The sequence below is a fragment of the Lycium ferocissimum genome, chromosome 10 (genome assembly GCF_029784015.1).
Source record: "Lycium ferocissimum isolate CSIRO_LF1 chromosome 10, AGI_CSIRO_Lferr_CH_V1, whole genome shotgun sequence".
In the NCBI taxonomy this organism is placed as follows: Eukaryota; Viridiplantae; Streptophyta; class Magnoliopsida; order Solanales; family Solanaceae; genus Lycium; species Lycium ferocissimum.
The window spans coordinates 39,405,718-39,462,785 of record NC_081351.1 but is presented as its reverse complement, the minus strand read 5'-3'; the positions used below and the strand labels follow the sequence as shown (position 1 = coordinate 39,462,785).

The 57,068-nt window shown below is 36.1% G+C and overlaps 2 protein-coding genes across 3 annotated transcripts; one reads left to right on the top strand and one right to left on the bottom strand.

The window, feature by feature from the left end:
* Positions 1 to 10,118: 10,118 nt before the first annotated feature.
* Positions 10,119 to 23,438, top strand: LOC132034892 (uncharacterized). The gene is made up of 5 exons (XM_059425229.1): positions 10,119 to 10,325; positions 11,587 to 12,006; positions 12,773 to 12,912; positions 21,483 to 21,935; positions 22,806 to 23,438. Exons 1-5 carry the CDS (start codon positions 10,232 to 10,234, stop codon positions 23,436 to 23,438), a joined length of 1,740 nt encoding a protein of 579 aa, XP_059281212.1. The 5' UTR covers positions 10,119 to 10,231.
* An 802-nt stretch (positions 23,439 to 24,240) lies between these two features.
* On the bottom strand, positions 24,241 to 32,441 carry LOC132033808 (uncharacterized). Of its 2 annotated transcripts, none has more exons than XM_059423898.1 (6): positions 32,008 to 32,441; positions 27,618 to 28,151; positions 27,007 to 27,147; positions 26,777 to 26,881; positions 25,589 to 26,022; positions 24,241 to 24,915 (listed from the first exon to the last, which is right to left on the bottom strand). In XM_059423898.1, the coding sequence occupies exons 1-6, from the start codon at positions 32,339 to 32,341 to the stop codon at positions 24,328 to 24,330; spliced, it is 2,136 nt and encodes a 711-aa protein (XP_059279881.1). In that variant the 5' UTR covers positions 32,342 to 32,441; the 3' UTR covers positions 24,241 to 24,327. The 2 variants fall into 2 exon arrangements, with proteins under 2 accessions (XP_059279881.1, XP_059279883.1); XM_059423900.1 differs by having other exon boundaries at positions 24,244 to 24,915; positions 27,618 to 28,148; positions 32,008 to 32,439.
* Positions 32,442 to 57,068: the final 24,627 nt, after the last annotated feature.

Sequence of the window (57,068 nt, the reverse complement as noted above, 5' to 3'; positions counted from 1 at the left end):
AAGGTTCCGGGGTTGTTTGTCGAGATGTCAACAAAGTGATGTCGGTGAGTCATTTGTGAATTTTAAAAAGTATGTATTTTAGATGATTTCAATTGGCTTAAAGTACTTATTTGATTGAAAGTTTTCATAATCGTTATAAAGATAATGATTTCTATTTGGAAAAGTTTTATGTTCTTAAAAGTTTTTGAAATGACAGGCTTGATAGAGCGAATATCTAAGGGTTCGCTGGACTCTGATGAGAGTCGGGTGCCCGTCATGCCCTATCAAGATTGGGGTGTGACAGGTGTTTTGGTCCGAGAAGAAGTAGGTACACAATTTTCAATATATTATGTGAGTAGGACTTTAGGGGATGCGGAGACTCGTTATCCCCACCTCGAAAAGTTGGCTTTGGGCGGTAAGTGCTTCCAAAACCGAAACCTTACTTTCAATGCCATCCGATATGTGTAGTAACTACTTACCCACTAAAGAATGTCATGCATAAACCGGAATTATCGAGTGACCGACGAATGGGCCATAGAGATTAGCGGATATGATATCGAATATAAAACCGGGACACTATTGTCTCAGAATTTTGGCCGACTTTGTGGCAGATTTTACCCTCGCTTATAATCCCAAGGTTGAGAAAGAGCTAACCTCGAGGCAACCCTTCGAAGTTATCATCCGGTCATTATCACGGACGGGGCCTCGAACCTAAAGGTTCCGGCCGGGCATCGTCCTTAAAACCCTCCGGCGATGCCATTCGTGCCGATTAGAACTATTAAATTGACTAATAATGAAGCGGAGTATGAGGCTATGATTGCAGGTTTGGAATTGGCTTGGAGTACGGGGCCGAAAATAATCGAAGCAAAATGCGCGACTCTCTTTTGGTCGTTAACTTGAGTGAATGGCGTCTTCGAGGTTAAGGATGAACGAATGCAAAGATATTTGGAAAAACTCGGTGGATGCGCACCGGTTTAAGAGTGGACCATCGTATGTACCCGGGGAGCGAGGTAACAACGAAAGGCGACGCACTCGCCATTTGGGCTCTTCGGTCGGAGGAAATCAACCCAGGTACCATAGTGCAGTTGATGAATTCGGCGATAGAAAACGGGCATGCCGAGATAAACATGATGGGTCTAAATTGGGATTGGCGCAACAAATACATCGACTACTTGCAAGATGGAAAGCTCCGGGAGCGACCCTAAAAGAATCACGGCCACCGAGGACAAAAGCGGACGGCTTCGCTAATAGACGGTCAATTGTATCAACGGTCTTTCTTTGGACCCCTGGCCAAGTGTTTGGGTCTCGGAGAAACCGATTATGTAATGAGAGAAGTCCACGAAGGTACCTGCGGTAATCACTCCGGTGCAGAAGCCTTGGTTCGAAAAATTATCAGAGCCGATTAATGAAACCGGATGGAGGAGGACTCGAAGAATTTTGTTCGAAAATGCGGTGGGTGTCAAAGGCATGCCCCGATGATCCATCAGCCCGGGGAATTGCTACACCCAGTGATATCACCTTGGCCTTTCATGAAGTGGGGAATGGATATCGTTGGTCCTTTGCCATGGGCACCAGGTAAGGCCCGTTTCATTTTGTTTATGACTGATGATTTCTCCAAATGGGTTGAAGCGCAGGCCTTCAAAAAGATTAGAGAAAAAGAGGTTATTGACTTGATATGGGACCATATTATCTATCGTTTCGGCATCTCGGCCGAAATAACTTGTGATAACGGCTCTCAGTTCGTTGGGAGCAAGGTCAATAATTTCCTCGAAGGGTTGAAGATCAAGAAAATTGTATCAACTCCGTATCACCCAAGTGCAAACGGACAGGCGGAATCCATGAATAAAATAATAATTCAAAATCTGAGGAAAAGACTTGAAACATCAAAACATCAGCGAAGGGAAGTTCTAGCGGAGGTATTATGGCCTTACAGAACTACATCAAAATCAAGCACGAGAGAAATGCCTTTCTCGTTGTTTTACGGGGCCAAGGCTCTCATCCCAGTAGAAGTTGGCAAACCGAGCCTCCGATTCAAATATGCCACCAGTGGGTCAAACGAGGAGGCCATGGCCATAAAACTCGACCTCGCGGATGAACTACGCGAAAATGCGTCGGTCCGAAGCTCAGAAATAGAGAATGGAGAGGTACTACAACCGGAGGGTCAATTTTTGACATTTCCAAGTTGAGGGCTTGGTGCTTTGGAAAGTTACTTTGAACACCAAGAATCCCAACGACGGAAAGTTGGGTCCAAACTGGGAAGGGCCGTACAAGATAACAGGAATAACGGGCAAAGGGTCGTACCAGCTGGAATAACTAGAATGTGGCTCATTTGATAAGATACTACTGCTAAGGTATGGATGCCAACCCTTGTGATCATTTTGTATTGTTAACCTGTCTTCTTTTTTATAGTAAGTCGAGTACCGGATGAAGTTAGGTCTGAAAACACGTGTTGCACTCTTTTCCTTAGTACGGTTTTGTCCCGACGTAGGTTTTCCGATAAGGTTTTTAATGAGGCAGCAAGTACAACATGTTACTTGATGAAAACGAGGCAAAGTATCCGGGACTTGATAGTACTTACCCGATCACGAGGCTCGGATAAACACTAGGGGACTATCATACCCACATCGAGGCTGACACCAGGAAGTTAAAATGAGTTCGACCACAAAGAAAATGAAAGAACACTGTTAAGTGCTACCTCGGAGAAGTCCTCAAAATTTTATATTTCCCACCTTTGTCTAATCCAGACCTTCTGTGTTAGGTTTCGATGTAAGGACCAAACGATCAGAACGAATCGTGTCCGCTTAGTATTTGCTACGGTAAAAACAAAAGGAAACGGATGAAGTCCTCATATTATGTACGTGCGAATACTTACAATATAAAGAAAATTATGAAAAATTCATCTCAGACGTGTCTTCTTATTAAATACCCTACACCGTGGACTACCGTCGAAATTCGGCATCATTTTGTCAAAATACCCTACACCGGCGACTACCGTCAAAATTCAACAAAGGCAACAAGGTCGCGTTGAACCAAGCCAAAATATTTTAACACCCTCGAAATGGGGACTGCCATATCAAAATTTGACAAGGCAGGGGTTCAGGTGTCTGAACCTAATCTGTGATAAGTAAGCGGTCGAAAAACATCGACCCTAAAATGCCTAACGTGATTCGGAGACGTCTGAATTCACAAAGCATAAATAAGTCCAACGGGCAAATCACTCGATCAAATCCTCAGATAAAAATGTACCGAACGAAGAAAAAAGCCAACACTTAGGCACAGCCCGTAAAAAAATGACTCCGAACCTTTGATTATTCTTAATGGGATAAGCGATTAAGGCAAAGGTCATAACAAGCATTCGGATAAAAGAATAAAGAGACAATCAAAAGGAAAATGCACATTCCATATACGAAGGGTTTTTACATTTGAACTTTCCATAAAGTCAAAAAGCAAAAACAAATCAAAAGGCAAAAACAAAATAAAGGCTAGTGCAGGTCCTGATCTACCCGGTACGACTGGAGCAGGAGTTCTCGGAAACTGTTCGCTCGGAATCCTCAGACTCAGTGTCAAGGGCTTTCTTAGCCTCCTCCTCCATTGTTTTGGCCTCGAGTATCTAAGCCGGGAGGTCCCCTAATGCTTGTTGAGCCTGTTCAAGGGTAGCCCTCCGGGATTTCCACCGCTCATACTCAACCACAATCGTAGTACGAGTATCGGAAGCCTCCACATCCTTAAGAGACTCTTCTAAGTCGGCCTCAACTTTTTCCAATTTAGCCGCCAGTTCTGATCTCTCTTCTTCAAGAATTCTTTGAATTTGGGTAGCCGACTCGAGCTCGGCCTGAAGCAAGTCATTGGCCTCGGCTGTGTTACACCCCGTATCTTCAAAGAAGCATTTGTCAAACTTGAAACATAAGTACATTGAGTTATGGTTAAGTAAAACCACTTTGAAATATAAGCAAACATTATCAAGTACATTTAATGAGTGAAGGATGTATTCAAGGTATACCAAAAGGTTTTATAAGGAAATGAGTGGAAGAAATAGAGTAGTACGACTTTGGGGAAAGGATGGGTAAAGTTTCGTGTGAAAATTTTGGGCCAACTTGGGAGACGAATATCTCTTAGCATATGAATTGTTTTAAGGTGAAAGAAAAGCCTAAAATGAAGCTCGTCGAGTCTAGTTTTCAATGCAATAAACTGCTCATTGATAGGACATCGTAGTAAAGAATTATGGACGTTACAAGTTCGGCTGACAGAGAGCGAAGGTGCTCTGATCGCGCGGAACCCGACCAATTTGACCCCCCTATAAAAGGGTAATAACCCTCTTTCATCATCGATTTTCCTAGAAAACTCTAGAAATTAGAAGAGAGAAAGTGAGGGAATCAAAATTGAGCAATTTTCAAGTAATGAGTAGTAGTTTAGGTCCGGTAACGCATGGTTGTGATTCTAGTTGTTGTTTTGGTGAATTTTAGCGATATTGAGATATAGCTGTCTTAAAAAGAAAGAAGGTATGAATCTTTCTCTTTGGTATTATTTAAGCCTTATTTACTTTAGATAAAGTCGTTAAATAATTGTGTCGTAAGTTGTTAGTTATGAAGTTAGAAAACAACGCGCATAATGGCTTTTATGGTACATATTGGTGTTGGAAATGATATTATTGATGTTGGTATTGTTGTTGTTGTTGGTTGTTGGATTGTGATTTCGGAAGCTTGCATATAAAAACGGGAGGTGCCGCCCGAATTTCGCGCATTCTAAACTAATTAAATTGAAAGCTTAAGATGAGCGTATGAAATTGAGCCTAATAATAGTATAAATGGTTTATATGTAGATTAAAGAGCTTGGAAGGATAAACGTTGAACGACTAAGGCGACCGAAAGGTATGTTAAGGCTTGTCCCTTTTCTTTCAAAGGCATAATTCCTATGATTATAATTCCATAAATGTTTTCATAGCCTCCTTGTTTTCAAGGTTAGAAGTTTACAATTCAAAGGCATAATTCCTTTCCTAATAATTCATAAATGTTTTCCAAAATGTTCGTATTTTCCAAGCTAGCGATTTATGACTCCGTACGCTCTTATGATAACAACGATGAACACATTTTCGCAATGATAATGATGATGTCAAAGATGAGAATATTGCTCTATGATGGTTGTGACGATGATGATGATCCTCTTCTAGAAATTCTAAAGCTATGATTTGAGGGCATTATGAGATTATTGAGCCATTCCATGAATCCCTAGATCTTACTTATTGTTGATGGTCTCACCTCATGTTATTCGTTCCTTCGAGTTGAGCTATAGCGAAGATAATGATTCTATTTACAATGTTATCTAAGTTCATGATTCTCAGGATTCCCGTGACATCGTCGATTTCATCTACAATGGTTAATCCTTCAGGAATGATATGATGATAATGGTAATGATGATGTTGATTTTAGTTATGTATTTTAATGTATATGTATGTATGAATGAATTGCATCCCACTGATCAGCTAGGGATAATATCGAGCCTATATGGCCGAGTAAGATAACATTGAGTCCCGAAAGGGCCGAGTAAGATAACACCGAGTCCCGAAAGGGCCGGGTAAGATGATACCGAGCCTACATGACCGGGTAAGATAATACCATACAAGATGCTATGTGTATATATATGTATTACCGAGCCTTAACGGCCGGACGACATATTATATATGGATATGTATGGAAAAGGTTTTCTTTAAAAGCTAAGCATACACGACATTCGCCTTAAAAGGGCATTCAGAGGCACAGGTTGATCTCTTTTATATTACTTTATCTTCATATGTTCATAATAGTATTTTCCATGTTCGGTATCTCTTCCTATGTTACTATTCATGCCTTACATACTCAGTACATTACTCGTACTGATGTCCTTTCTTGTGGACGCTGCGTTCATGCCCGCAGGTGTAGATAGACGAGACGAGGATCTTTCATCGTAGGTCGCCTTCAAGCATCGGGTTCGAGTGGTGGCTCCACTTCTTCCTGGAGCATTGCCGAGTCGAAGTCTATATATATATATATATATATATATATATGAATTGTGTTAAGGGTACGCCGAGGGCTCTGTCCCGACCTGTATACCTCAGTCATGTTCATGAGGCTTTGCCAGACGCCTCGTGTACAACTTAGTCATAGTGTGACAGTAGTAATGTCGGCATCATGGGTCCATTGTACATTTACTTATGCATGGTATTATGTTCATATTTTTCCTCTTGATCTTATTGTTGCCATTCGAGACATAGAGGATGTGAGTTGTAAGTTGGTTCGCTCGATTTTCGCAAGGTGCCCGGTGCCAATCACTCCTTACCTAAGGTGGGGTGTGACAGGCTGCCTCCTCAAACTTACTCTTAAGCTCGTCACTAATCCGGGCTTGAGCCTCGGCCTTCTGCTCGACCACCTTCAACTTCTCCTTGTCTTTAGCATTTTCAGATTCAAGTAGCCGATGCCTCTCTGCCATTTTCACTACATCGGCCTTAACCGAATCAAGTTCACTTCGAAGTTGGGAGATAGTGGCCTCGAGTTCCCCTAGCCTCGAAGTAAAACGGGCATTGTCTTGGCTAAGGCCGGCCTTATCCGCTTCCAGGAGCTGGTTCTTTTCAACCATTCCGGCCAACTCAGCCTTCAAATGAAGGTTTTCGGCCTTCGCCGCTTCGAGCTCGGGTTGAAGGTTGGAAAAGGCAGCGGCCCGGCTCAATTGATCTTCTTTTTCTCGCAGAAGGTGCTGGAACTTCTCCGTTTCACGACCCTGGGCATCCAGCTGGCCCTTTAAGTCGTCAACCTCGTGCTGAGCACGGATAAAGGCCTCATTGACGAGCACAACACTCTGCAGAAGAAACAAATAAAGTTAAACTTGGATAAAGCTAGAGCTGAGGATCACATTGAATTATGGAAAGATTGGATGATAAGCTTACCCGGTTGCCTGCGTGCATGCCCTCATTAATGAGGCACTGCTAGGGGACTTCGGCCATCTTTCTTTTATCCGAGTCCGAAATGAGAGGCCTCAGATAGCTTGCTACTCCCATGGGACGGGACAAAAAGCTGCAATCTTCGGGGACAGTGACTATGGCTGACCTTGTCCTTCTCGGTTCCATGCTAGGGGCCGGAAAGATACTTACAAGACTATCTCTCGCACCCGATTCGGTGGCTCGGGTAGCTGCCCTCGTGGCTCGAGGAATTGGGAGATGTCCGAAACCAGCAGCTTCCCCGGTTGCTGGAGGGGTATCCGAGAACATGTCATCGAGGTTATCAGACCTCGGCGCAGAAGTAGGAGAAGTTGGAGTAGACCCAGCGGTCTCGGTAGAAGCAGGTGCCTCGAATGTTGCAGTTGCGTCACCATCAGGCAGTGGGCTGGTATCCATTGGAGCCTCGGCATCAGGGGTCGACTCTGCTCTTTGTTCGGCCACAATATTCAAAGATGGCCCAGATCTTCTAGGCTCTCAGGGAATTCCCTCGGGTGAACGTCACCGAAAATGTCAATGAATTCAATTGACCTTAGAGGAGTTGGAAAAAGAACTTCTTCCCCCTTTGTGTCTTGAGCCAGAATGGAAGGTCCTTCTTCAGTTATAGGGAAGGGCGGAATGGTGGCTTCCTCCTCCGGAACAGAGGCGACGGAGGGGCCTTCATCGACCCTTCGAAAAAGAAAGTCGGGCTCTGATTCATCCCTCAGAGTCCGAACAACGCTCTTTGCCTTTTCCTTGGTTTCTGCCCTTTGTCCGAGGGCTTTCTCCGTCTCTTGCATCGGCGACAATGAGCCGAGATGACCCCGCCATATCAAACTCGGGGAACCGGTGCGGCGAAAGCTCGGCCATGCGATTCCGGTCTTGGCTCCACCGAGCCCTTCGGGTAAACTTTGAATACCGAAGGGGTTATAAAAAGAAAAGGAAAAATGAGAGGATGCAATATATACCAAATCAAGGAGAAGATTACCGTGATTTTAGGCAACCTATCGGCCACGCGACGGGTCCCCTCATGTCTGATGTTCATGAGTATGTTGACCGATGATTACTCTAACCCATTCGGTCATGTTCTGGACGGCCGGAGGTATCCATGCCTCGGCTGATAAACAGAAAAAAGGGGAGAAATCACGTGTATGCATGGGAGCAAGTATTGACAAAGCATGGAGGAAGAATAATTATAGAAGGAAGAACTGAGAAACTTACGTCTATCGTTCCACCTCTCCAGAAAGGGCATGTACTCGATCGGAATAATGTCTGCGGTTCTTACCCGGACATAACGTTCCAACCACCCTCAGTCTCTGTCCTCATCGAGTTTGGAAAAGATCGAGTTCTGACCTCGCTTTGCGAGCTTTATCACGCCCCTTCGGAAGAGTCTCGGGGAATATAACCGGATGAAGTGCGCCATTGTGAATTCCCTTTTGACGTTATTGGCTAGTAACCGGAGGCAGGCCACGGTCCTCCAGATAATCAGCCCAATTTGGGCCAAAGTCACATTGTATGTCCGGCACATCTCCAAAATAACCGGGTCGATTGGAGGGTTGAGTTTGAGCGTAAATGGATAAGTGTAAACGTATAGAAACCTTCTCTATGATCGGTAATAGACTCATCAGGCCCAAGGGAGAACACTTGCACCGGACGGTTATCCCATCCGCATTCGGCCCGGACCTGGTCAAGTTTATCTTCCGTAATAGACGAAGGGTATCGCCTTACGTCGAAACCCCTATCCGCGATTGGGGATGGCTTCTCGATGTCAAATTCTTTGTTGTAGTTGGGCCTGGTTTCACTATGTCCAAGGCAGTCGGTTCAACGAAAGTTTTCTCCTCGGGTTTTGAGGCTAGCTCGGCTCCCTGAGAAGAAATCGAGGGAACGTCCTGGGAAGTAGTTTCAGTGTTGGCAGACATTTGGAAGGTGTGAAAGAGAAGATTTAAGAATTTGAAGTGGGAAACGAAACAGTTGGAGGAAATATAAAAAGAATGAAAAAAAAAGCAGTTGAAGAATGCAAAATGACAAATGAAAGAGGTAGCAAAGATGCACTTTCGGTCAAAAATAGCAAATGGAGAAGTTGGAAAGTTGGCTTCTTACGATCAAATGAGCCAGAAATTAAGAAATGAAACGATCAGGAGCAAGAAATGAAGAAGTGAAGAAGTGAAAGTGGAAAAGTGAAATGGTTAAGGGCCTTATATAGGTGTGGGAATTGTAGCGGCTACAGAGGGCAGCCAATCGGGCGTCAACACGTGTCTCACAATTAATGAGACATGATATGAAGTGACGTGTGTTACGGCGGTTCCAGAGGTCGGCCATTCGGGACGAGACAAGAGGTCGATGTCAGAAGGACGTGACATAACTGTTCCCGCCAAAATTAAAAGACAAGAACGAGCTTATGAAACCATCGATTTTGTGACTAATCCACTTCCCATTACTCTGGTAAAACTACGGTCCGAAAAGTATGGGGACTATCTGTATACGGTAAAAATCGGGTCAATGCAAGACCGGTGAGACCGGGGTCCGAGGGTAGGACCAAATGAGGACGAGTTGTATATTCGGTCTTTTCTTCAGACCGGGGGGATTGCACAGAATGCGGCTGACCCGAGATGAGAGAAGTGTATCTGTTAGTCCGGTTTCTCCAAGTCAAGTTTACATGGCCGTTAGTCCGGTTTATCTATGTCAAGTTTACGTGGCCGTTAGTCCGGTTTCTCCATGTCCGAACTGAACGTGGTTGTTGGTCCGGTGAACCAGTTGCGGTGCTGCCACGCGTTAAGACCGTTCTGTCATATTGTACTTACAACCGTACGGGTGTCGAACCGTACGGGTCCTATCTTATCCTTTTAGGGTTTCTTTATTCTAAAAGGCTTTGCATTGTATTCAAGGCCCATGAGGCAAACCTATAAATAGAGAACATTTTCCTACTTTATGGGGTGGGCTTTTTCAGATTTAGAACATTGTAGTAGAAAATATATTGAAACTCTCTCTCTCTCTCTCTGATTTTGATCCGGATCTACAGTGCTTTTTGGCTTTGTTCATCCACTCAGTACAATAGATTGCCATATATATGCGTGTATACTTAGCTCAATCACCAAAATCAATATACTTATTCAAGGCATTAGCATATATCTATATATAAATATATATATATATATATATATATATAGGCATACGAATCATAGATATTTCATATCAACCAAAAATAGATTAAAATTCATTCACATATCTTATACCTCACTTACAAATTCAATTGTTACCTAAATTCAGGGTAAACAAAAGGGTGGATTTTTTAGCTCTCTCAATGAAGAAATGCTTCAAAAGGTGGCGGACAAAGTGAGTGCTAGAGATGTTTGGTTTGAATTGGAGAAAATCTGCTGCCCTATGTCCATACACCGATCTCAAGGTTAGTTAGCTTTTTATTTATTCTGATCTTACTCTTATGGTAGTTTACTACTCCTATGGTATAGTATAAACGATCCAAATTGGATTGTTTTAGCTTAAGAAAGTTTGTTAATAGAAAACAAAGTAGGTCAATAATTTTTGAAGATTTAAGCTGAATCTGCAATTGAAAATTGATGGGATCGATATTAATAAGGTGTATATAAAATTTGGATTGATATAAATGCTATATATCAAATTTGGAGTTGATTTGAACAAATTTGAGGCAAAAAGTTGTATTGGTGAAATTTTTACACTGCAAATTAAGGTCACTCGTCAGGATTTGTAGCCAATTCTAGTGATTTGTGGTAGTAATTCTGGTGAGTTGCAAGGATATGACCACAAATCCAAGTAATAATTCGTGACAAGGCAAATTTTGCCATCAACTTAAAAATAACTAGCCGTTCGTCAAGATTTGGCTAGAAATCCTGGTGATTATTATGACAAGGAAAGTTTTGCCGGTCAATTTGAAATTTTGTCGATTCATCGGGATTTTACTACTAAAGTCACTTTTTGATAATCAAGAATAAAATGTAGATTTAACAGGACCTTATTGGGTTATCGGTTCAACTCAAAGAATCGATAACTGAAACTATAGGTCAATATTTTAAAAAAAAAAAAAAAAAACAAACAAACAATAACCGAATCGATAGGTCAATATGACAAAAAAACACAAAATCATTTGAAAACTGTTAAACCAATAACCTGATACCAATAACTCAAAAATATTTTGTAACTTGTGGTGTCAAATAAATCATAAATACTTGTGTGGCTATAGAATAATATCATTACGGATAAAATTGAAAGTTTAAAGTTAATTTAATTTGTTTTCAAATATGAAAATCTATCGTAATTGTTTGAACATGAATAAAGGAAGTGTTGTGAAAAAACATCCATATAGAACGAAAGTGACGGAAAATAATTTAACATCCCGTTTGGGTAGTGGAGCCTTGTATCCTTTTGCTTATATTCCTTCTGTTAAAATTTATGAAATATCTTTCGGATCTCGAGAATCAAATGAGTTTCGTTTGACTGCGATTTTTCTATATGCCTTTTTAGTTCAAGGGCATATAGAACAAGGGAAAAATTGCCCCATTCGAATAGTTCAAGGGCAAAATTGTCCCGGCATTTTTGGCCCTTTTCCCTATTATATATGTCTATATCAATATAACCTTCTCAATTATCAATCTCTCTCTTTTGCGTAATTACCATGAACCATTTTGCAGAAGGCAGCACAATGCAGCCAATAATTGAGGAGGAAGAAACTAGAGCTAAGATCACTCTGTTACACAAAGCACTTCACGATTCTGTTGGGTTGAAGGATGACGTCGAGAAGTCTTTGCAATTTATGGTTGAAATTGCGGGTGATGCATTAGCCATAAAAGAATGTGTTGGGGAAACACCTCTTCATTATGCTGCTCGTTTTTGCAATTTATATGCATCAAAAATTCTTGTCAACACAAACTCTAATTTGCCTCATGTTGCATCCGTCAACGGTCTTTATCCGATTCATGTAGCAGCTGAATATGGTTATGAATTTGTCGATTTGGTTCGTTACTTCTTCAAAGTTACCACGGATCCTGCTCCTTATACGGGTCGTGCTGGCGTTAGGCTGCTTTACAGATTGATCCGTTCGGACTTGTACGGTGAGTTTACATCTTCTTTAAATTTTCGTGAATATAGGTTACTCCTCCACTCCATTTTATGAAGTCTTTCCCTTATTACTCGTAACATTTCTTGGTTCACTTTTATTTGTCACATTTCGCTTCTCGAGAGTTAATTTCACTAATTTTTTAAACTATTTTGAATACAGTAATTTAATATTTTAAAATTAAAATTTGGATTTTGAAAACTATAGGTAAAACACTATAAGTTATAATTCTTCTCATATTAATATGATGACAAAATATATCTTAAAATGTTGGTCAAAAGTCAAGTAATTTGACTCTCAAGAAGCGAAATGTAACCAGTAAAAAGCGAACGGAGGGAGTACAATTTTTAAAAAGAATTATTTGAAAGTAATTTAACTTTAAACTTTTCTTTTACATTTAATGACTTGCTTTTATAGTCACAAATATAACAAAGTATGTTTTAGACCATTAATTTTAATATATATATATATATATTCTTAAATTCGGTGCTCAATCAAAGACCGTCAATCCATCACATTAATTGAAACGGGGAAATACTATTGGATCATCTTATTTCATTGTTTGATCATTATTTGACTAATTAAATGTAAAACGTAAGAATTCTACATAATGCATGAATGTTTTTTTTTTTAAAAAAAAGTTTACCTTTTAATAAAAACTTACCGACTAACTTAATTAGAGTTTTGGGGTGACAAGTTTTTTTGCAGATTTCTTTACAGAATTAATTGAAATGCTTCTTAGTATTACATCTATTTTGCAGATTTAGCTACAGAATTAATTGAAAAGTTTCCTGATTTAGCCAAATATAGTTCAAATGAATTATCTCCTTTGAGGCTGCTGGCTACAAAGGTAAATGCACTATGTGACACAGTCCAAGCATTGGGAAGCAAATATTCAATTGTGAGTTCAATTTCCTCTTTTTTGTTTTTGTTTTTTTTCACGTCCAAACTCACCTCATGTTACCATTTTTTATTTATTTATTTTTTCCCCCAGCTCAATCGAGCTTTTTTTAAAATACTTAAAAGAAAATAGACGTAATTTTGGAGACATTCCTCCAAATTTGTCTTTGTTACGCTTAATTTCCTTGTGGTTTAAACTTTAAAGTATCACTACCTCTCTAAAATTGATGTTTTTGTAAAGAAAATTGTTTTTACGTAAAAATTTTTCCACAACTCTGTTTGCAAAATCTGTTCCGTCATTGAAATATAGCAATATTTTTAAGGGAAGGTAGGTGCTACAAAACATTTTATCAAATTATTGTTATTTTTTCACGTTCAGACACACCTCATGTTACCGTTTTTTATTTATTTATTTTTGGCCCTAGTTCAACCGAGCTTTTTAAAAATACTTAAAAGAAAATAGTGATAATTTCAGATACATTCCTCCAAGTTTGTCTTTGTTACACTTAATTTCGTGGTTTAAAGTATTGCACTTGCTTCTCTAAATTAATGATTTTATAAAGAAAATAGTTTTTACGAATAAATTTTCAATAATTTTCTTTGCAAATTCTGTTCCATAATTGAAATATAGCAATTTCTTTCTGGGAATGTAGGTGCTATAAAACATTTTATCAAATAATTAAAGTTACAAAAAGGTAAAAGTGGAATATATAATTTTTTTTTCCTTTAAAACAAATTGGTTGAAATACAAATTAAAATAAGGGAGATAAGTACGATATATTATTAACAAACCTAAGAGAGTAAAGCATTACAATGGCAAATTTGGAAAGAAGTATATCTAAAACTTTCCTTAGATAATAATCCCTCCGTCCATTTTACTTGTCCACTGTACTAAAAACAGATGTTCATATTTAGTTGTCCAGTTTGAAAATCAAGAGATAATTTATCATATTTCCTATTTTGCCCTCATCATTAAGTAGTAATTATTTTCAATTCATTGCCCAATGAGTGAGATAACTCATAAAAACTGGGGGTGATATATAGTAAAATCATGATTTAATTTATTGCTTCTTAAGGGTTGTGTCAAGTCAAACATGAACAAGTAAACACGGACGGAGAGAGTAATGTTAAGAGACGTACGTAAATTTATTTTGGAGGAACTATAGTATTTTCACACTTCCCTTCCGGTGTGACTCGAACCCTGAACATACTAGTCGTGGGTGGAAATGCTTTACCAACCGAGCAATCCTCATGTGCCTAAGACTTATGTTATTAACTTCCTTTATCTTGTGTTTCTGATTGCCAAGAAAAGTTATAGCGACAAATATTCGTCGACCAAGAGCAAATATCAATGATATTGAAAACGTTGGCAACAAACCACATCTGGATAACCCAAGTCCCAACGGTGCGTTTTCTACTTGACTAATACAAGCACACATTTTCAGAAAATTAATTTGCGGTGACAAAAATTAAAAAGAATATGAAGAAGGAAAAAAAAAAAAAAAAAAAAAAAGGTACTCAGTGAAATACCAAAAATTTATGTATGTTACTTTTTATTTTTTATGCATTCATAGCTAGTGATCCAGAAGTTGCTTTCGTCTTCTACCATCTCTAGGAAATATGAGATGAGCGTATACCGTGCACATCACGACCCAATACTTTTGGACATAGTGTATTTACGTTTATGTGAATAGATTTGGGTAGTAATAATATATATATTTTATATTGCTAATAAACATACATAAGTTTGCACTGTTTTTATGCATATATATATATACACACACACACACACACACTGTGTCCAAAACACGATTAATATAACATTGTAGTTTGTGCTCCGTATACAAAACTTTATTATATTAGTGTTTGCTACGAATACAAAGTTGGCAAAAATTTATTAATACTTTTTAAAAGAGAAGACTTGTTTAAAAGGAAACTATTTTCCTCTTTTTTTGATAAAACAATAGCAATATTTAAGCATCAACATACTTTGAATTTTAATTCGATTAATTTAAAGGTGTAAAATATTCTATTGTTAATGTATGTAGATTAGACCTAAACAATACTTATTATTTTTTATCAAATTTTGATTTGGATAATTCTAAGTCAAATTATTAAATTAATTTTACATGTTTAAAACGAAACAAAGTAGAAATTTGATTTTCTATTTAAACGAACAACTACTATTTTTTAATTTTTGGTAAATATTCTTGGTTTAGCTCATTTTACTTGTCATGTTGTCTTTTGCATGGTTTTTTAAGGAAACATCAATTAGAATTATAATTTGACTAATTTACCTTATTAATTATTTGATCTTCATTTAATATTATTTTTTCTTTTACGACATTAATCTCTTTTCACATTTATTAGAGTAAGAAAAAAATGAAAAAGTAATTAAATTCTATCTTATTTTAAAATATAAATATTTTAAGTATATTTATTTTAGTAAACATAACAAATAAATGACATGGCAGAATAACAAATATAACAGTTAAATATCTAGATTAGATTTTAGGCTAATATAAGGGAAAAAAAAATTATATGCTTTGGCTACCTAACCTTTTGAAGAAAAGCAATAATATAGGGTCCATGTTTTTTGCTATACAATAATTTCATTTGCTCCCACTAATGGGTTAATACGCACGTGGCAATGAATCCACCATTATTGACTTAATGGGGATACTTTGGGAATTACATGAATATTGTTTGATTTTTTAATATGGGGTGCACGTTTTTTTTTTTTTAACATTGCTTGTTTTTTTAATATGGAATTCTTTTTTTTTTTTTATATTGCTTGATTTTTGTAATATGGGGTCCACTTTTTTTTTTTACATGAGTTTGGAGATGGTGGGGTCTACTTTTTTTCCTATTTTTTAATATTGCTTGGTGTTTTTAGTATGGGGCCCACCTTATTTTTTTTATATTGCTTGATGTTTTTAGTATGGGGCCCACCTTATTTTTTTTATATTGCTTGGTGTTTTTAGTATGGGGCCGACCTTATTATATTTTTGACCGTTTATATTTCTTCTTCTTGATGCTATTCCTCATTATTGGTGCGAGACGTATGTGTCTAAACTTATACCCAAAGGTATAAGTTTTAAACCTTTTGGTTTTATGACTTTTTTGTGTTCAATTTAAATCGTTATTTCTTTTTTTCCGAACTTCTTTTTTTTACATTTTCTCTAAGCGTACCTTTACCATTTTCTGAACTTATTATCATTATTTAAATATCCTATTTTTTTCTGCTGCAATTGTCTCCTACTTCTTCAAGTGGACCCCACCTTAATTTTTTTTTCCTAGCAATTGTCTCCTAATTCTCCATGCGGACCTCACCTTAATTTTTTTAATCTCTACTATTATAGAAGAGTGGGCCCCACCTTAAATTTATTTTTTTATTCCTACTATTATAGAAGATTGGGTCCCACCTTTTTTTTTAAATAATTTTTCTACTATTAAAGAAGGTTGGGGCCCACCTTATTTTTTTCAATTTTTTGGTGACTGACGACGAAAAAGTGAGCAAACCGGCTCTTCTATATAGTTAAAAAAATTTAGTGACTGACGACGACAAAATGAGCAAACCGGCTCTTCTATATAGTTAAAATGGTAAGTTTCAACATCACAGGTTTCTGGTATTCGGTTTATTGTTTTCAGTATACTTTAGCACGTTGTTATGTAATCATTAAATAAAATTGCCATGCCTTCAAAAGAAACGGAAAGGTCTTTTGGTCACACTATTGTTGGCTACAATAGCCCAACTAAGGGTAGCATAGTAAATTTATATGGGTATCCAAGACAAATTTAATAATTTATACTTAGTTAATGTCATTCCTATCGTTCCCTCTTAAAATTCATCTTAATTCAAAATTGTACATGGAAAGATTATGAAGATCTTTTCATAGTTGTGGTCAAATTTGAGTCAAATTGATGTGGTAGTTTAGCAGCTCTCAGAAAGAAAATTCGCCAGAGAAGTAATGCAATGATTTTAAGCACTAAAAATTCCATAATGACAAGTTTTCAAATTTTACGTTTTCCCCTTTAGGATTTTTGCTTATGTTACTATTATTGCTCTGTTTGAACGTAAGTGTAATTCCCTCTTTCTCTTCTTTTTTCTCTTTAAATGATCTGATTGTTAGAACTCTAGGTGGGTGTAATGTCATAAAACACAAAAAGCAGAAGAGGACAATAAACTCAAAGAACAATTATAATATTCTGAAGAGAGAAGGGTCAAAAATACCCCTCTACTTTAGAAAAAAGGCTAAAAATATCCTCCAAACTTATTTTGGATAAAAAATATTCCTCCCATCCTTAAAGTTTTCAAATATACCCCTGTCTAGACGAAAACTATCCCCCAAAATAATCCGAAATAAGTTTTTTAAACCCGCTTCATCATGTAAACTCGGCCAAACTAAATAATAACTCATAAGATCTCCTTATTCCCCCCAATATGTAGGTTTGAAGTTTGAGGGAATTGGGGGAATAAGGGGATCTTATGGATTATTATTTAATGGGTCGATTAAATGATGGAGCGGATTTAAAAAAATAATTTTGGGTTATTTTGGATAATTAACATCAAGACAGTAGATATTCGAAACTTTAAGATTATATGTATTTTTGACCCAAAATAAAATCAAAGAATATTTTTAGCCTTTTTTTCAAAATAGAGGGGTATTTATGACCGTTTTCCCTATTCTGAATGATTAGAAAAGGAGACTTTCGCCGGTGTGATCACTAGAGCCTTGCCTTCTAGACATATTTTTACAAAGCCCTTTCACACACTCATTGTACGTACTACATTGATAACATAAAATTCATATCTAGCTACAAAGATCACGCACCTAGGATAACAAAAAAATAAATAAACTAGACACTTAAACATTTAAGTTTACTATTTTCTTCATCCTCCGTTAAATTTAAGTATCTTTTCATATCCTTCAATACTCTTGATAATTTCAGCATTATATTCATTTTCGGTATCCTCCTTGCGTACAGCGTATTACACTCATATCGCCTACCTTCCCAATTGCCTTAAAAAATAAACAATGTTAGTGGTCTGGACAAAACTTGTCATACTCGTGATGGCAGTTTTTTCCATCATTTGATCAGTACAGACAGTCGCGACTATAAGGAATATAATCCGCTATTAATCACATTTTTGGCTATTGCCAACACAGACTTCCCTTGTATTTTTATTTTTCCAATTTTGTGAAGTCTTCCCAGACTAATTTCACTTTTTCAACGGGTTACTCGTTCTTCACAAACTCGGAAGATTTACTCTTATATATGCAAATAATAGGCCTCTCAATAGGTCCTCATATTTGGAGACACACTTTCAACGGAGATTTTCGAGTTTTCCCCTCTACATTTTCCAGGATTGAACCGGTGCTTCAATTCCACTTGTACTTTAAAATATAAGATGGTCCTTTCTTGATATCTGAAGGTACCAATGATGTAATAGAGGGATAAACTGAAAGCATGATATTCCCTCCGTCCTATATTATTTGGCCACATTACTAAAGATATATGTCCCAAATTACTTGTTTATTTACAAAATCAAGATAAAATTAAGAGATAGGGGTCAAAAACACACCCCAACTATCACTTTTTTTGAGTTTCATACCTAAACTATCAGCAGATTGAGAAAATTACCTAAACTATCACTATCTAGTTTGTAAAACACACCTCAAATTAGTCTTGAATGGTATATGATCTACACTCTCCATTTTATATAAAAATGTTATCAAGTGTTGTCCACGTGAATAAATAATGTCACAATGGCATCTACATGGAAATTAAAAAAAAAAAAAAAAAAAAAATCTATTTGTTTTAAAAAACAAACTGAAAAATAATAATTTTTGTAAAAAAATATCAAAAATTATAGAAAATTAAAAAAAATTTAAAAAATGAAAAAGTTATTTAAAAAAAAAAAAAACTGATTATTTAGTTTTCACATTTTTTTTAAAAAAAATCAACTTTTCCATTTTCTAAATCATTTTTTTATGATTTTCTAAATTTTTTGATTTTTTTTTTACATAAAATACATAAATACCCCCCCCCCCCCAAACGTATACTTCCTGACACTATGACGCACCCAACCTTTGCGTGCGACCTATTACCCCCCTGACCTTACTTTTTCTGTATCTTTGTATCATTTTTTGGCTGACGTGGCACAAAAATAATTAGATGCCCAGTTGCACAGTGGAGAGTGTTGCACTCTCTCCGCCACATCGGCGCCACGTTAGTGCCACATTGGCACCACATCACAAAACCCTTATTCTTCTTCTTCTTCTTCTTCATCTTCATCATTCCACCCCACATCTCATTTTCCCCGCCCACCCCTAACCCCACCGCCACCCTTATTCTTCTTCACTTTTGCTAACGTTACTTTTATTTATTCTTTCACAATTTTTTACTTTCTTTTTCTTTGTGCAACTCTTCTTCACTCTCATTCTTTTTCTTCACTTCCGGAACTCCATTTTATCGATTCAATCCTGCATTTTCCTCCAATGATAGAAAAATTAGAGGAGAATATTGTTGGATTACCAATTGTGAATCTGAAATGGAGTAGTCGAATTCTTAAATCTGAAATGGGTAGTCGAAAATGTTGTCAAGTTACCAATTTTGAATCCGAAATTTTTGTATGTTGGTGATTTGTTAGTCAAAATTGGTTTGCAAGTAAAATCAATGGAAAGCTACCGTGAACTCCATTGTTACTTGCTCCTATGAACTCCATTATTACTTGCTCCATTCTTTTTTCTCCGAAATTGTAAGGGGAAATGATTGATTTATGGTTTGAGCCAAAATGAGTTTACTTTATCGCAGTAATTAAAGCTTGTTTTGATATTGGGAAGTTGAAATTGGGTTGTTTATTTCATGGCGTTGCGATTTGTCAGGGATTCAAGAGAATAATGTGATTGAGAGGCGGATTTATGAAGAAGAAAAAGAGGCGATTGGGTAGGGTCACCGGAGACCGCTGTGTCCACGACAATGATCATGGCGAGTTGACCATGTGACATCCGAAGTTGTATGCCGATTTGAAACAAGTTGAAAAGTGAAAATCTCATATCCGTATTGTCGGGTTCTTGAGATTGAAAATTGGCAGCAGAAAAAAAAATGGATGTTGTGATTAACTGTTGTTTAGTCATCTGGGTATTACTATTTGGAGCTTAAAAACACTAGTGAAAATTGTTTGAAGTTGTTTGTTTGTGCTAAAGTTGAATTACAATTGAGCTTTGCATTATTTGATAATCATGGAAGCCATGTAGATAGCTCTCCAGGCTGTGACAATGGAGAAGATGGCATTGTTTAAAATTTTAATACTTGTTTAATAAAATTTAGGTGGCACCAATGTGGCACTGACGTGGTGCCAATGTGGCGCTGATGTGGCGCCGATGTGGCGGAGAGTGTGCAACACTCTCCACTGTGCAACTGGACATCAATTTTTTTTGCCACGTCAGCCAAAAAAGGGTACAAAAATACAGAAAAAATAAGGCCAGGGGGGTAATAGGTCGCTTGCAAAGGTTGAGTGCGTCATAATTAATCCGAGTATACATTGGGGGGATATTTATGTATTTTCCCTTTTTTTTTTAAATCCAGATTTTTTTAATGCTGATTTTAAAAAAAAAATAATGCAGTTTTTTTTTAAAAAAAATATATACAATTTTTTTTTATAAATAAAAATTATTTTTTAATTTCCACATAGATGCCACCATGGCATTACTTATGCCATGTGGATAATTTTTTTGAGAAAATTTCAGCTTCACTTGCCTTTTGGAGAGTGAGTTCTCACACATTTAGTTCAGGTGTGTTTTGCAAACTAGATAGTGATAGTTTAGGTAGTTTTCTCAATCTTATGATATTTCAGGTATGAAACTCAAAAAAAAAAAAAATGATAGTTAAGGTGTGTTTTTTGACCCTTATCTCTAAAATTAACTAAATCTTTCTCATCTTACCTTTAGTATTAAATTTCTTGAAAATAATCAATATATATTGATTAGAATAATTTATTGATTAAATCTTTCCTATCTTACCCTTACTAGTATTTATTGGAGAGAGAGATAGGAGTAAGATAGTAAAATACATCTTTTATTTATAATTTATGAAGGAGCGTGCAAAAAAAAAAAAGTGGCCAAATAATATGAGATGGAGGGAGTAGTACAAATATTCTGGAAGACCTCACTCTTTAATAATAACGTTAAAAATGTGAACTTTCATCGGAGCCAATAGAGTCTTCTGGACGCATTTATACAAACCCCTTTTGCACACACTATATGAAGCTAACTATACTGATAATGTATACACAAATCATACCTACATAACACAAAAGATAAAACGATAAATGAAACTAAACTAGACACTTAGATATTTAAGTTTACTGTTTTCAATACTTATCTGGTACTCGATCCTTCCTTATTTTTTATGCATAATTATTAACTTGAGAATAATTTAAAGTGTCAAAAGTAAATGTTTACCATTCGACACCTTAAGTAATTTGCTTTTACTTCTAGGCTCTAGTTAGTCCCTCAAATTATGGCTTTTTTCTATTCAAGCATGTCTATTTTTGCATTGCATCAGAATGTCTATTTTTGCATTGCATCAGAACCGGTATACATCCGAGACAAAGAATGGAAACAGCAAAAGGCAGTTGAACTAGCAGAATGCCTTTGCAAGAAGTTAAAAAGTTTAAGGGAGGAAGAGATCAACTCCATTGTTGGTGATCCTCTTCTCCAAGCGGCATCTTGCGACAACTACAAGCTTGTTGAAATTATTGTGAAAAATTTTCCTTCGTCAGTTTATTGTTGCAACGAAAATGGGAAGAATATATTCCACATTTCAGTAGAAAATCATTGCAAAGACGCTTTTAAGTTGGTGTATGAAATAAGTGATCACAGGCATCGCCTCCTGGCTTCAATAGATTTCTCTAATAATACCATGTTGCATTTGGCTGGAAAATTATCACCCGAAAACAAATTAAATCGTACTTTTGGCGTGCCTATTCAGATGCAACAAGAATTACAGTGGTTTGAGGTACGTAATTGAGCTATTAATCTACTGCTTTCTCCGTCCCAATTTATGTAGTATCGTTTGATTAGGCACAAAATTTAAGAAAAAAAAATGAAGACTTTTAAAATCTGTAGTCTAAATTAAAACAAACCTTAGACATGTGTGTGATTATAAATCAATTCATTAAGGCGTCGTTCGGTACTGGTGAGAAGCTAAGTTATTAATGTATTAAATCCTGCATAAGTAATTAATACCATATTTGGTAGCATTCTTTTGCTATGCATAAAATTCAACAGTACTCCTAATATGGTGAATTGGTTTGCAATTTAGAAACCTGCATAACTAATTACTACTATATGTTTAATTTAAGTTATGAGGGAATTCTATGTATTACTTATTTTATGCAAGATAGATGATGAAATAACTAATACATGAATAACTAAACCCTGCATAAAATAATATATAGATTCTCTCGTAACTAATTCATGTATTACTAATACCTACATAACTCTAACCAGCTACCAAACGACCCCTAAAGGTAAAAGAGGAATTTTGAAGTTAAATTATTTCTAATTATCCAAAGGTGACATTCTTTATGGGGCACCATTTGGATCTAGAGAGTCGAACTTTTTAACTTTGATCGCGAATTGGCATAGAATTTTTAAGTTTTTCTGAATAAATTGCATATATGAAAACTACGTACTATGAGTCACAATGTTAACAATTTAAAATATTTAGCAGATATATAACATAATTAAGGTCAGAAATATAATTTGTTTGACTCTCGAAATCCGTGCCACATGAATTAGGACAAAAAGACTATTATATTTACCTGTATGTACTAGTCATTTATTTAATCTCAAACGTAACGTTGTATTTGTATGAGGTGTGTAGGAAGTGAAGAAATGTGTACCGCCTTGTTACTACGAGCGTTTAAACAAGGAGGGTAAGAAAGTGGATCAACTATTTACAGAGGAACATGCTAACTTAAAGAAAGAAGGAGAAAAATGGTTGAAAGATACAGCAAGTGCATGCACTATTGTTTCAGCTTTGGTTGCTGCCATTGCATTTGCAGCTGCAATTACAGTTCCAGGGGGCCACCATAGCGACAGTGGACTTCCAATTTTCTTAGAAACAAGAGCTCTCACCTGCTTTTATGTGTCAAATGCATTCTCGCTCTTCACTTCGTGCAGTTCTTTAATATGGTTCTTTTCTATTTGGGTTTCGCGTTATGCAGAAGAAGATTTTCACAGTAAATTGCCAGCAAGACTAATGTGGGGATTTGCAAGCATGCTTGCCTCCATATTAAGCATGATTATCAGCTTTTCTTCAACGCTGTATATCGTGTCCGGGCAGAAAATATGGGCTCCTTCACTAGTGGGTGTTTTCCTTGTGTCACATGTAGGTTTCTATATTTGCAACCTGATTTCATATCATTTTGGTTCGCATACGTGTAAAGCTCTGCGCTGGTGTCTCAACTTTTCAACACAAAGGAAAAAAGAACCACATTCTTCAGCGAGGCTATAAATGTTAGAGCTTTTGGCAGCCAATATAAACTTGGCTTGATTGGTGAATTTTGTCTCCACTAATCATCTTTCATTGAGAAATAATAACAGTTGGTGACTAGCCACGGTTTTTTCTCCTTGAGGATTTCCCACATAAAATTGTGTGTTATGTTTTTCGTTATCATTGCTTTCATTATTGTTGTCTCTATAACAATAAATCTGCCACCTCAGACTATATCCACATTGAAGAACGATGAACTTGGCAGACCAAATTTCAAAATCATGTTGAAGAAGGGGTACCTTTTTTTTTTAATTATTATTCTTATTATTATCCATGCTAATCTCTGTTCATATGTTTGTACTGAATTTTTGGTTTTTTGAAAACTCAATTGTACTAGAAGAGGTAAGGCCTAGTCCCCTCCTCCCCTCTATGTACCTTTTGATTTCTTCAGTTATATACCCTCACAGGGAACCTTTTGATAAGTAAAAGGAGGCCTTTTAATAGAGCTCACAAAACTCAAAATGGAAATCCTTTCATTTGTCTTCTAATAACCTAGCCTGAGACATGTCATGAATAGTTTTCATGGTGTTTCGTAAACGATGTACTATCAAATTTCATATGTTTAAATGTTCATCATTATTATACAAATAAAATTCCAAGTTTCACTTGTTTCTTTTTCCTTTTCAATTAAGTTTCAGGTTACATTACAATGCTCATGTATAATATAATGCTTGTATTAATCCTATGCTAATAACATCATGAATGATTTGAAACGAAAAAGTGTGGCCAAAAACTATGGCTAGCTACTTCTACATAGTCTTTTACGTGAAATTATTAAACACGATAAGATCAAATATCTTAAATAAATAAGGATGATGTTCAGAATGCTACATATAAATCTTCTATGCCTTCAAATAATTGTCTGTTTTTTCTTGACTAGACAAAACAGATGATTAATAAGTGGTCCTCGCCAATGTTGAAACGCCAAAATGGGCAATATAGCTGCTATAAACGCCGCATAAAACGCCATTTCGTTGTCCTTCAACACAAAATACAGAGCACAACCAAAGCTTAGCATCATTGCTTCTACTGAGGCATATAGTGTAAGAAGTCCCCATAATAAGCGCTTTGGCAAAACACAAAGAAAATCTTCTTCTGTATAACGAGAAGTCAAAATAGAAACGAACGCGAATAATGAAATGCAGGATGTGGAGAGCGACACTGTGTTGGAAAAGGTGAATGCCACGAAGAATCCATTTCTTGAGAGAATTGGAAGCTCATTTTCGCAGTTTTTGACACCTGGAAATGTTATTGCTGCAGCAAATGCAATGGTAAGGATGAGAGCTTCTATGATTGCGCATGAATTTGCTGTTTCTTTCATCCATTTTTCCCCTTGTATTCTCAGATTTGTGTGTTGCTCTGTAAACACTTGATGAGCAGTTTTGCCCTTGTCGTTTAGACGCTCGTAATGACAAGGTGGCAACATTTGCTTCACTGCCTACACCACAGAAAAAATTAGTCAAATTATATGATCGATTCATACACTTTTTTCCTCTTTCTAAATGTGGTGTTTATAAAGAAATTATCTTTCTTTTTTCCGCTTGATATCCTGGTACTCGCTTTGGATTCGATTAATTCGAATTCACGCCGGAAAGTTTACTTCATGAGGTGAAACGCTCCCTACCAAAGACGACTACCTTCAAAGGGCTCGAATCCAGACTTCAGATTAAGAATGAAGGAATACTTACTGCCACAATCTTTGATGGTGTTTCAGATATTATCTTTTTAGTAAAATAATGATAATACCATTTCATTTTTTAACAACATGTTGGTGTTTGATTTTACACGGATTTAAAAAAAAAAAAAAAAGATTTTGGGTAAACGCAATCTTAAACATGTAATAATATTTCTAAGACAATAAAATCATGTTTAAAATCAAATACGTAATTTCAAATATAGGAAGGTATCAATACTTTTGAGACAAATTCACATAGAATGAAATAGCAGAAGTAATCATTACTTTACAACATTAATTTTGAAATCCCAAACTTGTTTCCTAGTATACGAGTAACTAACGCCAGTTTTCCGAAACAATTTGGACTAGTAATGAAATTTTGTACAGTAACTTTACATGTACTATCTTACTGTAGGTAGTAAAGAAATCGAATTACCTGAAACCACCGCAATTCTTCTTGCATCTGAAGAGCCGCCCCAAAAGTACAATTTAGTTCATTTTCAGGCGACAATTTCCCAGCCAAATGCAACATTGTATTGTTAGATGAATCAATTGAAGTCACGAGGTGATGCCTATGTTGACTCATTTGACCAACCAAGTTAAACACGTTTTCGCAGCGATTCTCTATTGCAACATGAAGTATATTCTTCCCATTTTCATTGCAATAATAAACTGATGAAGGAAATTTTTTCACAATAATTTCAACAAGCTTGTAATTGTCGAAACGGGCAGCTTGGAGGAGAGGACCACCAACAATGGAGTTGATCTCTTTGTCGCTTTTAATTTGTAGTTCCTCACAAAGGCATTCTACTAATGTGGTTGCATTTTGGTGTTCCCATTCTTTGTCTTGAAAGCATTCCAATTCAGGTGCTGCAATGCAAGTATAGATATAACAATTTGAGGGGCTCGAAGTAATAGTATAACACTATAGGGGCTTAATGATAGTAAGTGGTGACATTATAATTGAGTTTCTAACGCAAAATATTTTTAATTTTTAATGTTTTATTTATTCATTAGTTATCCTTTGACCAAAGTAAATCTCAGTACGTAAAAGCAGATATTGCCACGTATTCCTCCGTCAAACAAATTTCAGAAGACTAAAATTATTAATTAGTTACTCCTTCCGTCCCATAATAAGTGTCATCTTAACAAAAAATACGCACATTAAGAAATCAATAATGCAATGTGAAGTTTACTAAATTACCCCTATATAATAAAAATAAATTACTTTTTTCTCTTGATTAGAGCATGCACAAGTAGTAAACTTTTTAACATTGGGAATACAATAATACCAAGTTACTATGTGACTCTTCCAATCATCATTATTTAGATGTTACTTTAACTTGTCAGTTTTTGTCTAAAGGTAAAATTGGAAAAACTAGTCAATATATGTCTTGGTTTCCTAAGGTGACATTTATTATGGGATAAAATTTTTTGGCTAAAATGACACCTATGGGATGGAGGGAGTATTGTTTGACCAACAGAAGTGTTACTCAACTCTCTTTCATGTTTCTTTTTTCCACATTCGTTTTTTTAACTTCTTCCAGTGCAAAATATATCTTCTCAAAATATTTTTCTTGAATTAACGAGAGAAGGTAGATAGTGAGAAATATATAAGACGTACAATTGAACTTTGGTTTATCTAGTAGTGCTTCATTGACTGCATTCTCGATATCACTGACATTTGCTCTTGCTTGGAAGATCCATGATGTTGCGCTGGTCACTATATCTAATAAGCAAAAAATACAAAACAAATATGATTAGCTAATTCTTCTAATTTTATTTTATTTTAATTTAATGATAACATGACATATGTTTTAATCGAAAAAATGCAAAAAGGAAAGTGTAACTCACAAGATAGTAGCTTGCAAGAGTTTAGACTATTTGTACCAACGAATGCAGACGTCTTTGTAGCTAACAATGCCAAAGGTGATGATCCATTGGAACCATATTTTGCCAAATCAGGAGAACTCTTTACTAATTGCGTGGCAAAATCTGCAAAACAAATGTTGTAGTATTGAGAAATATCAAAAGAAAATAGTACTGTAATTTAACAAAGATCCGTGTACTACAAAGGGCAATATATAGTCTAGTAATATAAATGGGAATTTTCCAATAATATTTGAGGATTCAATTAAAAAAAAAAATAGTTAAAACTCCTGTCATGAAAATTAATCAATCAACGAAATAAGACAATAGATACATTTTAATAATAAACTATTTTTGTCTCAATTTATTATTTGATACATTTCCCTTTTTTATTTGTATAATAAAATGATATCTTTTATGTAGGAACAATTTAACTTTAAACTACTTATTTTATCCTTAATGAAATGATGTATAGACACCTAAAACTTATTTTAAATTATAAGTTTCAAAAGTCTGTCTTTCTTTCATAGATATCATGTACAGTTGATTTGTATCCCATAAATTGAGACAGAGGAAGTAGAAGATATGTAACTCACCGTACAAGTCCGAACTTATCAATCGATGTAGCAGCCTAGCACCACTTCGACCAGTAAAAGGAGCAGGATCCTTCGTGACACTGAAGAAATAACTAACCAAATCCACACATTTGTAACCATATTCAACAGCTAAATGAATCGGATAAAGGCCACTGTTGGACGCAACATGTGGCAAATTAGAGTTTTTGTTGACAAGAATTTTCGCGGCATGTAAGTTGCCAAAACGAGCAGCATAATGAAGAGGCGTTTCTCCGAAACAATCTTTTATGGCTAATGCTTCATCCGTCATTGTAGCCACCAAATTCTCAATGAAAAACTTAGTGTTTTCGTTCTTCGCTCCAATTGCAATGTGAAGTGCTGTTTGTAACAAGGATGTGATTTGAGCTTCACTTGCTTCGTTGTCTTTTTTCAAGAATGCTTTTGCCTTTTCCCAATCACCACATAACGAAGCCGTGTATAGTGGCAAGTAGTACTTGTAATCTTCATTTGATTCTGTGCTCTTTGTTTCCTCATATACTGGTTGCTGTGTTTCTGCTAAATGTTTAATGGTAATTAGTACTAGTACTAAATATCTATGTTGCTTCACTCTTAAAAACGGGAACGGGTGTGTATCAATCTTCCAAAAAGTAGTTTATTTATTTAGGGCCTGTTTGGAAAGCCACCCAGGTAATTGTAATTGGGTGTAATTGGGTGTAATTACACAGTTTGGCCTGTTTGTTTGACCAAGTAATTACACAGTTAGGTGGAAATTGGGTGTAATTGAGAGGGTGTAATTACACTCTCCAATTCTCAAGGGGGCTGAGAATTGGGTGTAATTACACCCTGTAATTACAGGGTTACTTTTTAGTTTGTTTATTTTTTTACTTTAATTTCTTTTTATTTTTAATTTCTTTTTAATTTCTATTATTTTAATTTCTTTTGATTTTTAATTTTTTTCTATTATTTTTAATTTATTTTTTTATTTTTACTTTTTAATTATTTTTATTTTTTAAAATGTATTTTGTTTTTATATTATTTATTTTTCATTTCCTTTCTTCTCATTCCCAACCTTTACTTCTTATGGTTCCATGTAATTGCTCGTATTTTTTTATTTTTTTTATTTTATTCATTTAGCATAACCGTGTTATTATTCTAATTTTTGAAATAATATTGGAAAGAATGAGTCATTAACAAACTTGACATATAACGAGTGACATTATTAAAGTAGAATTTCATTGTGAATGAGGTTATAGACTTATATTTTTCCTTTCTTTTGAATTATTTACTTAAGTTATGTTGGAACTTACTTATTTAATGTTAGAATTTGACATAAGAGTATTGTGTTGAACTTTTTCTTTTGGATTTTGAATTTAGGTTATATTTCCAATTTTAAGTTATTTGCTTTCACATTACATGTTGTTTATTTTTCACTTACATTTCATGGATTTTTTGTGTCAAACATTTGAATAATGTTATGGCATTATATTTATTAATAATATTTTTTGTCAAACATCCAGTCCATGTCGTTCTCACAAAAAAAGTCTTCTTCTAAGTTTTATAATTAATTAAAATTAAATATTATTAATTTGAAATATATATATATATCAATTATTTTTTACAATATTAGTTACAAATATATGATTATTAATTAATATATTTTCAAGAAACAATATGTTATTAAATAACTAATTTAATATCATTTATAAAGGCAAATATTTTTTAAATATTAATTTTAATTTCTTTATAATTAAATTTTATTTTTAAATTGAACTAACTGTGTAATTACACTTGTGCAACCAAACAACACGCTTGTAATTACACTGTAATCACGTTATGTCAAACAAACAGGTCATTGTAATTACACTACTGTGTAATTACTAGGCTATGTAATTACTACCCTAGTAATTACACCAATTCCAATTACCACGTGGCTTTCCAAACAGTGCCTTAGAGAATCCGATACGAGTGCATATCAGAAATTAAGTCCGAATAACATAACTAAATATCATACTAGCTTTTTCCCCCTCTTTTTTTGAAGTAAAATTGAAAATTTTAAGCATTTGTGGTAAAGGAAAAAGCTACTTTTCATAGAGGAAAGTTTTTTCAAAAGAATTTCCAATTTAGAGAAAAAATAGAATCATCATTGATATAATTAGAATCTTGGACTGATACTTGAAGTTGTTTCAAGTTTATTTGACCAACATGAAGACCTTTAACAAGGAATGTGAAAGATCAAGCTCTTCGAAAAAGTATGACGCGAAAGAAAGTTAAAGTCAAACATTTTGAGAATCTTTGAGAGTAATGATTTTGCTTGTATACCACAATAAGATATTTTTCAATGTTTGATCGATAAGTTGAAACTTTTTTATAAGGTATTTAAATATTTAATTGTTGAGTAAAAGATATTTTTCTCTTTTTGGTTATAAGTAATAAGAATATCTATTTCAAACTTAATTCAAGACTCTTGATATGTTTTCGGTATAAAGTAAAATAAAAAAGTTAGATGGAAAAAGAAGTACTCTATTAAAACAAAATCAATAAAGTAACTTAAGAAAAACACAGTTTTTCAAAAATAGAAAAGAAATGGCGAAATGAAAACAAAGTAAAGATCCAAATGATATATATAGGGCCCTATAGGAAAAAGAAAAAGATGAAAGGAGAAAAGGAGGCCCCTCAGGCAAGTATTTGTGTTTGGTTATTTTCGGGTCATTTGCACGATTGACCTTCAAAGGCACTGGTCTTTAATTTTGCCCCTTAAATCGGTGGTCTTTAATTTTTGTCCGAGGATACAAATTCTTTAGTTTCGGGTTCGAATTTTCACTCAGTCAAAAATTAAAAAAATCGCAAGATAAAATTTGGATTCGCAAAGCAGAGTTTTACATGTAAAATTCTACCTCAGGCAGAGTTTTGAATGCAAGCAGAGTTTTGAATGCAAAACTCTACCTTAAGATAGAGATTTAAGACTTGATCGAAATGGTCAACCTTAACCTGCAGGGTGGTAGGTGAAGAATAAAAATTAAAGACCACCAATTTGTGGGGAAAAAATTAAAAACCAGTGCCCTTGAAGGGAAATCCACACAAAAAAATGGTTTTTTTTTAGCTTTACTAAATCAATAACAGGGGCCCAAATAGGAGATGAGTCGTTGTGGAGTAATGTTTTTCTGTTTCCCACGTTATGTTTGGTGGTGGTACGAGAGCTTCGATTAATTCGAATTTTCATCGATGAATACATCGAAAAGAAAGTGCTCCCTATTATAACATTTTTCATACTTAGATTTTAAAATTGAAATCTCTAATTAAGTAAGAATTTTATTTATTCATTGTAATCCATGGTGGTGTTGTGAAGTATTAAACACCATTTCTGTCGGGTGTTTATTTGTTTGACCTGTTTTTAAACCGTCAAACGTGTTTATATTTTTAAATTTTACTTGTGACATATAGAGACAAAGGTGACACATCAAAATTGGCGACTTAAAGTCAAATCTTGTATAAAAAGTCTTAATATTTGTATTTTATTTTTTAAGATAACTTCGAATTCAATTATTTCAGGAACTGTTAACATTATTTTATAAGCAATATAGTCATTTAAAAAAGATCATGTCTTTTTTTTCTAATTAAGTACATAAATTAATTGATAGCATACGGAACTTAGCCCATACAAAACTTTATGATAGCACCCAATTATTCTGATTCGGTGATTCAACCTATGATTCATCATTTATAGACGTTGATAAGATCCATCCGTTTAGCAACACTTTAGGATGGCATAGCCTTAAAAGTGAAGGGCAAGGTTCAAACGAGAAAAGACGACTGTAGATACCTAGGCACCTAGAAACGAGGAAGACGAGTAATCGACAAAATGCTTCGGAGAGTTGAAAATTGATTTATAGTGACGCAAGTATTTATGACTTATTTTAGACTACAAATTTTAAAAATCTTCCTTTCATTCGTAATTGAACTCCGCGCTTAATCAACACCTTCGCATAAATTGGGACAAAAGGAGTATTATTTTTCAGCTTTTAAGAAAAAATTATAAATAAATAAAACTATTTTTCCTAAAGATATACGCTTTTGAGTTTTTAAGCACAAGATTACTCATATGAAAAAATTATATTTACTAAATTATTATTAGTAATCTTTGACGTAATTTAACAATGATAAAACATTTTGTGATCCTATTAGTCAAACTGCTAATCTCCAAAACATTTTAATAAGTATTTTTCAAAATAAATTGATTTCAACAGCTTGATCACACATTGCTTTTAGTCCAATTCAGGAAAATGACTGTCCTAAACATGCCAAAAAAAATCATTTTCAGCATTTTAAGAAAAATCAAACATGATAAAGTTAGAGAAAGTTTTTTTCCCTCCTTCGTACCAAAAACACTAAAAGAAGAAAGAAAAAACCTCACCTTCAAAATCGTCAAGGGAATTATGGCAGCAAATTTCCTCCAATTTCAGCCAAACATCTCTAGCACTTACTTTGTCTGCCACATTCTGAAGGATTTCTTCAGTAAGAGAGCCAAGAATCCATCCTTTAACAAGCCTATCACTTCTTTTCCACTTCAAGTAGTCTAACATTGGTTGGATTAAAGTTCCATCAATGAAACCAACTAATTCTTGACTTTCAAGAAGACAAAGCATTTGTGCTTTCCATAGAAAATAATTTGAAGAATCAGACAGTTTTATGGTTACAAAATTTGCTATATTAAGAGTTGATGGGTAAGGATATGCATTTTCTGCCATTTTGAGTTTTGAGTTAGAGAGTGTGATAGAGGAGGGAAATTGATCAATAGTTAGCTCATATACTCAAGGACATTGACTATTATTTTTCCTCGAACCGTACAAGATACCGTGGAACATAAACAGTATTACTAGTACATTAGATTAGTTTTGGCCACGTGCACATGCAGCTTTTGTCAAGTGGCCCTAAAATGCACTTTTAAATTTTGCTACACATCTATAAAAAACTGTAGGGGTATTTTTTTTAAGTGAAAAAAGAAGGCCAACAACAAGAATATTTATTTTCCCAAGTTTGATCCAATTAGGTCGATATTTGTTAGTCTCAAGGTAGTTGTTCTGATCCAATCGGTTCTTGGGTCACATATTTCTTTTTTGGTAATTAAACTTTTTTATTAATCATCAAGTAGGAGAGTTACAGAACCATACATAACTATCACAGTTTGCTATCCTTTCAACACTCAAACAAAAACAGAAGGCATAGTACTAAAATACTAGCTGCTGACATTTACCAATACACAATTCGTTACGAGAAACAGAGGATTTTTCCACCGACATTCAGTGAGAAATTTGTGTTGGAAAATATAATTTTCTTATCTCATTCCCACCGAATAATCTCACCGGAAAAAACACATGGTGGGAAACAGGTTCCCATTGAAATGCTGAAAATTTTCTAATTTTTCCTTGTAAAAACACTATTCTTTAGTTTTTTTTTTTCACCGACATTCAGTGGGAAATAGGCACTAAACATATTTCAATGGGAAATTCAGTGAGATCATGGCCAGCTTTACTACATTTTTTAGAAGTCGCAAGACTAGGGATGCCAAATGCCAACAGAGAAGCAGATATATAGTAGTACATGTTTAAATCTTGGGATAACGTTAGATTTATGTAATGTTATATTTCGGAATAGCAAAAATTGTCCAAAATATCAAATCGGGTTTCTGTTTTGTCCCGTCTTGTCAAACAATATGAAAGGAATAATAGTAAAGGGAAAATGAGGTCAAAGCATTGCAAGGAAAAATGAAGATCTCAAATGTGGAGATGTAACAAAAATTTTACGGAAAAGGCTCAAATATGTCGTCGACCTATCGGAAATGGCTCATTTATGCCACTCGTCAATAGTTTGGCTCATTCATGCCATTGAACTATCAGAAATAGCTCATTATGTCACTCATCAATAGTTTGGCTTATTTATGCCATCACCCGTTACCAAAATGACTCATCCATGCCATTTTTCATTAACGCCGATTTTACAATACCAGATATGACACGTGGCCTCCAATTAGATTATGGTTGTGGGTGAGTAGGGTGAATGGGTCGAATTTTTTATTAATTTGGATTCAAAATTGGGTTGGTTTAATTAAACGATGTAGACATCTAATTGGAGGCCACGTGTCATATCTGGTATTATAAAATCGGCGTTAATGAAAAATGGCATGGATGAGTCATTTTGGTAACGAGCGATGGCATAAATGAGTCAAACTATTGATGAGTGGCATAAATGAACCATTCCTGATAGTTCGACGGCATAAATGAGCCAAACTATTGATGAGTGGCACAAATGAGCCATTTCCGATAGTTCGATGGCATATTTGAGCCTTTTCCGAAAATTTTATTATACAATTAAAAGAAAGTTTAATAGCAACAATTTTCATCAAGAAAAGGAACTCACCCATATTCGATCGCATCAAACAAATCAGTTTATTATGATTAAAAATAAAGTGAGATTAAAAAATTATATTAATTAATAACAATTTGTGTAAATACAAGGAGATGCTACTCAACAACAAGTGATGTAAGACATTACAAAGCAATAGCGCAGCGGAAAGAAGATTAACATACCTCCTGCCATTGTTACGGAGTCGTCGGAGTTGTCGTCGGCGTCGTCTCGTCAACGTTTGTTTTGCAATTCTGGTGAGTCTTCTAAGAATTGAACCTCACTATTAGATGGTGTGGAATTTCAGAAAGATTTGTGCTTAGGGACCAGAACCGGATTATGCCATATATATAATTGTTCCCCATCAAAAACAGTTTTTGGCAGTTTCCATAGATAAGGGGCGGTAGTTTTCTAAAGTTATCTCCCTTTGTTGGGAGTTTATCTCCCTTTGTATACGGGCCATTACAAAAGTTCAAGTATTGAACTTTAACTTACATTCTCCCACTTGATCCATATTACATAATGCCCAAAGTTACAGTTACTAAAGAGAATCATTATACATGAATCATGGCGATAGTTCCTCTAAGAGCGAGTAGTATCTTCCATGTATCACAATGCATTATGCCTCTAAGCTTTAGCCCATCTTACCCGATGTTTATTCTAGGTCCATACTTTAGCGATATTTCTCAGAATAAACTGAATGTGCACACAGTAACAAATACGAGAAATATCATGTAAAATAGAGTTTCAACAATATTCGTTGTTACAATGAAGTTTTACATAGGGGAACTAAGTCCCATTGTGACTACATGATCCTTAAATTTATACGGTAGCATGCCTTTAGTTAAAGGATCAAATAACACCAGTTCAGTGCTAACATGCTGAATGACCACTTTCTTATCTTTAACTGCTTGCTTTGACTACTACTTTTGTTATTCTTAGCCATAAAGATAGAAGCTGAATTATCACAATATAACCTTAATGGCTTAGAGATAGAGTCGACAATTCTAAGCCTAGAAATGAAACCCTTTAATCATACACCATGTGAAGTAGCCTCAAAACAGGAAACGAACTCAAAGATTTATAGTGGAAGTAGTAATCAGAGTCTGTTGGCACTCCTACAAGATATAGCTCAACCGGCTAACATAAAAATGTATCCTGAAGTTGATTTGCGTGAATCAACACAGCCAACATTGTCTAAATCAGAGTAGCCAATGACTTCCAAATCATCTGATCGTTTGTACATAAGCATGTAGTCTTTTGTCCCTTGAAGATATCTTAATACTTTCTTTGCAGCTTTCCAGTGGTCAAGACATGGATTACTCTGATATCTTCCCAATATTGCAACAAAGAAATGTAATGTCAAGTCTTGTGCAAACTTAAGCATACATCAAGCTTCCAACAGCAGAAGCGTATGGAATATCTTTCATTTGTTCCCTTTCAAGATCATTATTCGAGCACTGATTCAAATTGAACCTTTCACCCTTCACAATGGAAGCTACACATCCGAAACCTCTCTAAAATTTTATTGATATAGGCTTTTTGAGATAGACGTAAGATACCTTGATGTCTATCTCGATGAATCTTAATGCCAATGACATGAGACGCATCACCCATGTCTTTCATATCAAAATTATTAGAGAGAAATTTCTTCACTTCATGTAGCATTCCCTTGTCATTGGATGCAAGCAAGATATCATCCACATATAAAACTAAGAAATAAATTTTACTCCCACTGACCTTCATGTATATACATTGATCCATAATGTTCTCAATAAAGTCAAATAAAGAGATAACATCATGAAATTTTAAATACCATTGATAGGAGGATTGTTTTAGTCCATATATGGATTTCTTTAGCCTGCATACCAAGTGCTCACCATTACTAAAGGAGAATCCTTCAGGTTGTTTCATATAATCACCATTGAGAAATGCAGTTTTCACATCCATATGTTGTAACTTCTAAGTCAAAATGGGCTACTAATGCCAATATAATGCGCAAGGAATCCTTTTTAGACACAGAAGAAAAAGTCTCTGTATACTCAATTCCTTCCCTTTGAGTGAATCCTTTAGCAACGAGTCTTGCTTTATATCTTTCTATGTTTCCTGATGAGTCCCTTTTAGTTTTAAAGACCCATTTACATCCAATGGCTTTTACACCATTAGGCAACTCGACAAGATCCCAGACTTCATTACTTTTCATGGAATTCATCTCTTCTTTCACGGCATAGTACCACAATTCTGACTCTTTACAACTCATGGCTTATGAAAAAGACTCAGGATCATTTTTGACTCCACTGTCAGATTCTTGCAGATACACAACATGGTCACTAGGAATTGTTGATTTTCTTTCTCTAGTAGATCTCCTTAATGTTGTGTCAACATTTTCCTGAGGATCATGTTGTTCAACTTGTTGAATGTTAGAAAATTAATTTCCTCATGATTTCCGACATTATGTTTACATCATAAATTTCAAAAACATATCTAAAAATTAAGATCTATCACACCCACTTTATGCAAACTCCAAAAATAAAACACGGCAGAGGTAAAAGATCGCTCTAATACCAAATGTAAGACATTACAGAGCAATAGCGCAGCGGAAAGAAGATCAACATACCTCCGGCTATTGTCACGGAGTCGTCGGAGTTGTTGTCGGCGTTGTCGACATTTGTTTTGAAATTCCTGTGAGTCTTCTAGGCACTCAACCTCACTATTAGATAGTGTGGAATTTCAGAAAGATTTGTGCTTAGGGACCAGAATCGGATTATGCCATATATATAACTGTTCCCCATCAAAAACAGTTTTCGACAGTTTCCATAGATAAAGGGGGTAGTTTTTTGAAGTTATGGGCAGTTGCAATATGTGGAGAAGTTGGGAGTTTATCGCCCTTTGTATACGGGCCATTATAAAAGTTCAAGTATTGAACTTTAACTTACAAGTGAGGGACAAGGTTCAGTTAACTTTGCATCAGCTTGCTCTAGTGCTGGATCAGTTGGAAATGTTAGAAGCCAGACCATTCCTGTCACTGGGAATGGCTAGCCTACTGAGCTGGAATGTGAAGGGCTTGAATGGCCCTAATAAGCAAAAAGAGGTGAAGCTCCTTTGCACAGAAGAAAGGGTGGGGTTAATAGGCCTGCTGGAAACAAAAATAAAGGATAGGTTTAACAAATTTCAGATATAGTATGTTTGGGGGTTGGAATCATATTAACAATTTGGGGTATCATGTCACACCCCGAACCAAAGCCTGGGCGTAACACGGCACTTGGTGCCTGACTGTATATGATCGAGCGAACCACATGGCTTGCTGAATCATCATGAGGCATAAATGAGCGAAAATATAACGTGAAAGCATGATGAGCTTTTGTAAAACATGGTAAGTCACCATATAATATAGAAATACTCGTTTAAATCATGAATGCGGGTAATATCATAAATAAGCCAAACCGGCTAACCGGCTCTGAAAGTCTAACATGACATAACTGACTTGTCTAGTCTATGAGACCTCTAACAAAGTCTGATCATGAAAACATACTCGCTGGGACAAGGCCCTCAACATACCTTTAACTGTATACCTAATAAAAGAAAGACAATGTCTAAACCCGAAGGAGGTGGGGCTCATCAAATAAAGCTGATACGAGCAGATCCTAATGAGCATAGGCGTCGTCCTGTAAATCTGTACTTGCATCTTGAAATGCAGTCCTCCGGACAATAAAAAGGGGATGTCAGCACATTGAATGTACTGGTATGTAAAGCAACTGAATGAAATAAACGTGGCACATGAAAGTAACATGATAAGAGCTGAAACTGAAACTGAAACTGAAGCATGGTAATGAACATGAGTATCTGACATGAACATGAATGCATATATAACATGAGTAAAGGTATTTTAAGTTGGGAGAGCATTAATAAAACCGACATGTAACCACTACGTTAATACGTGGCTTCTGGTCTCTGCCCGATCAACTAAGCCATATTGTACCTTGTCGGGGTACAAAATATGAACATGACATGAATGGATCCAAATCCCTCAATGGGGAAAAATATAAAGGTATCGTCCTAACTAGGCGGAGCGATCCTTATCCTATGGTGGCAAACGTAGTTTCAGGCTATCTAAGCCTTCTCAGTAATCTATGCAACTCCCAAAAACATGAATATGATATAGTTGGCTAAAAAGCCCATGAGTTTCATGAAAGCATGACTTGTATTTGGCATGAATGTATCTTGAATCATGGCATGAGAGTAATTAAAAATTACAAATGCATGAAAACATTTAGGCATGTAGGATATGCATGAAATAAGCATTTTTATTTAAAAACATACTTCTAAGAACCCATCGAATACAAGACATGGGTTTTTATGTATTACGGACAGATTCTCAATAATCAAAATGAAATATCAAGATCACAACAACGAGATTATATCACAAAGCTTAATAGAATATAGTACGTGGACCTAGGGTTATCATAAACATGGCTAAAACCCAAGTTTTTGGAGAACTTGCGATAATCACGGAAGAACATGGCGTGGGGAAGAACAAAAATGTTTCCACACGTGGATAGAAACTCTACATACCTAGTAATGCTCCAAAACTTGAATTAAAGACTTGAACTTTGAAGAAGATTTCCAAAATCTTGAATCTTGAACCTTGAGATGATGTTTCTTGAAAACCTTAGGTTAGGAATGATGATTCTTATTTAGATTACAAGGATATATATTAGAATTGACTTGGAATGATTAATAGGCTTACCTTGGTGTTCTTGATGATGGGAGAGGGTAGGAAGTCATTACTAGGGCTTGGAAAGAATGAAAAATAATAATTTGGACTGATATGGGTGAATATATCTCTTTGTACGAACATTGAATTTTACTCCCATTAAAATCTTGTTGTATTTTGAAATATATAATAGTGTGTTCGGTCCATATTTTTTTTTGGACTACTCTCTGACTCTTGGTAAAATGAATCGCCAATTCTTTTTAAATTTCTTTTGTTTAATTATCCGTTGAAAAAAATATTTCCCCCTCTCAACTTTCTTGGAAGTTTTAAATTAAATAAAATTTCCCCAAAGTCGGTGATTCGGTTTTAATTTACGATTTGAAATACGGGCCATATACAAAAATGGGGTGGTTTTCCCTGGGCCCCCCCCTAAAAAAATTTTTAAGAAGAAAAACCCAATTTCCCCTATTCTTTATTTGGTTTTCAAAAATCAAAGAAGGGTCGCTTGGTTAAAGGTAGGGGGTGTTTACTTCAATGGTAGGATTTAGATCCTTGGGGGGCGGTTATTTCAAATTGGGCCCTTTGTTATGCCGGGTGGTCGCGGTAAAACTCCTTCTTTCCCTTTTGTTTTTTTGATAATTTTTTTTTCCCAATTTTAGATAAAAAAGAAAAGAACTATGGGGGATATATCTTGAATATACACAGAGTGCATAAGAAACCTTGGTTACTGCTTGGTGACTTCAACTCAGTCTTACATGCTGATGATAAAATAGGGGGTAATCTAGTTTCTTGGGCTGAGGTGGTGGACTTTGCTGCATGTGTGGATGAGTGTGGCTTGATTGAATTGCAACACCAGGGGAATATACTTACAGTGACAAAGGAATTGGAGAAAGAATTTATTCTAGGATTGATTGGGCTTTCATTAATAATGAATAGTTAAACAATATGCCTTCCAGTAAAACCATCTTCCTACTTTAAGGGGTAAGTGATCACTGTCCTGCTAAAGTGATCCTGGCTGAAGAGAGGGCAAGACAACAGAAATCATTTTTATATTACAATGTATGGGGGCAACAACCTCAATTTTTGCAATTGGTGAAAGAAAGTTGGGCAGTTTCTATCCAGGGGTGTAAAATGTTACAAGTAGTTAAGAAGTTGAAACTAATGAGAAAGGAACTAAAGAAGTTGAATTCTCAACACTTTGGGAATTTAGTGAAGGAAGCAGCTGAGGACCGGGTTGATTTGAAACTATTCCAAAATCAGTTTGAGTATCCATGGTTACAGTATCAAAAAGGGATTCAGGGTCATTGTTGTAATTTGAAGGTACCTCTAGAAATGTCACTTTTTTCTGTGGTTTGTTAACAGGAACAGTCTCCTTAGCAGGCTCCAAAACATTTTTCAGAGTTCCTTCCAAGATTTTGCAGACTCAGAATTTTGATTATTATGCATGATTGAAGTCCTAATAGGTTTTTTCTTTCAACCAAGATTTTTTTCTTAGGGAAATGAGCAATCTTTAAAGAAGCTGATATAGTCAGAGACGTAAAATTCTTTGAACCCTTTGTTGGTAACCTCAATTTCGTTGCTTTTATCAACTCATTCTCTTTTTCATCAAAACCCAATCATTTTAACCACAATTAGACACCCTTTTCGCCGAATCTGCAAAACAAGAAAATAACAAAGTAAATTATGGCTTGAAATCATTCTTGGCATTTCAAATCAAGAAAATGGAGTAAAAGAAGGGAAAATTTACCAGCAGGGCTTTTGAAAAGAGTAACAGTGTTGATTCCTCTATAGGTTGAAAGAACTGAAGGCCGTGAAAAAGGTTATCGTTGAAACTTCTTCTGGGTGTAGAATTAGTGTTTCTCGAGGTTCTTTGATTAAGAGGAATGGGTCTTGCAGAAAGTGGGGAAGGCTTTAATGAGATTTTAGAGGGTTTTGATTTAATGAAGATACTGTCCGTTGGGGTTTTTGAATTCAAGACAACAACGTATGTTTTTGCTCAATACAATAACGTAGGTTGTCCATAACTTATAGCTAGGAAAAAAAGAAAAGAAAAAGGCTTTACCATTCTACAGACTGATTAATTCTCTCAAGTGTCCATGCATTTTGCTTGTGCTGTTGCTCCGAAATAGAATAAAATGGAGAACTCTCTTCATTTACAAGTTTTAACCTCCATTTATAAATGGTCCCTTAACTATGGGAGTAACTATGGCAAACTTAAAGGACCAAAACTGTTAAGTGCATACTTAAGGGACTATTTTTAACCAACTCTTAACTACTATTTTTGTTAACTTATGGCAAACTTAAAGGAAAAAAATTGTTAAGTACATAGTTAACGGACTATTTTGAACCCATTCCATCAACATCAATCTTTCTAGAAAGAGCTGTAGAGAAGAACGACGGCAACTTGCATATTTCTTTGGTAATTGGATTAAATTTTGATAACCCAAGGAAAATAAGTCCTTTAATTTGAACCTACTCTCATAGTTAAGGGACCATTTATAAATGGAGGTTACAACTTGTAAATGAAGAGATTTCTCCATTCATATTCGATTTGGGAGCGACAATAGAAGCAAAATACGCGGACACTTGAGAGAATTAATCAGTCTGTAGAATGAGTAAAGAGTTTTTTTTTTTTTTTTTTTTTTGGCCTAGCTATAATTTATGGACAACCTACGTTGTTGTCTTATGCAACAACCTACGTTGTTGTTTTGAATTCAAAAACCCCCAACGCCCAGCATCTTCATGCAAATTAAAACCCTTCAAAATCTCATTAAAGTTTCCTTTCTTACTTCACCCTACTATTTCATTTCTTCATCAAACGATTCTCTTACCTTTCTTGACACATTGTCATTAATGACAGTCTCTTCTAAAAGATCTCCTTCCCCAATTTCTCAAAGACCCATTCCTCCTAATCAAAGAACATCCGGAAACACTAATTCTACACCTAGAAGAAGTTTCAACCATAACCCTTTTACACGGCTTTTGTTTCTTTCAACCCATAGAGGAATCAACCCTGTTACTCCTTTCAAAAGCCCTGCCGGTAAATTTCCCCTTCTTTTACTCCATTTTCTTGATTTGAAATGTTAAGAATTGTTTCAAGTCTTAATTTACTTTGTTGTTTTCTTGTGTTGTTATGGTTTTTTGCAGATTCGCTAAAAAGGGTGTCTAATCAAGGGTTAAAAGGAATGGGTTTTGATGAAAAAGAGAATGAGTTGATAAAAGCAGCGAAATTGAGGTTACCAACAAAGGGTTCAAAGAATTTTATGTCGCTGACTATATCAGCTTCTTCAAAGATTTCTCAATTCCCTAAGAAAATAGTCTTGGTTGAAAGAAAAAACTCTGTTAAGACTTCAATCAAGCATAATAATCAAAATTCTGAGACTGCAAAATTTTTGGAAGGAACTCAGAAAAATATTTTGGAGCCTGCTAAGGAGACTGTTCCTATTAACAAACCACAGAAAAAGGTGACATTTCTAGAGGTATTTTCAAATTATAACAATGACCCTGAATCCTTTCTAATACTGTAACCATGGATGCTGACCTCCGAAAGTGTTGAGAAATCAACTTCTTTAGCTCCTTTGCACAGAAGAAAGGGTGGGTTAATAGACCTGCTGGAAACAAAAATAAATAAGGATAGGTTTTAAGAAAATTCATATAGTATGTTTAGGGGTTGGAATCATATTAACAGTTTGGAGTATCATTACAATGGTAAGATCTGGATCACTTGGAGGCCAGATTATTATCAGGTCAGCCCAATTAGTATGTCATCATAGGTGGTCACCTGTGAGGTAAACTCAACTTCATTGCAGCTGTCCTTTTTGGTAACTTTTGTTTATGCTTTTAATACTAGAGAGGAAAGAAAAGAACTATGGGAATCTATATTGAATATACACAGAGTGCATAAGAAACCTTGGTTACTGCTTGGTAACTTCAACTCAGTCTTACATGCTGATGATAGAATATAGGGTAGTCCAGTTTCTTAGTTTGAGGTTTGGACTTGCTGCATGTGTGGATGAGTGTGGCTTGATTGAATTACCACACCAGGGGAATCAATATACTTGGAGTGACAAAGGAAGTGGAGAAAGAATTTATTCTAGGATTGACTGGGCTTTCATTAATGATGAATGGTTGAACAATATGCCTTTTAGTAAAACCATCTTCCAGCATGAAGGGGTAAGTGATCACTGTCCAGCTAAAGTAATCCTGGCTGAAGAGAGGCCAAGACAATAAAAGTCATTTTTATATTGCAATGTATAGGGGCAACACCCCTAATTTTTGCAGTTGGTGAAAAAAAGTTGGGCAGCTCCTATCCAAGGGTATAAAACGTGACAACTAATTAAGAAGTTGAAACTAATGGAGAAGGAACTAAAGAAGTTGAATTCTCAACACTTTGGGAATTTAGTGAAGGAAGCAACCGAGGACAGGGTTGCTTTGAAACTAGCCCAAAATCAGTTGTAATCACAGCCTTTGAATCAAGAATTTCAACAACAGGAAAGAGAGAAGCATGCAAAGTTCAAGCAATCCTCTTACTTGGCTGAACTTTACCTGCAGTAGCAGAGCAAAGTGACATGGCTGAGGCTAGGGGATGATAATACTAGGTACTTTTATTCTGTGATTAAACACAAAATACTGAAGCAAGCAACCACAGAACTACGATATGAACATGGAGTTTGGGAGACTTACCCAGATGCAATAGCAAAGATATCCTTGAACTACTATGAGGAACTTTTAGAAAGCAAAGTCAATAATAGAGTGCATGCTAAGGGATTTATCTTGAAGAATGGGCCAGTGTTGAGGTTGGACCAACAGTTGAAGTTGATACAACCTTTCCAGGCTAAGGTTGTCAAAGCAGCTGTGTTTCGGATTGATAAAACAAGAGCCCTGGGCCTGATGGTTATGGAAGTGGCTTTTTTCAAATAATCATGGGGAATTGTGGGGAAGGACATAACAGATGCAATCTTAGAGTTCTTCCAGAATGAGAAATTGCTTAAGCAACTGAATGCCACAAATATAACACTTATTTCCAAGGTGGACAGTCTTGAAATGGCTAGTCAATATAGGTTGATTGCTTGCTGCAATGCATTATATAAGTGCATCTCAAAGATGTTGTGTGGTAGATTGAAAGATGCACTGAACTACATTGTGGCAGATAACCAGGCTGCTTTTGTCCGGGGTAGATCAATGGTGAATAACATACTTACTTGCCATGATTTATTAAGACATTATAGTATAAAGACTACTCCAAGCTGCTTGATGAAAATTGATCTTAGGAAGGCCTATGACATAGTAAGTTGGGAATTCTTTGAAGAAACTCTAGTGGGATTTGGCTTTCTAGCAAAATTCATTGAATGGGTTATGACATGTGTAACAACTCCTAAATTCACTGTCAAAATCAATGGAGAAGGTTAAGGGTACTTTGAAGGAAAGAGAGGACTAAGGCAAGGCGACCCTGTGTCTCCTTTAATGTTTGTCCTTGTAATGGAGTACTTATAAGGAGTACTTAAGAAAATGAGCATGTTTCCAGATTTCAGGTTTCACACCATGTGCAAACCTCTCAGATTGACTCATCTTATCTTTGCTGATGACTTGATGATTTTCTATAAAGGTGAAGCTAAATCTGTTACGAGAGTGAAAAAGGATTTAGCAAACTTTAGTGTAGCTACTGCACTTGTGGCAAATATGGATAAGTTTAGTCATTTTTTGGCTGGTATAGATGAAGAAGCACTTACTGAACTTGACTGGATTCACTCAAAGAGAGTTTCCAATAAGGTATATACGCCTTCCCCTCTCTTCTAGCAAATGGAGCAAGCTTGAATGTCACCAGCTAGTGGACAAGATCACTAGCAGGATTAAAACCACATATGCCAAGCAGCTTTCCTATGCAGGAAGACTATAGGTGATTATGATAGTATTATTCTCTATACATAGATTTTGGGGGTCTGTGTTCATTCTTCCACAAAGCATAGTTAAGGAGGTTGATAAACTGTGTAGTGAATATCTATGGGGTAGAACAACTGAGAAGAAGAAAATTTCACTTGTTTGATCAGTTTGTTGTCCAAAAAAGCAAGATGAGTTAAACATTAAAGGGTGTGGCATTTGGAACTTGCCTTTGATGGGCAAACTTCTATGGCAACTGATTGTGAATAAGGAATCTTTGTACTTAAAATAGGTACATGAGATTTACATTAAATCAGACACAATTTGAACTCACCAAGCACCTCTGGATAGCAGTTGGTATTGGAGGAAATTAAATGCTCTGAAGGACAGGATGCATAATTGGCACATTCAGGGGCAGTTCTTGTTAACTGCAAATGGGAAGTACTCTATAACAAGGGGTTATTTGGATCTGACTGGCTCTCGAGCAACACTGGAAAATGCAGAACTCATTTGGAACTCCGTGTTACCTCTTAAACACAGATTCATCATGTGGTTGGCTGTTAAACCAAGGTCACTTACCAAAGCAAGACTCATACATATGTACATCCCTGTGGATGATGAAAATTGTTGTCTATGCCAGTCACAAGCAGTGGAGACTAGCCAACATTTGTTTGTTGATTGTGTGTTTATTACTGATGTGAGAAAGGATCTGATGCAATGGTCAAATATATACTTGTCTGCTGGTGATTTGAAGACCATAATGGGAATCATCAACAGCAAGCACTGAAAATGGTTTAAGAAAGATGTGGCAGCTGCCTTATGGGGTGCAATGGTTTATCATATATGGAAGGCAAGGAACTAGAGACAATTCAAAGGAAGGAGTGTACAACATACAGATATAGTTAGTGGATTCACAACAGAAATTGTAGAGAGGATAGAATTTTATAGCACAACTAAGAGGGCACGCAGATGTAGAGGATTTTGGTAGAAATTTTGTATTTAGTTTGGATATTTTCCTGAGGCCTATCTGATCATTATACCATTTGTAGGTGGTTGTAGGAAGGTGCTCTTTAATTTTGCAAGTTTTTGTTGGTTAATGGCAATATTCACATTAGGTGCCAAAAAATGTGTATAAATACACATACCATGTATCCCTAGCCAGATGCCTAGATCAGTGTAAATACAAGGGATGCCTAAATTTTTACCCTTACCAGTTGATGACCAACAGGAGAAACATTAGCCATACTATCTAATATTTCTCGACCAATTCGGATTCATTCAGCGTAGTACCCATTAAAGGAGGAACTGCTACCTATCAGAGTTTGTCATTTTTTAAGGACTTAACTTTAGACCTCTTGTTAAGCATGGGTCGATCATATCCATCCCATCAATATCATTCAGTGTTTTTTTTCTTTTTCAAATAAGGGATTATGTCACGCCCCGAACCATAGCCGGGCGTAACACGGCACTCAGTGCCTGACTGCATATGACCGAGTGAACCACATGGCTTGCTGAATCATCATGAGGCATATCATAAGCAAAATATAACGTGAATGCATGATGAGCTTTTATAAAACATAATAAGTCATAATGCTTAATAAAATAGTTGTTTAAATCATGAATGCGAAAATATCATAAATTGAGCCAAAGATGGCTACACGACTCTGAGTATCTGACATAACTGACTGACTAGTCTATGAAACCTTTAACATGAACATGAGTCTGCTAAACAAAACTACTGGGACAAGGCCCCCAGCGTACCTTTAATGCATAACCATCATAAAAGTAAGTAATGTTTAAACCCCAAAGGAGATGGGGCTCACCAAAAGCTGATACGTGGATGATCTTATAGAGCAGATGGATCGTCCTGTAAATCAGTACCTGCATCGTGAAATGCAGGCCCCCGGCAATAGAAAGGGAACGTCAGCACATTGAATGTACTGGTATGTAAAGCAACTGAGTAAAAGAATATGGGACATGATATAACATGATATACGAGAACTGAAACCTGTACATGAGCATGAGCATGAATACATATGAGTATAATATCAGAAAAATTGTTATACGTGGGGAGTGCAATAACTTGTAACCGATCCATGATGCAGTGCTTGCGTCCCACCAGCGGAACACTCGATCCTTGCCGGGGAACATGAGATTTAATAATATGAAAGGATCCAGTCATTATGAGAATCATCCGGAACATGAGTGGATTAATCCTCATCCTACAGTAGCAACGTAGTTTCAAGCTATCTGAAGCTCTTCTCGGTAATTAAAGCAACTCCCAAAACATGAACATGTAAAATAGTGGCACTTGCTGCCCATGGTATATCATGAACATAACTTGCCTGTACATGGTTTTCATGAATCATAACTTGCTTGTACATGGTTTTCATGAATCATAACTTGCTTGCATGAACTTGTAAAACATAGTATTTTCTTGAAAAATATCATAGCATATCATAACTTGCATGTAAGAACCCGTGGAATGAGATAAATGGGTTTTCATGGATTACAGACTGATTCTCAATAATCATATGGAGTTATTAAGAACACAATAATAGAATAATAGGAATTCATACATAATATAATCATGGACATGGACCTAGGATTGTTATGAGCATGGTATAGAAACCCTAATTTTTGTAAAGATTCATACTTTATAGATTAAGAGGCGTGGGGAAGAACAATGATGTTCCCACACGTAGATAGTAACTCCACATACCTTAATCGATCCAAAACTTGAATTAAAGACTTGAACTTTGAAGAAGATTTCCAAAATCTTGAATCTTGAACCTTGAGATGGGTTTTCTTGAAAACCCTACGTTAGGAATGATGATTTCTTGTTTATATTACAAGGATATATATTAGAATTGACTTGAAGTGATTAGAATAGGCTTACCTTGGTATTCTTGATGATGGGAGAGGGTAGGAGGTCGTTCTAGGGCTTGAGGATGTGAAGAATGAAATGAAAAAGCCTTAAAACGAAGTTTTAAAATTGCTGCCGGACCTATTTTACGGCCTGTAAAAGTTTTACGGTCCTTAGATCCCACCGTAAATCAATTACAGTGATTTGGGCTTTTTGGACCAGTTTTACGGCCCAAATCTACGGCCCGTATAATTTTTACGGCCCGTAGATTCCACCATAAATCGACAAAACACTGTTTTTGTAAAACGGGGTACAGATGTCTGTTTGACGTCCATAATATACCGTTGGAAAGGTATTTCAAAGATCTACAAGTTTCAAGAGGAAATTTTCCCAAATTCCTCCGTATACTCATTTTAAGTGAGACATGGTGCAAACTCACTTGAAAACACGTTTCGTAGGGTAGCTTCCGACTTTCTTTTGCTCAAGGACTCTTCTCATGTCTTGATTGGGTTTCAAACATCATTCCCACATTATTCATATTAGGTTCATTATACTCTCGCCTTATGAGTCAAATCTTAGCCCGAATGCACGAGGTGTTACAGATTAGAACCTTAATTCGCTGACTTTTCAAAAGTTCCCTTAAGAAGTTGTGATTTATTTTTCTTCAAATAATGGCGACTGTCTAATAGTACTACTTACGAGTATTATTTACCTTACATGGCACTACTATTGGGAATATTTGTGAACGGCTCGACTAATACGTAGAGCCTGCTTCTGTTTTTTACTACAACATATACAAGATATAAATACAAATAATAAGAGTCCTAATACGCCCCTTTAATCTGAATGGATAGAAATGACGGACAGATCATCACGTAAAAAACAAAATTGAGATAAGGATAATACCTTTGTAAAAATATCAACAAACTGTAAGTGAGTGCTCACATATTGAACAACAAGGTCTCCTTGAGCTACTTTATCACGAACGTAATGAAAATCCATATCAATATGCTTAGAGCGATTATGAAACACTGGATTGCAAGTCATATATGTAGAGCTAACATTATCACACATCACACGAACTAGTTCATGAAGGTATACACTAAGATCAAAAAGAACATGCTGAATCCAAGTAGTTTCAACAACAGTGTAGGCAATCGCCTTATACGCTGCTTCAGTGGAAGATCTAGAGACAGTTGGTTGCTTCTTCGCACACCAAGAGATAAGATTAGGACCCAAAAATACTGCAAATCCCATAGTGGAACGTCAACTATCAAGGCAACCATCCCAATCAACATTAGAGTAGGCAACCATCGTAGAAGTGGATGATGATGCGCTAAAAAAAGACCATGTGTAATAGTACCCTGCAAGTACCTGAAAATACGCTTCACATAGTGCAGATAAGTCGTACGAGGAGCATGCATAAACTGGGAGACAATATTTACAGCATAAGCAATATCAGGATGAGTCAAAGTTAAATATTGAAGTGCACCTAATATGCTCCGATAGTTAATAGGCTCCAATAGTAACTCACCGTCCATAAGCAAAAGCGAAGCTCGGGAAGCAAAAGGGGAAAGAACAGGCTTGCAAGTGTGCATGTGAAACTTAAGCAATAAATCAGATACATATTTTTGATGAGATAGATGAAGGCCATGAGATGTACAGGTAGATGAACACCAAGGAAGTAATGGAGATTACCAAGATCTTTCATGGCAAATTGACGTGAAAGACACTGAATGAAAATATCAACCAAAGAAACATGGCTTCCAGTAAGAATAATATCATCAACATAGAGTAATAAAATGAGAATGCCAGATGAAGAGCGACGAATAAACATAGAGGAATCTGCTTTAGTACAAATAAAACCATTTTCTAGAAGAAATGTACTAAAACGATGAAACCAAGCACGGGGAGCCTGTTTCAAACCATAAATAGCTTTGGTAAGTTTGCAGACGTGATAAGGATAGTCAAAATGAATGAAGCCCGGTAGTTTTTTCATATACGCCTCTTCACGAAGCACACTATGTAAACATGCATTTTTATCATCTAGTTGACGAATTGACCATGAAAGAGAGATGGTCAGAGAAAGAACAATGCGTACAGTGGTGGCACAGACAACAAGACTAAAGGTCTCATGATAATCAATACCAGGTTGTTGGTAAAACCCTTGTGCTACAAGGCGAGCTTTGTATTGCCCAACAGAACCATCTAAATTATACTTAATCCGATAAACCTATTTACAACCGATCAAGTTCATATAAGGATTGTAAGGGACAACAACCCAAGTTTGATTAGCCAAACGACCATTGAATTGATCGGCCATGGTTTTTTGATATTTGGGATTTTTCACAGCTTGAGAGAAACACGAAGGTTCAATCTTAGAGATGATTGAACTTTGGGAGAAGAGCTTTTTTAGGTTTAGAACTCCTAGATTTGGAGCGAGTCTGCATAGGGTGAGTGACAACGGTAGAGCTAGGTGTAGAAGAAACAGTAGTAGATACATAAGGACTCTACCCATCAGGAGACGTCTCAGTAGAGGAAGTTGTATTAGGAAACTCAATCAAAGGATCATTAGAAGAGTCTAAAGAAGAAGAAGAATCTACGGGAGAAGTTGTAGAGGGAAAAGGAACAGTAGGGTACACACATGAGTGTGAAAGTGAAATGACAATAAGAGGATCAGACTGAAAAGATAACTATACAACAGAGTCACAAGATAACTCAGAATATGGAAAAGCTAACTCATGAAAAGTGACATGACGACTTATATAGACACGACCTGTTTTGGGATCCAAACAACGGTATCCTTTATAATAAGAAGCGTAGCCTAAGAAAACACAACGAACCTAACGAGTTTCAAGTTTATTTGAAGTCTGAGACAATAAATATAGAAATCATTCACAACCAAATACCTTGAGAAAATTATAATCTGGAGGAGTTTTAAAAAGTTTCTCAAATGGAGAAATTCCTTGTAAAACTGGGGAAGGTAACTTGTTGATGGTGTAAACTGCATAAAAGGCAACATCAACCCAAAATTTGGATGGAATCGTAGCATCTGTGAGAATGGTATGCACCATCTCAAGGATGTGTCCATGCTTCCTTTCAGTAACCCCATTTTCTTGGGGAGTGTCAAGGCATGACTTACGAAAGATAATACCAAAACTGGAAAAGTGTGAGACCATGACCTTGTTATCAAACTCCCACCTCCATTACTTTGAAGTGTTGAAAATGTTTTCCACTAGTTTTTGGAAGGCACAAATGTAACAACCCGATATTTTTTTTAGTGTTTAGAATTTCTCCCTGATTTATAGTTTATCTAATTTTAACGGGTTACATATCAAAGCGGTATGGATTATATATAAATTTATTTGAAAATATTATTTATATAATAGATGAGATGGTAAATTGGTTAAGAGTAAATAAGTGGGCCAGGCCCACTATTTCAGTTTCTACTGATCACGTTCTTAAGTGAAGGGAGAGGCACAAAAATGAGTTTTTATTCCTACTCTAGAGAAAGAAGAGAGCGTAAGGAAACATAGGTTTGTTGGTTGTGTCTAAAAGGCTGTCACCGGAGGTTTCCCATCAGTTAACAAAAGGCATCAGGTACATATGATTGTTATCTCTATTATATAAGCATTGGAATGCTGTTGAGATATATTTATTCGAGTGTAGTAGACTAGTAGTAATGGAAAAGAAAAAAAAAAGTTAAGAGATTACCTAATGATTAGGGAAGATTAATGATTATGCAATGATGACTAGTTGTAGAATTGTGTTAGTGATAGGAGTTGATATCAAACAAATAGGGTTCAAAATATGATATTTCCTTCTTGCAAAAAAATTCTCAAACCCGCAACCCGATTGGTCGTTCTTTTCCTTCCTCTGTTTCCTTTCTTTCTTATTTTATACACTTAGATTATTATTATTTGGGACTAGAACACACATATTTTTATATAGATAAAGTTATAGGATTAGTTTTCCTAGACTAATTTAGATAATTTATTTATGGTATTGAATAGATTGAGGCTATTGAAGATTGTTTGAAGGAAATTTGACACTTCAAGAGAGGTTACGCTCCGGTTATAAGACAAGTGAGGCTTAAACTCTTAGTTTACTTGCTTTTCATAAAAAGCATATGGTTTGTGTTGTATGTATGCATTTAAACCATTTAGTTCGTGTGAGTGGGCAAGCATGATCTAAATTGGATAATTTCCAAGTTTCTAAAGTAATGACCGTATGAGTCCTTTAGCGTAATTTCGCTTAAATAGATACTATTTATATAAAGCGTAAAGTTAGAAGTGGTATTGATTGGATGTATGTTCCACTTATCATATTTTCAGAGGGGCATACTTCCACAGGTCCCATTGATGTTCGTTGAGAGATAGATGCTAGAATTTTAAGTAACCCGAGTAAGATGGGGGTAAATAATGGCCTCTCTGGAAGACGGGGTAAGACATAGACAAATACGTACTATGTCCCGTGAGCATAGATTCAGATTCAGTGTAGTGCATCTATTGCTCGTCCGGGTAAGATGGGGGTAAATAATGCCCTCTCCGGAAGACGGGGTAAGACATAGACAAATACGTACTATGTCCCGTGAGCCTACATTCACTACTAAAAAATCCTGATTTACCTACGGAATTTACCGAGGGACGTCCATCGGTAACCAGGATTTACCGAGGGACGCCATCAGTACTAGGCTTGTGGGTAATTTGACCCTTGGTAAATAATACCGAGGGACACTCTCGGCAAATACCGATGGAGACCCTCGCACATCCCTCGGTACTTCCTTCCCTCACATTCATGCAAAATTAAATATCTTGAGGGACGACCCTCGGTACTTATGAAATATATATAATATTGATATATTATTTTTGCCGAGGGACATACATCGGTATATTAATGTTAATTAAATTAAAATTTTAAATACACCGAGGGACAACCCTCGATAAATAAAATATTTAACAATTATATTTTTCATTTCTTGAGGAATGTCCATCGGTAAGCTAAATGAAAAGTACTTTGATATTTGAAAATAATGAGGACGTCCCTCGGCAACCTTGAAAATCGATATTTGCAATTACACTTGTTACGAGGGACTCTATCGGTAAGTCCCTCATTATTTCTAGTATTATTTTGGCAAGCAATGCCTATTTTTTCTCTCTGCACCTGCTATATTCTTATTCAATAGAAACTGAAACACAACCAATAATAGCCATCAAAAACAATAATAAAAATACTCCGAAATAATTCATACATTAAAATTAAGCCAACAAACATCGTACGAATCTAACCAACTTCGACGTTATGCAAAAATATATCACAAGCATCCCACTAAACTTCAAACAAGCCAAAGTAACATAAGTTGGAACAAAAATAATAATTTTTTTTTTTTTGGTGAACTAAGTTGTTATATTCATATTCAAAAGCATGAGCGGATGCAAACTTTACAAAGAAAAGGCTAAAAACTCCGTTACTACAAAAGAAAACTAGTAAGAGCCGGGAGTTTAAAACCATGAGCAAAAAAGACTCAAGGCTACTAAGCCACCGAGAGCCAATGAAATCTAAAAGGATAATATCATTCACAGGGGATAGATTGCTCCAACTAAAAAGGTTAACTAAACACTTTGATTTTAGAGAACAATTAGGAGTTGAAGTCCCATCAAAGATCTGTTGTTCCTTCTCTGTCCATAAACACCAAAAAACACATGCAGGTATCATTTACCAGATCTTGTTGATGGTTTTGTTCACTTTCCATAAGCTCCAACTTTCATTTTGCTCCTTTTAAGCTATATGGGATTGTCAGTCGATTCCAAAAATTGTTGTAAACATGTCTTAGAGATCTGCTGCAACAGGGCAATGCAAAAAAAATATGTCAACTGACTCTTGACTCTTTTTGGCACACATAGCATCTGTTCACCAAATGGACAAACAAAAATAAGAACTGACCTCTAATACTCCATTTCAGTCTCTCCATACTCTCTATTCTCCTGATCCTCATCATCTCCATGCTCCTGATCCTCCTCATCCTCTCCATCATCATGATCGGGGCTCGGGGGTGGAGAAACGGGGCAACTTGATGAGGTTACACACTTGGGCCTTGAGTTCTTTGACGTCGACTCAAGCACTATCCTACGTCGCTCCTCCTTCAATCTTTTATTCTGTTCCGGCATAACTCATATTTCCTAGCAAGTTCCGAAGACATAGTCTCGCATCCTTATCGAGTCGCTCATTTGACACGGGCAGAACTCCTATACCTTGCAATCCACACCGGATGCGGTGAAAGTTATGTCTTTGGAGCAAAGGCCTAAAGTTTACTTAAAAAAAATATATATATTATATAGGCACCACCAACCACGTCTAACCAACATGAGAGAGCTTGTTCCTAAAAGTACGCATAGGCGTGATTGGATTGCCTTGATCATCGGTCGGACTTTTATTCATAACTGAGATCCTCCATTGCTTGATTATAAGTTGATTCTTTACATTAAAAGTAAAATCTTATATATAAACAAACGATATAAAATAAATTCATAGAAAAGTGAAAAAAAAAAACAACAGCGAGAGAAGGTTGATAAATAATTTCCTTGCTATCCTTTGGAATAAATACCACAAGTCATGAAAGGCACAAGGTGTGCATAAATGCAGCATTTGTTGCTGCTGGTGTGAACCAGGAGGAGAACACACGGGAAAAAAATAAGAGAGGTTGAATGTGTTTTCTTGGTTTGGAATAAATATGATCATGAAGCGGTTAGATTGCACGATGTCAACAACATTGTTTATAACCGGGGGGAATTCCGATCTTTCAAAATTGAGTTGGCTCGATAATGCCAACTCATGATGATGTTTCCACGGTTTGGACATGACCTTTGAAAAAATCTGGGCAATTCAGATATGCGATCAAGTACACTATGAGGAGGCTATTGTTCTTGGTGTACTTTGAAAAATCCTGGGGCAATCTGGCTCGGACACAGTGTGTTTAGTGATAGTACACCATCATGCTCAACTCTTTAAATCAACGATCCAAGCATGGGAAATGAGATGGTTCAAATATACACATGAAGGAACATGAAGCAAGACGATGGATAATTCTATGCACGATAGTGAAAAAGAGCGAGGCACGATGTGATGGATGCGGTTGGGAGAGCACAAGGTATTGGGAGAAAGGAACGAGGACAGAGAAGAAGGCAATACATGCGGCTCATGCCTATGAACAACAGATAATATAGTTGGGAAGCATCATGAGAGCACAGATACTGTTGCTTCTTTGGGGACAGCTGGTGATACAAAGCAGAGAAGGTTGGGGGTGTTTGAGCAAGGAATAAACACCACAATAAATTGTTTGGTTCCTAATGTAGTGCTGGTGAAAACAGCACTGCTATGTGCAGCACCTGCTGTAGAGGACAACAAAAGGTGGCCAACATTGCACAAAGCTGGTGATAAGCTGTGTGCACGGCCTTTGCGAGCACAATTTATGCTGCTTACGGCCGGAAAAAGCAATACATTGCAGCTTGATACTTGGTCTGTTCATTCGGTGGTGTCAAGTAGGGGTGCTCACGGTTCGGTTTGGATCGGTTTTTATTTAAAAAATAACCAAACCAATTGAGTCGGTTATTCAAATTGTCAAACCAAACCAAACCAAACTATATCGGTTTTTACTATTCGGTTTTGTCGGTTTTTATCGGTTTTTTCGGTTTTTGTCGGTTTTTTAAAATACATCGTAGTCACTATCTAAATTTAAACTCGTGTGAAATAGTATTGCCAAGAACACTCACTCTGAAACTAAACTCGGGCATACTTATTCTTAGCAATGGGTAGTATTGCCAAACGATAGAGCAAGCACAAAACAAATTGGTAGTATTGCCGAAACTTGAGAGAGCAATTAGTTTAATTCGCTTTTTGCGCGGACTGCCCTTCTTTTGGGGTGGTCTTTAAATTTGCCCCTCAAATTTGTGGTCTTTAAATTTTGCCCCTCATATTTGTGGTCTTTAAGTTGTGCCCTTCGCTTGAAAAGGTGGGCAAATACATGAAGTTCTGGGTTCGAACCCCCGCTCAAGCATAAAATAAAAAAATAATTTCGCAAGGCAGGACTGGGGGAATGTATGCCGGATCCGGCATACAATCTTTAAGGAAAAGCTAAAGTTATGCCGGATCCGGCATAACTAAAAGGAAGTGCCCCCATAAAGGCGTAATTTTTCCTAAGACATAGTTTAGTTATGCCTTATAGGCGAATTTTAGTTAAGGCATAACAAAATTATGCCCTATAAGGCAAGAACTTTTCTTTAATGCATAGACTTTGCCTTATAAGGCAAAGTTTAAGTTATGCCTTAAGGAAAACTTTCGCATTATGAGCATACTTTTAGTTATGTCTTTGGGGCATACTTTTTAGTTAAGGCATAACTAAAAGTTTACCTTGAAAAGTAAAAAAAAAAAAAATATATATATATATATATAAGAGTACGCACCTTCCGGCGTACTTTACTTAAACACAACTAAAAGTACGCACCCTCGGCGGACTTTTATAAACACGACTAAAGGTACGCACTCGGCGGACTTTTGTCCGCCTAAGTACCCCCCTCACGTGAGACTTTTATTTAACACAACTAAAAGTACTCCCCCTCCGGCGTGACTTTTAGTTAACATAACTAAAGTCCGCCGGAGGGCAGACTTTCCCTTGAAAGCATATATATATATATATTTTAACTTTTTAAGGAAACTTTTAGTAATGCCTTAGCTAAAAGTGTGTCCCATAAAACATAACTAAAGTATGCCACGTAAAGGCGTAAGTTTTCCCTTAGGTATAACTAAAAGTTTGCCTTATAAGGCAAAATTTAATAGGCAAACTTTTATCTTGCGGACAGCATAACTTTGTATGTGAAGGAATTATCAAAGTTATGCGGGACCGGCATCTTATACCAAATACGCCCATAAGTCATAAGTATCACCGGAGTTAAAATAACTTTGATAATTCCTTCACAAAGTTATGCCGGGTCCGGCATAAAAGTTTGCCTATTAAAAATATTTGACAATCGAGAACTCGCCTTCTTTGTAAAATTGCTTCTAATAACATTATCCTCGACAGGGTTCCATGTACACTTTTTCTGGAAAAAAAATGTAAAAGACATCAGAGGAATAGACGTCCCGAAGTGTCACGACCCAAAATCATGGATCATGCGGGCACCCACACTAACCCTCCTGGTGCCGTGAACCCTTCGGTAACTGCCGCAATTTGATACAACATGCGGAATAAATACTTTTATTATAAGAAATTCCCGAACTTGAGGCCAGACTCGCTGAGAGCTTAAGAAGTTTACAATTTGAATAGATAACGGGATTTCTATTTGGATACGACTTGTTTAAGGATAGAGAACAACGAAATCTAAGGAGAGACTCACAGGTTGCAAGCTCACCCAAACGTCTTTGACGAATGCCTCGAAACGGTCGTGAGACTCAGGAACATGCACGAAAATAACTACACACTCCCGAAGGAGTGTGGCAAAGTAGTATGAGCACGGCTTACAAGGCTCGTAGGTATCATAGGCGCGACAATGGTTAGTTCACGCATATAAACAAGAAGCAACAACAAGTAACGGGTAAGTAATCAAACACTCCACCTCTAGCA

What these genes read in the sequence shown, in the direction of transcription:
- LOC132034892 (XM_059425229.1), top strand. Translation starts at nt 10,232, where the DNA reads ATGCTTCAAAAGGTGGCGGACAAAGTGAGTGCTAGAGATGTTTGGTTT. An exon ending in GTCCATACACCGATCTCAAG is followed by an intron (nt 10,326 to 11,586) that starts GTTAGTTAGCTT and finishes ACCATTTTGCAG; the next exon opens with AAGGCAGCACAATGCAGCCA. An exon ending in GATCCGTTCGGACTTGTACG is followed by an intron (nt 12,007 to 12,772) that starts GTGAGTTTACAT and finishes TCTATTTTGCAG; the next exon opens with ATTTAGCTACAGAATTAATT.
- LOC132033808 (XM_059423898.1), bottom strand. Translation starts at nt 32,341, where the DNA reads ATGGCAGAAAATGCATATCCTTACCCATCAACTCTTAATATAGCAAAT. An exon ending in GATAAGTTCGGACTTGTACG is followed by an intron (nt 27,148 to 27,617) that starts GTGAGTTACATA and finishes TTTGTTTTGCAG; the next exon opens with ATTTTGCCACGCAATTAGTA. An exon ending in AGATAAACCAAAGTTCAATT is followed by an intron (nt 26,023 to 26,776) that starts GTACGTCTTATA and finishes CTTGCATTGCAG; the next exon opens with CACCTGAATTGGAATGCTTT.